The sequence below is a fragment of the Ambystoma mexicanum genome, chromosome 14, assembly GCF_040938575.1.
Source record: "Ambystoma mexicanum isolate Mex_15411 chromosome 14, UKY_AmexF1_1, whole genome shotgun sequence".
In the NCBI taxonomy this organism is placed as follows: Eukaryota; Metazoa; Chordata; class Amphibia; order Caudata; family Ambystomatidae; genus Ambystoma; species Ambystoma mexicanum.
Window position 1 is genome coordinate 231092412 of NC_090940.1, and position 72089 is coordinate 231164500.

A 72089-nucleotide genomic window follows, 5' to 3' on the forward strand; every position below is an offset into this window, starting at 1 on the left:
GCACTCTGGAAGAACCCCAAGTATAGAAGATGTCTTGTGTTAGTAGGGAGCTTTGCAGTTGTTTTTTTTTTTTTGTGTCAAGGGTATTGAAGCATGTGTGTCCAGTGAGTAAACATCTATGCCCATGGTTCTAGGATGCACTGGAAGAAAATGTGAGGTGTACGTTGGTTGGAGTAGTTCAGTGTTCTGATGGTTGATGTCTTTTTGGAGTGGTATTGAGTTGCCATGCGTGAGTGGCTTAGTTGCCATGCGTACAGTGTGCTGAAGGGTATTACCCAAATTGACCTTTTACAATTGACCTTTTGCACAATTGACCTTCTGCACAATTGACCTTTATATTATTTTAGTTATTTTATATATGTATTGGGTTGGTTTGGATTATAAATAATAAAAGGGGATTGGGTGAGGGGTTGTGCGGGGGTTTGATTGGGTGGGGGGTTGCGGGGGCTCCCCACCCCCCCGCATATATGTCCTAATTGACCTTCTAAACTAGGTCAATTCTCCCGCGGTCAATTCTCCCAAAGTCAATTGTGAAAAGGTCACTTAGTATACAACCTGCTGAACATAGCAGGTGAGAATGGTAGTGTATGGAGGATCCCAGTGAGCGACTTGGAGGAATGTGCCATTACAGACTGCTCAGTAGAGGTGCCCAATGCCTATTAGATTCAGAAGTCTGGAGTCAGCAGTACAGCTTTAAGCTGCAATTCATTATTTGCAATCTTTAGGCACACACATGTGTGAACTGGTATCTTCAGAATAAAGTCACTTTTGATTTCAATGCAACCAATTACTTACCACAGACTTTGTTCAGTGCCACAAAATTCAACTAAATGGTACTATTTTTGCTTTGCACACTCTGTATAATTACTCTTCACATTTCAAGAGTCTGGGGGAAGAAAAACTTAAGGATACCTTTGAAAACTGCTTCTGAAGCACTTGGGCCAGTCTACCCAGCATAAACCCCATGTATTCCTGCGTGCAGTGCTTTCAGGGTACACCATGCCACTGTGGAATGGCTGTGGCCTACCTGGCATGTAAACCGCATGCTTTAAGATACAGATCCGTCCCGAGCAGGCAGTCTCGAGCAGGCAGGGGTTTGACGAGGCAAGGAAATGGAAGACGCGGCATGTTATTTAAATGATTAGGAGCTGTTTGATGCAGAATTGCGTGGGTTATTTTGGAACCCTGCTGGCTTTTTTCCCCTGAGCTCGGAGGCAGCTGAACAAACAACCCTGCAAGGCTGGGATGAAAAGTGCAGTTCTGGCGGGAGAACTGTGCGTGCCAATCGTTGGTCACAGTGGAATCAAAAGAGGTTGCTTTAGCTTAACTCCCAGTCTTTTTTTTAAGCGGCTCGTGTATTGAAGAGAGAGCTGAAAGCTGCGCCGTTGAATGGCGTCGCCGATTCACGCTTCCCTCGTTCCTAGTCCTGATCCCCTGGGTTTTGTCCTGGTCATGAAATTGAATTATTTATATTGCGCTTCTCAGAGATTTGCCAATTTGGCTCCCGCTTCTTTGCAATGGGGCTGGATTTAAGCTTTCTAGAGCCAATTTTAGGGCATTTGATGCTCTGCCCCCTATTGATTGTACCATGTGCAACTGCAGTACTCTCTTATTGCAGAACCTGCCAACTTTACTCTGTGAAGACTGAGCCCTCACCAGCCTAAGCGGCAACTAAAATATACATCGGGAAATCAAGATCCAAACACCCCCAGGTGTGAAGTGGATGGTTTTGGCCAAGGTGCATAGATTTGAGCTAAAGGGGGTGATTGCCAACTTTTATAATCCATTGAATTTAGGGGGAGCACTGGGCATTCCTATCTGCCAACTGGCCTGCAACTCACGGGTCATGCTGGCAATGGAAAGAGGATTCATGCCAGCCACAAAGGCTCCATTCAAACCCCTCATGGAGGATGGATTGATTGATGACAGTCTCATTATTGAGAAAGTATTGATTGTCAGGTGCTGGAGTCCTTTCTGGGCTGGTTGTCTTTTAAAATAAACATTTGTAGATGGACACAGAGGGGCTTCATGAAAGCGGACCCTCTGCTTAAGTGACGGGCCATTGTGAGGTGTTGCTGGTCCGCATGATGATGCAGTGGCACCAGCCTACCCTAATTGGCAAAGAGCTGGGGCCTCCCGGGTAAAACGCCATGCAGGATTGGCAGCAGCCTATTTCCCTCAGCACCAACCACAGCAATTGGGCCATGCAGTACAGCTCCACCTCCTGGGAGGATATTGCGGCCACTATTGACATTATTCAAATGACCGGCTTTGCCCCAAAGCCTTTTGCGACAGGCCAATCGCAGCAAAGCCAGGATGGGCACTATTTTTGCACGCCTGAAATCGTGCATGCATATGTCAGGGCAGCACAATTAAGTGAATTACATGTGGTTAAGATGAGGGGAATTGTGGTGAGGGACTGGGGGAGAGGGTTCACAGGTGTCCAAGGGAGGGCCATTCAAGTGGTTAAAGGGTGTTGGGGATGGTGGTGGTTATAGGCTGTGCATTGCCAGAGTGTCCCACGCTCATGTCACGGGGGATGGGGATAAGGACAGGTGTGATGGGGGTATCCGCCTTACTACTGGGGAGCTCTAAGGTAGCGGCTGGTAGAGGAGAGAAAGGAAATGGATAATAATGTACTGCCACAGTAGGAAAGCCAGGCTTGGAAAGGCAGGTTTCAAAATACCTGCCCTGCGGCTGGAAACCAAGGAACCCCAATATTAGCTCACTGGGTAGGGTGAGAGTAAAAAGAGCACAACCAAAGGGGAGGCCACATCTTAGAGGGGTTATGGCTGCAGTACTGGCCTGTGGGTCATCTAAGAAAGTATGTCAAGAAACAAAAGGGGAGGCTCAGGGGGGCAGGGATAACATGAGAGAGAACAGAGACAAAAGAAGCCACGATGGGCAAGTGAGGCCAATAACGAGAGCTAATGCACACATGATCAGAAGGGAAAGTGATTATGTCTTTGGAGAGAATATAAAGAAAGCTCCACAGAAAGTTGAGGAGGTGGTACTAGTCTGCTCCCATGGGTTGGCTAATTAAAATGGAGGGACAGGTAGGAGGAATAGAGCCGATTAAATAGGTACAATTGGAGACCACCGTGCACTGCAAACCAACATGACGGCTTAGCTCAGTGCTCTGTGTACCCAGTGGAGCCCCTGAAAGAAATCAAGAAGTGAAGCCCTCTGAAGATAGGTCAGAGAAGGACTGGAGACTCTCGAATCCCCAATGGAGTGGACCCTCTTCAAGTGGAACTATTTGTGTGCTCTGCAAACGAGTTGCGGCCTATATAGGTCTTGAAAGTAGGGCTCGCTCAGAAGGAACAGAGGCCACCATTATGGGAGGAGACACAGAGAGCTGCTTCTCTCACTCGCTGCAAAGTGAGCGCAGGAGAGGAGGCATACACATTCGATTAGGAGAACTGGAGGATGAGAATTGAGGAGGGCCAGACCAGATGACAAGCTTTGTCAGCAAGAGAGCCCCCTCAGAAAAAAGGAACTTGAGAGATGCACCAGACTGGAGAAAAAGCAAAGAGTGAGACTCTTCCATACTGAAAATATAGATGATACAGTGGAGCGCCCCTCGATGGGATTGGTCATTCCAGTAAGGACTTGAGGTACACTCTCAGAGAGAAAGGGGTTGTAGACCTTCAATAGAAGATTGCATGGCTGCCCAGCATCCCTCTTCTATTATTGAACGCTTTCTGTTTGCGAGCAGTTGAAACAGTACAGTGTGGAAAGATTCCCCGAAACCAAGGGAAAATGAGGAGGCAAGTTTGAAATCTGAGATGGAAAGAGAAAAGCCATTGTACAACATTTGGGGGAGACACTTGGACCCTGTTTAATGTCAGCTTGCCCCTCATCCAGACAACCCACTATATTTTTGCAGCAAACCCCTGATGCATGAGATAAGAAGTGACCATTGCATGTGAGATGAAAAGAGACCGCACAGGCACCCATGAGATACCTGCGAGGAGGCATAACAGGTTGAAGAGAGTGTAGCAGAATAAGTCCCTCTCTTCTCCGATACGCACTCTGACAGGAATAATCGCAGTTCAGAAATTTAGGAGGAGGCAGACAAAGCACAACATGGGGGACCAAAGTGAGAAAGAAGGAACACCTAGCATAAGAAAATGGCAACTAAAGGCGATATGCAGAATGTCCTGGATGACATCTGATTCGATATACAAGTGCCAGCGGCAGAGTTGAGGGGACAGGGGAAAAAGAAGAGGGTTGGCCAATAATAATCAGCTTTCGACTGAGCTGTTTGACATGAAATACATAATGATGTGGATAAAAAGAGAGAGAAGAAAAAATTAAAGGATATTAGTCATTGAGGAAAAAGAAGGAGAGATCCCCAGAGAAGTGGAGGATGAGGTGAAGGACCTTATTGATAGCAAATTAGAATAACAGGAAGATGCGGGGAAAAGTCTTTTGCTCCAGTTAAATGAGATAGACTTCAGGAAGGCTGGGCCACTACTTGGAGAGAGAAGTGGCTTAGCTTCTTGGGGTCAGTTTCAGGAAGAATCGGAGAAAAAAAACTGCAAGCAAAAACTAATTAAAACTCATAATGATGATCAAGAGCAGTAGGAGTTGCGTGAGCTTTACAAGGAGAAACAACCTAATGTCCTTCCTGCACTCCTACCAATGCCCTCTTGCAGAGAGGTTCCATTTAACTTTCACACATCTCTACTGTCAACACCCCGCCCCTCTGTCAGAAGTTGTGCAGGGCACCCAGGTATGTGTTGGGTGGCTTTGCTGATGTAAGGGGACAGGTAAGCGCATACAGCAGGAGTCTGAACAAGAAAGAAGTATAGACAAAGTAATTCAGAACAATGGAACAGGAAGAAAGGGCAGACCTCAATGGAGAACAAGAAGGGATGGGAACCATGCACTGGACACACAATGGGGAATCCCACTAGCAGTGTCTACACAGGTTGGACTAGAGACTACCCACAGATATGAGGGAAGCCTAATGCCTATGTGTAAGTTAGTTTTACAGGCACCACACCTTGCAAGCCCATAGAAGGGGGAAGCAAGAGTGGCTACTGTGTCTTTACCCTTGGGCACAAACAAGGACTGTACTTACACGACACAAGCCGGTATGGGTCCAGCTGGAATCTACAGCAGATGCCCTCTAAGGGAACAGAACCCAACACACTGTTACATTAATTTCACTATACACTACAAGTAAAATGAGAGAAAGGAAGGGGCAGAGATTGCCTGCTAGGAAACCCAGCAGCCAAACTCTGAACAAAGGAATAACAGAAGCACAAGTGAGGGCAAGAACGCTAACATAAATAACTAGGGGAAAATAGGCAGTCAAAGTAAGCAAGGTTCACAAAGAAGAAAAGCAAGTAGAAAAGAATCTATATGCAAAGGCACAGGAGACTTGAACTGCAGACCAGTAACAAGGAACTCTAAAGCTGGACTGGAATAACAAGGGCAGGACTGAAGACGGATAACAAGGAAACCCAGGACAGAAACTTGGAAGCTAAAGCCAGGTAAAACAGACTAAGGGTAAAAAAGAAGGAACAGAAGACAGGGAACAAGATAATAGGTGGTAGAGAGCAAGGGGTTGCAGACAGGAAACAGAGATTGCAACAAGGGAACCGGGCTGCAGTGCAGGAAGCTCAGATGAGCATGGTAGGAGAGCAGCAGGGTTGCAAGGTAGGGAGCACAGGTCACTGGAACAGGAGAAGGACCAGGTTCTGGCAGAAACAGGAAACAGCAGAACTTTGAGGCTCAAGACAAAAAGGCTGGGAGTGAACTCAATGCAAAAACCCTGTGCTCCTGCAGGCAGCTGCTTAAATACTGCCCTGCCCCATGCTGAAGTGGGCTAAGTAGCAGCACCTGGAGCAGAACACCTGAAGGTAATCTGCCTCCTTCCTCTCTGGTCCTGGGAAAGTGAATGTAGCACTGATTACTGGGGCTTTTGGGGATTGTGGCTCCAAGACTGATGCATAAGAATAACCAGGGAATGAGAACTGCCACAAGGTGCATTATGGGAATTGAAGTACATGTTTTCAGATATACAGATTTCTGAAAGGAAATGTTAAATAATGATATAGGGTCTTCTGTGAAGATGGTAGAAACCCCCTGCAGGTCTGCAGACAGTGCCACCCAGAGGCAGAGATGCAGAAACATGACACCCTCTCTCTCTCTCTCCCTTGCGCTCTCTCTCCCTCTTTCTCTTGCTCTGAAATAGATTCATTGGACCCAAGCATGTTCAACAAGGATCTGGGGGGAATTGGCAGATGAGGAAAGGTGGTACTACATTCATTATCATAAGTTATATGGTGAGAGTTATGGGATGAAAAAACCGTTGATTCAGAGAAGGACCAGCTTCAGATTTTCAGAGCCTATGCACCCATTTCACCTTCCTTATTATGTTGGGTGGGAAACACTGAGTTCTCTCAAACCTCACTCTAACTTGCTCAGGAGTTGCGCTCAGTGATCAGATGGAGAAATGTACCTGTCAGAGGAGCAGACAGCATTTGTCAGGCATTCATCTGGTAATCAGTACAGGGGACAGACACCCTGGTCAGTTTTCCCTGAGGTCTACCCCAGGGTCTCCCACAAGACTCAAACTCCTCTCACACAGTAGAAACAGTTATAGGGCAAAATGAAATTCCCGTCACCCCCACTGGCAATCACACACCCAGTGTTCGTGCAGCTCCACACCTTTGGATTCAGAATGATGTTGAAACTCTGCACTTTGAGGGTTCTTTCCAAGGAAATGAGAACATGAGAAAGATAATGGTAGAGTGTGAGTTCCTCAAAGTGCTCCACAAAGCTGAGTACACCATTCCTTGGCCTAAAGGGGATGCAGCACCAGAAGGATGGTGAAGACGAACATGCTGACAGTGAAAGTAAGGGCCTTTTGTTGGAGGTATACAATGGGCAGTCCAATAACCCTGTAATCTCTAATCTTTAGTATTTCTGGTCCCTCTCTATGTGTAATGTAAATATTCCATGTTCCTGACCTAACACAAATGTACCATATCTTTATCTTAGGTATTAGCATCTAGTATCTAGTGTGGAATTATATTGAGACCACCCTTAACCTGGGGAGTTCTTCCCACCCCCAATTAAGGAGCCCTGCAATACACGCTTATGTTTTTTTTTACCGCTGGCCTTACTGAAGACTCATTTAAAGTCACACAAATCCTCCCCCCTGTGCCACCAGTTAGCCAGGTATAGGAAATATCTTTGGATTTATTTAGAAGATAGGTAATAGAGATCACACTAAAATGGCACACACCACCTTTTTTGTGAATCACAATTAAACTTCTTGTTACACAAAGAAATCACGCAAGTTGGTTGGGAAAAACACAGATCACAATACTTTACTTTATACAGATTTCGCTTAAAAAAAGAATCAAGCTGGTCAATGAGGAAAAGAAAATTACAGATGTAGGGCTGTTCAATTTCGATTTACCTGTGCCCTTACAAGGCTAGCAGTTTGATTTACAGATTGGTGCAAATGCAATTATGATTTCACCCACACTTTTGGTTTAAAATAAACACATGGTGATTTAGCAGTTTGTTTTCAGACCCCTCTCGCTGAAAGGTCTGTGTTGGGGAAATTGGACAGTAAAAATGGGCATGATTTGAGAATTTTGGATTTCAGATTCCCCCCCCCCTCTCCACTTAAAGGCCTGTGTTGGGGTAGCTGGACAGAAATAAATGGGAGCATTTGAGAATTTGGGATTTCAGACCCAAGGCCTGTGTTGGCAAAGCTGGACAGAAAGAATAATGATGATATGAGAATTTGGGGGTCCAGACCCCTCCACTTAAAGGCCTGTGTTGGGAAGCTGGACAGAAAGTTTGCAATGATTTTGAGGAATTTTGGATTTTAGACACCACTTCACTTGAAGGCCTGCATGGGGGAAGCTGTACAAAAAGATTGGCCAATTAAATTACAGACTATATTTTTCAGCGCACACTGGGAATGAACTTTGTCAATTTCGAATTTCAACAAAAATCACCCTGTGGTGTTCTTCCAAATTCGGAATGAACTAAATTAAAATTTTTATTTAAACAGGCTAAGGATCTACACAGTTTTGCCCCCTCCCTCACCCACTATAAAGGAAAAGGATTTAAGGCATGCAGACTCCCCTGCCTTTTGGTATCAAATGGCACAATTCTACTTACATTTTAAACCTCAGTTTAAAGATCAGGAAAGCCAGCTCCATTCAGGACCCTCTGGGAGGATAGGGCAGGGCTATGGTCACTCCACTCTCAAGGAATGTCCCCAGCTCTTCACCATAGGACCCAGTCAGCTTTTAGGCCTTACCAGCAATAGACCACTCCACCCAGATGGAAATTCATCAAAACCACCTATTGGTGTTTCCTTCTGGCAGTCAGATGGTACATTTCAGCAGCCCTGTCCTTTCCTCATAGTGCATTCACTTTATATACCAGTCATGAAACCTTAAATATTTCAATGCTGGGCGATGGCCTGCAAGAATTCTTGCAACCAGGATTGGACAGTTACCTTTTGCTCTACCCACAAGTCCAGCCTCTGTCTAAGGAATGGTTTAGGAATCTGGAGCAGACATATGGCAATTCCCATTTTCAATCCCCTTTTGATTTCATGTCAACTTTTGGCAAACCTCTGGTTATGTGTAAAAAATGTTGTAATTTACTACCAACTGCCATAATGTATATATATTTTCTGTTTCAGCTAATCATGGGTAATGTAATAAAGCCAAGATTTGCTGCTGTTTTTACAAAATGCATAATAGTTATGCATATGCATCTTACTCCAAACATTCCTAATTTTACTCTCCACCATGTTCAGAGTAGCCAGGAACACCTTTTAGCTGGTCATTACAATTCCCTAAATTGCAGGTGGATTAATTATATTTCATATATAATATGTGATCAGTGTGACCTGTAGTCTCTGGGAAAATGCAACAATTGTGATTGTTCATTTAAACAAAGGGAATCTTCAATATGTGCAAATATGAGCTTCCCTTTCTCCAGGCCATTTGCCACTATTAGCCAGCCTGTGACCAGAGTTTTATTTTTATTTTTTATTATCCTCTTTGTTGTTTGAATTCAGAGTTCAGCCTTGATTGCAGCCCTTGTTTTCACCCCCCCCCCTACAGTCCTTGCACCGGTTACATTTGACCTGCACAGAACTGCCCTCAGAGACAGCAGGTCTATGAAACCTTTGTTTTTGACACCCTTTGGGCAGGCCACATTTTATTGCAGTTGTAAATAGTGGTTATGCAAGCCAGGCTTTCAGTGGGGGAGTCCTTTGTGAATGTTGTGAATTGATCCCAGACACCCACCATTTGTCCTTGGCTGAAAGGAACTCACACACTTCATTTTCTAACATCAGCCTTGATTCTTTGACATAAAGTGTGTTTTACTGATCAGGGTTTCCTTTGCTTTTGCAAAGTTTCTTTTAGTCATTAATAAATACCCTTTTAATGATCTGCTGTTCATTTTTCTGCTCAAAACTCAGTCTGAATTGTCACAGTGCACTACCTTTTGCTGGTTGGAAGATTCAGTGAAAATGCTGAATTTATTTTTCAGCCAGTAATGTGACATGCTTTTCCAATCTTCACTTGGATTACATTTTTGTTTTAGCTTTCTGTTTATTTTAACTGCAGAAAGGCACCCACATTGTCTATCTAATCAAGCCCCCTTTCAGTCTGCAGGTTTCTGAATGCTAGCAGGTCATTTTCCAGCAGGGCCTTAAATTCTGTTGGTTTGGGGCATTTTATTACACCCTGCATGCCTGCCCCTGTTCTTGCATGATTCTTTCATGGGGAAGAGCAGGGCAGAGTGGGGTTTTCATCCTAAGACCCTTTTTTTCTTGTTCTCATAATTTTCTTTCGGTTGGAGCCCATCCAGCTCAATTTCCTTCATTAGGGAGTGGGCACCTTAGCCGCCCCTCTTGTCTTTGGGTTGGGGGGTGTAGCACAACACCCTCTTTGGTCCTTCTTTCTGGGTCCCTGGGTTCCTACCCAGACTACCCTCTTGCCTCCAGGCTGGAAGTGAAGGAAGTTAATTATGTAGCAAATGGGAAAACAAAGCGGTTCAGTACATTGTATACAATATATTTCCCTGGAGGATTTACACAGACTTGACAAAAATAACCAGAGCATACAATTATAACACAAGACATATTCAACATTTCACAAAACCTTATTTATTTATCATCTTCCATTTTACAATGAGCACTAAGTAAATTACTCCCTGTTTTGTGTGTGTGTATACATTTTCACCGTGATATTAATAAAAGATGTATTCTTCAGAACTCAATGGGAGACGGTTTTTATTTTTGGGAACTACTGCTCAAGTGTGGCTGCAACTTTGACTGCTTGTCAGTCTTTGTTTTTAAATATATATATATATATATATATATATATATATATAGCCCACAGGTTTCAAAACCGTGGTTATCCCAAGAAAGTCCTTGAAAATCAGAGACAAAGATCAAACTTCCCTTTTAATATCCAATCCAGTTTCAAAATCTGAACAGGAAGAGAAACAGGAAGAGAAAGATACACACCTAATTTTGACCTGTGTCAATGGATAACATAAAATCCGTCCAATAATTAGCAAACACTGGCATGTGCTTAAATTGGACGAACATCTGGGTAAAAGTTTGGGTGAGAAAATTAACATCACTTTTTGGAAATCTACCTCACTCAAAGACAACCTTGTGTCAAGTTACATGAGTCCTATTGCTAATCTACAGGATGAATGTTGGCTAAATAAAAGAACTTCTGGCTTCCACAAGCGTATGAAAAGCAAGGCGTGCCAGTATGCCACAAATATCAAGAGTTGTTGTCATCTTGTTTTAGCCACTGACACCAAAATAACATCCAGGAATTATTGTGACACGGCGTAAGTGGTCTACATTCTTACCTGTCCATGTAACAAATGGTATGTTGAAAGCACCATTGGCAAACTGAAACTTAGGTTCTCCAAAATATACCTGCAATCAAGAACGTGGATCTCACGTATCCCATGATGATACATTTTAAAACAGTTCATGCTGGCAAACTGGATGGTTTTGCATATTTTTGGATACATTCGGTTTCAGAACTACCCAGAGGAGGCAACCAAGAGCTTTCTTTTATTGAGACAATTAGAGACCAAATGTATTTTAAATTTGTAGACAAAGAGACCCAGGGGACATAACCTGGATGAGGAACTCTATAACTTTCTGGGCACTTGAGTTTTTGATTTGGGTAACTAGTTAATGCTCTCTCTCCATGTTTAAAGGTATTTCTTTCATTCATTATGTTTTTCCATTCATTATTCTTTTATTTCTTTGGTGGTTTTGCTTGTCTCTGTTATGAAATTGCACTTTTTCAATAGATAGACTTAAATTGTATTGTGTTTTCACTTAATTTGTTAGGGCATCTTTGGGATAATATAGATAGGGTTTCTCCTAAAATGTAGATTTTATTTGTCTTTTGGAATTTCATCTTATTTATTGTGTAGTCTGTTTTTGTAGAGGATGTTTGGTTTTTGATATACTGTTCTCAAAACGGCTACAAGCCACAGAGGGGATCTCACAAACTTCTTACTCTGTGGAACACTATCTGTTATCTACAAAAAGAAGTTCAATTCCTTAAAAGGTGCCAAACACACATGGGTATCCTATCTGGTGGTTAAGTAATACTATGATACTCAAAAAATACAAATTTAATTAGTCATACAAAATCATTAAAAAAATCATCATATAAAATGATCATATTCTGTAAAACAATCAATCAATTGTAAAACAACACAAGTGAATCAACCTAAATGGATTCTATTCATAAATTCAATCTTGGGTCAACCTATGTAGTCTAATTACACTGAGATCCCTTAGACTTAGATGTTAATGGCTATTGTGTATTTTGAATTTGTAGATTCCCAACTTGTACAAGTTTCTGTCCCATTAGCACAACAATGTAGGACATTCTTCAGGGGTGTGAAGTATGCCCTGAAGAATGTCCTACATTGTTGTGTTAGGATGATCGGGTTTGGTTCGGGGGATCTGAAGGTGGGGTGTGGGTGGTTAGGAGTTTCAGTTGCAGTTGACGAGAAATCGAGGGGGAGGGGTTTTAGGAAGGGTGAAGCCACGGGGGAAAGAGATGAAGGCGGGAATGAGGTGGTGGGTGGAGACAGGGGAGGCGAGGAGTGCTGAGAGATTGAGGGGGACCAGGTACGTTTTCTCTTTAGTTTCTTTGTAGCAATTGGAGTGTGAGACAGGGTAGGGGGAACGGAGGGAGAGAGGGATGCAGCTTCGGTTCTTGCTAGGGCTAGGCGTGCAGTTTTTAGGGAGGGGAAAGGGTGCGGTAAGGGGGGAAGGTGGCGGGGGTTTGTGGGCAAGGCGGGGGGCTGATGTGCCTGTTGTGATAGTGAGGGGAGCGGGCATGGTTAACATTGGCTGTTCGGTGGTGGGGTTCGGGGGAGCAGTGTTCTTAGGGTGGTTGGCACGCCATCGTGCCCCTCTGGCTCGGTGTTTGGAGAGGGGAATGGTAGGGAATGCGAAGGGGGGTGGGATGAATTGGGCAGGGGGAGGTGGGAGGGAAGGCAGATGGGGGAGTGGGGGCGGTCCATGGTGGTCGTTTCCGACACACTCTGGTGGAGTGTGTGTACTCATGCTTGGTACAAGCTATTAGGTGGATTTTAGGAGGGCTTTCTAATTGTAGTTCTGAATTTAGTGGGGGCACGCTTTTAGGCACAGTTCTAAGTTCAATTTGCTCCGGGATGATATTAGACTATTAGGCACAGTTCTAAATTCAACTGTACACTGGGATGATATTAGGTCTACCTCTAGATATAATTTTGTATAGAGTTGTTATTAGGTCTATCTCTAGATTCAATTTTGTGTAGAGGGGATATTAGACTATTAGGCACACTTCACTCAATTCGACTTATACAGGGAGGGTGTTAGGCATGATTCTAAAATCAACTTTGTACAGAGAGGTTATTAGGGAGATTAGTCAATTCAACCAGGCACAGTGTTAGACTAATAGGATATTGGGCCCACTTCCAATTCAACTTTCACAGAGGTGCAATTGGGACACTTCTAGATTCACACAGGTTATTGGGCACACTTCTAAGTTCGAGTTCTAATGCACTTTTAAATTCAACTTTCACAGAGAGGCTATTGGGCGCACTTCTAAATTCAGCTTCTAAATGCACTTCTGATTTCGACTTTCACATGGAGTCTATTGAGCACACTTCTAAATTCAACTTTCAACAGAGAGGCAATTGGTCACACTTCTAAATTCAGCTTACACAGAGAGGCTATTGGGCACACTTCTGGATTCAACTTTCACAGGGATGCTATTGAGAACACTTCTAAATTCAGCTTTTCATAGAGGGATTATTGGGAACACTTCTAAATTCAGCTTTGCACAGAGGTGTTACAGGGCACATTTCTAAGTTCAATTTTGCATAGAGGTGTTACAGGGCACACATTCTAACTTCACAGAGGGGTTATTGGGCACACTTCTAAATACAGCTTTCAATGAGTGGCTATTGGGCACACTTCTAAGATCAACTTTCAGAGGAGAAGCTGGGACACTTCTAAATACAACTTTCAATGAGCGGCTAATGGGCACATGTCTAAGATCAACTTTCAGAGGAGAAGCTGGGACACTTCTAAATACGACTTTCAATGAGCGGCTATTGGGCACACTTCTAAGTTCAAGTTTCACAGAGGAGTAATTGGGGCACTTCTAAATTCATAGAGAGGTTATTGGACACACTTCTAAATTCAACTTTCTCAGAGAGTCAACTGAGCACACTTCTAGATTCAGCTTTGCACAGATGTGTTATAGGGAAAACTTCTAAATTCACAGAGAGGCTATTGTGCACCCTTCTAATACGACTTTCAATGAGCGGGAAGTGGTCACACTTCTAAAATTCACAGAGGGGCTATTGGGTCCACTTCTAAGTTCAATTTTCACAGAGGGGCAATTGGGACACTTTTAAATTCAGCTTCTAATGCACTTCTAAATTCAACTTTCACATAGAGTCTATTGAGCACACTTCTAAATTCAACTTTCTCAGAGAGTCAATTGAGCACACTTCTAAATTCAGCTTTGCACAGAGGTGTTATAGGGCACACATCTAAATTCACATAGGGGCTATTGGGCACACTTCTAATACGACTTTCAATGCGTGGGAATTGGCCACACTTCTAAAATTCACAGAAGGGCTATTGGGCCCACTTCTAAGTTCAACTTTCACAGAGGGGCAATTGGGACACTCCTAAATCCAACTTCTAAATGCACTTTTAAATCCAACTTTCACCTAAAAGCTATTGGGGACACTTTTAAATTCAGCTTCTAATGCACTTCTTAATTCAACTTTCACAGAGAGTCTATTGGGCATACTTTAAATCAATTTTCACTGAGAGTCTATTGAGCACACTTCTAAATTCAACTTTGCAGAGAGGTGTTACAGGGCACACTTTTAATTCAGCTTCAGCTTTCACAGAGGGGCTATTGGGCACACTTTTAAATCAACCTTCACAGAGGGGCTATAGGGCACACTTCTAAATTCAACTTTCACAGAGGGGCTATTGGGCCCACTTCTAAATTCAACTTTCACAGAAGGGCAATTGGGACACTTCTAAATTCAACTTCTAAATACACTTCTAAATCCAATGTTCACCTAGAAGCTATTGGGGACACTTAAATCCAGCTTCTAATGCACTTCTAAATTCAACTTTCGCAGAGGGTCTATTGGACACACTTCTAAAATCAACTTTCATAGAGGGGCTATTGAGCACACTTCTAAATTCAACTTTCACAGAGGGGCTATTGGGCACTCTTCTAAATTCAGCTTACACAGAGAGGCTATTGGGCACACTTCTAAATTCATCTTACACAGAGAGGCTATTGGGCACACTTCTAAATTCAACTTTCACAGAGGGACTATTGGGCACACTTCTAAATTCAACTTTCACAGAGGGGCAATTGGGACACTTCTAAATTAAACTTCTAAATGCACTTCTAAATTCAACTTTCACAGAGGGGCTATTGGGCCCACTTCTAAGTTCAACTTTCACAAATCAACTTTGCACAGTGAGGCTAACAGGGACGTTTCTAGTGTGGGAGAGTAGACTATACATAAATGAGTAGTGCACAGGACGCCCACTAAACTCAAAGCTCGACAGTGGAGAATAGGCACACTTATAAATTCAATGGTTAATTTTGCGCTTTATGAATGCAACTATACCACAGATATGTACATGTGAACTTGTAGACATAATGCAAGCACAGTATGCAGATTTTACAATGGTCTAGTTTCTAGGGTTGAGTGGTAGGGTAGTATGGCAAGAAGTAATTGCTTCTGTCCCCGCCCTTGCCACACTTACTTATTGTTGGCTTCTTGCTTCTCCTGTGGATACCGGCATATTCGATCAGGAGCTGTCAAAGCAGAGCCGTCCTTTGCCTTGGGTCCTTAGCCGTTGGGCTGCCGTGCAGAGGGCTGACTTGGGAGGATTAGCAATGAATGGAGTCCTCTTGTCAGGACCAATCAGATGGGGGGTGGGCGGTCGGGAGGCAGGAGTGCGGCGAGACCAGGAAGCGGGTGCGGGGAGGGAACGAAGGTTAGGGGTCTCGGGGCTCACAATACTTTCTTTTAAGCAAATTTGAGGCTAATTTTGGAAATTACCTGCGGAGGTCCTCCAGAAGGAAATGGGGCTCGAGCGCAGGAGCGGGTCGCTACACCCACGAAGCAGGGCGTAAACACCAATCAGATGGGGGGTGGGCGGTCCAGGAGACGGGAGGGTGGCGAGACCAGGAAGCGGGTGCGGGGAGGGAGCGGAGAGCGTGGAAAGGGGGTTAGCGGCCTGGGGGATCACAATACTTTCTTATAAGCAAATTTGAGGCTTATTTTGGAAATTACCTGCTGAGCTGCTCCAGAAGGAAATGACTTATGGCCATAGATTGCATGGATGTGCGTGGGTTTTAATATAGATTGTACTTCTTGAGATAGTACACCAATTCTAACACTTTTTAAAATGGTGGCATATGTGAGGTCTGCAGACTGACGCATGTTTTCAGTTAATTCTTTGGATCGGAAATGTTGCAAATGTTGACATTTCCTATGCTGCCAAGAGTTTTACAGCATAGTTTGTGCACTAAGGTTTTTAAAAATAAGTTCTTCTTTAACTGGTGATAATTGAATAAGATCTCCGAAAACTATAATGTGTTTTCCGCCAAAGAGTTCTTCATAGTCTGTTTTCAGGACCTCTTGTATCTGTGGTGAATGAAGGCTAACATTAGATTTGAAATCATGCTTACCTCATCTATTAGCAGCATTTTCATTTGTTTGACAACTCTGCGTAGTTCCATTGCAGCTTCTGGTGAAAGTTGGTAATAGTCTAGTTTGTTTTGGTGTTCTACTGGAAGGAATAGTAATCAGTGTAAAGTGACACCGCCTATTTTGTAGGCCGCTAAACCTGTGGGGGCAGTTACACCAGCTGACAGTTTGTTGTTTGTCTATTGTTGGAGGAACTTGCTGATGATTTTGATTAAGAATGTTTTGCCTGAACCAGCTTGACCACTCGCGTATAGCAGTATAGGTTTGTAGTCTTGACAGGTACAATTTTTAGTTTCATGCTGCACAACATGTCCAATTTGTTTTGTTATGTCTGGGAAACTGCTATACTGCTCATTGTTTAGTTGTGATTTTAGTAGAGCAAAGTCTTCTGTAGATTGCTTATACTGACACATGGTATGTTCTACTTCAGTCATGGCTAATTCTGCCTCATTTGATATTAGTGGCTGTCCAAGTGGTTCTTGGCTTCCTGTTACAGAAAGTTGACTGCTGTCAGGAGTGTCCACATCTAGTTGCACCTGGAGTTCTTCTTCTTGTTGCTGTTCATTGTGCAACATTGTTTTATACTGTGTAAAGTTTACGTCTGTTATAGTGCTTTCATTTGCTTTGAAAGCGTCTTCATAGGAGTCATAGGTATCTAGTAAATATTCTTCTTTTCCCCATGGTTTAAAAGGTTGGAGCATGGACATATGACACAGTTATTTATTTTGAGGAGTTTTTAATGACAATTTCATATGATTAATTAAGCTTTGTTTGGTAAGTTTCACTAAGCTGCCTTCACAATTTTCCACTTTGTATCTACCGTTCTTCTCATCTGGTTTAATATTATTTTTGTATGTGAAGTTTTGGGCTATGTGGTGTAGACACATGGTTTCCAAAGTGGTACTCCTTTTTCGGTAGTATGTGTCTAGTAAATTGTTTTTCAAAATGTCTTGGCTGTTGGGATAATTTTTGGCTATTGTTTCTATGTCTTCATATGATTTGAGAACTCTTTTTCTAGATTTAGCAGGACCAATACTATATTTTCAGATTTTCCATACAAGGCAGTAATTAAATGGTCTGCGGCTTCATAGCAGCCACATTCTCTATGGGAGAGCATTTACATGTACAATTTCTGTGATAGTGTTTTGTCAGATGATATGTCATCCCAGAGGTCTTTGAGCTCTGTTTTTCTGCTTTGGCTTAGTAAGCTGTGGCATATCGTGCAATTGCAGTGGAATTGTCTGCAATGTACTGCACATCTATATTTGCATTCCAAAAGAGGGCAATGATTGCATTGTAATCATTGATGTATTTTGATCCTTCTGTTCTTTTTATGTAATATGTGTTCTTAGGTGATTTACCTTTGACACTATGGGCCTCATTACGAGTTTGGAGGTAGCCACACCCGGAACCGGTCCATCCCCATTCCCATTTGAGATCCCATAGGGCTCAATGGGAATGGGGAGCATGCTAACAAGGGGCCCATTAATGACGGCCCGTTGTTAGCATGCTGGGCCACTCGCGGGACCCGCTCAGGACGTTTGGTAAAACCAGGCGTCCTGAGAGGTTCCCGCGAGCAGACCTTGTAATGGGGTGCTAAGGGGTTAATGGCTCCAGCACCTTTACCAACGCTGTTAACCCTGTACCGCCCTCCTCGTAATGAGGCCCTATGTCTAACTGAAGACATGAAGTTGTTTACTTGACCTGTTGTTGAAACTGGTCTAGGGAAACCAAAGCAGCATTTGGTGTAATATTTCCCTTTGTTTTTATATTTGCGACGACAAAACTTCCCACATTTGTGTCTTTGAAATTGTAAAATGGGTGCATGAAAGTCACCATGTGTCGTTTGTGAAGGGATTTCACAAGTGACATATTTTTGGATGAACTGCAAAACAGTGGCATCACTGTCTTGACCAAATTTAGGAGCATTTTTAATGCACAAAAGTATGTGGATGTGTGGCATTCTTTTCTCCAAAAGAAGTGTTGCACTTCACCGAAGGGAGGAACAGTTTTATTACAAATGAAGTGTAGCATAGCAATGAAGCGATGATGGAAATATCTTGATACATTTCCGGAATTTGCAGAGCAGAGTTCTCCTGGTGTTTTTATATCTATATTTGTTTTGTTTTTGTTTGCTACGCATAGGAAATCGTGCATATTCTGCACAACTTAATGTCACAAACCAAGTGGGTGGGCCAAGGTTTATTATCATACAGCGTACCTCTGTATGACGTCAGAACCAGTATTCGTTTGTACCACGCATGTTTGCTAAAAGATTTGTAATGCTTGACTGTAAAACTTCATCTTTTTCTTGAACTTTTTGTAGTAATTGGGTAGCTGACATTAGTACCTAATTTTAATGTGTGTGCAACTCTGTAGCATAGAGTCACTAGTTCCCTTTCAAAGAATAGGTGGAATATGTATTCCACTTTTTGTCTGAATCTGGGGGTCTTCAGAATAAATTTATAAAGAGTGGTATTCTGATGCTGTTATTTGTGTGGGTCTTTCATCGTACCTTCCTCCTTTTTCAGAAGGAAAGAGTAGAGGAAAGGCTTGTGCTTCTATACTTTTTTCCCATATGCTGATGCGAGATCCTTCGGCTTGTCGTATTTGGTAAATTTCCAGTGCATCATCTATGGTGTCTTTAGAGTGTAATGGGTGAATTGTATAATGGTCTAAAATATTGGATTCTGTAGTAGGATCTACAAGTTGAAATTGACCAGTTCCTGATGAGTCTTGAATTATTTCAGTGGTTTCCCTCAGGCTTTCTTCAATATTTCCTTCTTTGTAGTGTTCATTGTTGTCTTTTAGATATTGCAGGGTTTCTCTAACTTTATGTAAATCCATGAGTAGTTGCCAATTTTTTTTGTCTTTTGTAGGTATGCCATTTACTAAGATAATCAAAGATTGATCTATTGGACGATGCACTCCCAGTGTGTGCACATTGTTTTTGAGATCTAATGGTAAATAAACTACTTTGCCACAAATGCCTTTCAGTAATTCAGTGGGAGGTAGTTTTGCTATTTTTGGTTGAAGGTGTATTATTGCTTGAAATGGGTGCACTGTTTGAATTATGATGCTTTCATACAAGTTAAGTTGTTGCAGTGGTTTTGGTAGTGGGAATAATTCCAAGTTCTTTCTGATAGCACGTGAAGGTATTTAGTTGTTTTCAAGTTTTGCAGTGCAGTAACTTCAAAGTATTAAGGGTTTAGTATTTTCGTATTTGTTTTCTGCTATAAGATAGAGAGCAAATTGGAACCACTTGGAATCTTCATTGTCTTCTATATTGTACATTATGTCTACAGTTTTTGTGCTGTTCTTTTAAAAAGTCCTGCAGCAACACACACACACATGGTTTGGTACTTCAGCAGATGTGCTTTTAAACTTTAGTATTACTTTTTTGTATGTGTGTAGTAGAAGGTTGCCATCTGTAAGGTTGTTGCTAGTCTGTTCTAAAGCTATTTGCTTTTGTAAGTGGCTTTCATGTCTAAAATACTTTATCTGGATGTACACTATTTCTTCCAGTAGTTCTTTGGCTGTGCCATGTAGAAGATTGCTATTTAAATTGGCTAGTGCTAAAGCAGGACATTTGGCATATTACAGTTTATGAACCAGATTTCTTATAGTTGAATGGTGTGTTGCTATCATTTTGATATGGTGGAAGGTGCTTTTGCAAATAGGTCCAGAAATGCAAGGCTGATGAATGTCCTTGTAGTCCTGTGTATTTTTGCACTGGACAGGAGTCCATAGTTTGTAATAGTTTTATTTTCAATTTGTCTTTGCTTTTCACATACTGATTGAGGAACTGGCATAAAGATGTGAACGATTTTTTCCTTATGTCCCACATTGATGTGCACGGCTATTTGTAGACTGAATGCATTCCTTCATTGGAATGAAGAGTTGATACTAAGTTTTCTGGGGATATTTTTGTGAGCAGCGTTTCTTGTTCCATAATGGTATTATTACGCTTATCATACCCTTGTCCACTGCTTTGTATGACAATTGAGTTTCTTTGCTTTTGTTTGTATGCTTCTTCATTGAAATATGGTTCTGTGCTGGTGGTGTGACTCCACTCACTTCCACAGATGTTTACAAAGCTATCTTTGTTGATATTCCGTTTATTTAGTAGTTAGTTTTGTTAGTGGTTTCATTCTGTTTAAAACTAAAATGAATAATTTCCTTTTGAGAAGGATTGCACTGTCTATGAGAGCTTCCAGGATTCATTTTCTATGGTAGGTTTTAAGAGTTGTGCATGATTTCTCTCTTGTTTTTATAAGTTTCTGAAGGACTCTGTGGCAGAACATTTTTTGTAAAATAATTTTTTGGGTGTGCTTACTTAATAATAATAATAATAATAATAAATAAAAACTTGTGGCTACATCGAGATTTATAGGTGCAATGTTAGCAGTAGTGGTAGCTGCAGTCTTAATAACTTTCTGTTTAGTTTTACATTTTGAAAGAGGAGGCAAAGTTTCTTTACTGGATGCTGCTTTTTTTCGCTTAGAGTCTGTAATAGCTGTTTTGTTTGAACTTCTTGTAGACATTCTGCTAGAGGTGGATGCTTATTTTGTACACTTTTATTTTGATTTGCTCTACTTCTGCATTGATTTCTACAGAGTTGCTTTTTGGTAGTCATTCTTTGGGGTCTGTTGGAGAAAAAAAGAAAGTGCGGGTTGGGACGTTGTGCAATGTATGTGTGCATTGTGCATGAGTGTCTGAGTATGATGGTAGGCAGGTTTGTAGAGTTGTGTGATTGTGCAATGGGCTGGTACTTCAGGTTGGGAAGGCTATTCTCGTATTTGTGTGTTACTATATTGGTGTTCAGATGACAATACAAAGTGTGCACCTGCTGAGGGGCAATCAGTAATACTGAATCTAATGCTGCAGGGTTAATACAATAGTTTTTTCTACAATACTAGAATTCTACAGTGTTCGAGTAACAGTTAGAACATTATGGCAGTATTGCACTTTCTTTTTTGGATGCAAAGAGTAGGTTTCTTCTGAGTTCTGTTTCGTACTTCTGACGCTGCAGGATTTCAGGAGAGTGGTCTTCAATGCAATTGTGAAAGAAAGAAGTTAGTAAATATGTGTGTTATAAGCACTGTTGTTAATGTAGACATGTATTTGTTTGTTTTTGCAGTAATAGTGCTTTCTGATAATTGTGCATAACATGTAGATGAAGTTTCCTTTCTCCATTTGCATTCTGTATATTTTGCTTAGAATCTGTCAGTTGAACTTGCCTTAGAAATGATTACAATAGTAAATACACAAAGCATACTTGGATTTTTAAGGCAGTGTTATTTGATGTTAAGAGGTAGGAGAAATAACCATATGCTTTTCTTGCTACTTATGCAGGGTAAATGGCAGGTACTCTGGTGAAAAGCATGCAATGTATGTATTTGCAATGCAGGGTATCTTCTACTTACCCTGGATAAGTAGTAAAAATGGTAGTAAAATGGTAAGTAGTAAAAATGGTGTGTTGTCATTTCTCTCATCTGCTATGATCAATTGTCACTTTAATGGTGTGTGGTTTACAAGTTTTCATTTACCTTTATCACAACACAGAATGTGTAGAAAGGAAATTGTATGTACATCCTATGCAATATAATGCATGAAATGCTATTATGCTTGAAATGTGGATAAATAGGTGGAAGTAGTTACACACATGACAGAATGAACGAAGAGAATAACAGTTTGCACATTACAATTAGTAATATGGGTAAATGAAAATGTGGAGAGCACACATGTGACACTTGATCATTACAGATGGGAGAAATGACAGTAAGCTTTATTTGCAGGTTATACAGGGTAAGTGGCAGTTACCCTGTTTATATGCATTTATACAAGAGCTGTACGTACTGTGCACAAAATATTCATACCTGTTGTATGTGTTCATGCATGTGGATGTGCATGAATCTGCAAGCAGAAATCCTGGAGAGTTTTACAGTAGTTATTGCTGTAGGTGCTTTGCAATCACAGCAGAATTGTACTCAGAGTGATAAACAGTACATCTAAAGTGTTGAACTGGGATGATGGAGTTAGATGTAGAGTTCTTGGATGTGATTGGTGGATGGTTGTGTGACTGCTTAACAGTAGCCAATGAGGGAATGGTGCAGAAAGTGAAGTGGAAAGGGTAGAAGGGCTGCCCCAGTGTTAAGCGCTCCGCGGACACAGAGGCTGTTCACGGACAGGGCTTCATAGCATATCTGCCATGGAAATAGGACTAGGGGAATTAGCCAATGAGGTGCTGAGGGTGTCATTCATAGGGAGAGAGGGTAATCATTGTTTTCATTGCTGTATGCTGTAAAGATGGCTGTGGTTGCTGATATGGACAGAGTTAGAGTGTGGATAGTGGGAGATCATTATATCACTAATCTGCAGTGGTATACAAACATGTGTGGCATTTCACACAACGTTGGAATGCAGGGAGTGGAGGCTACATGGTGTGATGTGCCAGGGAGAAATGTGCAAGGTGTTTTTACACTTTGTAGAATTATGGCTTATTTTAACACTCCTGATATCCTGGCGGTAAACTGTGGAGAAATGTATTTGGGCTATCTGAGTGCAATACTTTGGCAGGGTGCACTGAAGCAGTTGCTAAAGGAACTGATGCACCTATTTCCATTTGCTAAGATCATTTTTTCACATATACCACCCAGGACTGCATGGATGATTTGTCATGCATTTAATCCTCAACAAGACATAGCAAGATGTCTTGTTACTAAAGGAATATCTTGTTTTATGTATTCGGTGGGCATGCCATCATTTCAAAGTGATAACCTTTTGGAAGATGGTGCAATTCTTTTTGGTGATGGAATGACTTTCACAGATTTTGTTCATGCAATATTTCTTAGTAATATGTAGACGTCAATCAGGAAGTTGTTGTGAAGTCATGAAAAAAAGCCTAAAGAAAGCTGTAAAAAGAATGCTCTTTTCCGAGCCAACCTCAAAGGGGAAGTGGGGTACACTATTTAAATTTTAATTTCCCACTCTCAAATGTTTTCGATTTGTCCACGGACATCACGGTTGTTCACGGACAGCGCGTATTACATATGGGGATTTTGAGGCTGTGAGGTATGCAAATGGGACTGTGCAGGAGTAGGGATTGGCCAATAAGGTTTACTGGGTGTGATGTGTAAGGAGAGACTTTGGCAGAAAGTCTGTTTCTGATTGGAGAGCAGATAGCTATGGCTGTGTCTTTTAGAAGGAAGGTTGTCTGGATTTTGGTCGACTTGTGGATAAATTGGTTGGAGGTGCATGCAGATCTCTGTGGAGTGGCTGCACATCTTGGATTCCCTCATGTGGATGTGCACTGGCATTGAGTGCGTGGAATGAAGTGGCTGGATTAGGTTCCTCTTTGTGCTACTTTGGTGGCACAGCGTCATCCAGACATTACTATTATGAATTGTGGAGGGAACAGTTTAGGACATGTCTCTGGAATCTCCTTGCAATTTGCAATGAAAGAAGGACTTGGGAAAGTCACAAACATGTTTTCTAATTCCTGAGTAATTTTTTCTCGTATTGCGCAGAGACAAATGTGGCTGTGTTCTTCTTCATTTGGTCCACAAATGGATAAGGCAAGGCGCAATGTCAACAAATCTGTTTGTGCCTTTTTGAAAGATGTTGACATGTCCTCTTTCCACAATGAAAATATTATGTTTCGTTGTACACACATTTTTCGCAGGATGGAGTATATCTTACTTATGCTGGCAATCCGATATTTCTGCAAAATAAACAAAATGCATTGCAACCCTTTTTGGAATTATAGCAATCCTTTTTCCAGTAGGTGTTTACCACTTGAAGTTTTCAAAACACACAAAAAAACACTAGAAAAAGGCTCTTTTCAGAGCCACAATTTCCACCCGGAGAAGAGTGCAATGGTTTTGATATTACAGCACTCCAAAGAATGTAAATGTCTGCGAACTGTCCACGGACTTCTAAAAATGCACAGGGCCCTGCAGCATTTCAATGGCACTTCTATTTTTAAACTGTGAAAGGTGGCTCTGAAAAGAGCCTTTTTTTAGTCCTTTTGTTGTTTTTTTTTTTTAGGTTTTTTAACAAGACACACAAGGAAAGGAAGGGAAGGGAGGGTAAGGAAGGGGCACCAACTACAGGGATAAGAAAGGGCAGGTGGAGAGAGAGGAAGATGTAGGGTGGGCCTTAATCAGTTAGGTGGCAGTCCTTCTCATGCTCCCGGACCGCAGCCTCAAAAGCACTTTGAAGGGTCTCCCCCCCTACAGAGTACTACGTCGCAATACATTCACAATACTGTGACCCTCGAAAGGTAAGGGTCTACTGTGTTGTGTATGGCCTGCGGGCAGCTGAAGGGATGCGCTGCCCCACAGGAGTGCCTCTTGTGGTGGCAGGAGCCGTACCAGAGGATGCTGCAGAGGAACTCAACCTACCACATTTATGGCAGGCGACAACTCTACGAATAGCGCCAGTGTGGAACAACCTTAGGTGTTGCTTCATTGAGGTAGTACCATAACTGTACAAACCTGGTTTGCCACAACTGAGCACCAACTGGCACTCAGTGCAGCGCACCTTGTTTGCACAAGCTTTCGGTAATCCATCAAGAGTGGCAAACAACCTCCACACCCAAGATTCATGGTGGCTGCTAGTCGTAGGGACTTCCACTACCTCATCCCCGTCATCCTCTTCATCCTCAACCACATCCTCATGCCTGTTCCCCTCTCCAGGTCCTTGGGAAGGTGTTGGCGGTGGAGGGGGTGGGGGTGTTGCTGAGGCTGAGGCAGTAATAGCAGGAGCAGCTTGGGATGCCATCAGGAAGGTTATGGAAGTCAGCAACCATGAATCAGGAACAGCAGAGACCTGCACCAATAGACAGCAATGACAGCGAATGTCAATATAAGCCAAAGAGCAGTGCTCTGTCTTGGAAATCCAAAAGCAGAATGAGGCGGACCTCTGGGGTGTGGCCTTTTGTAGGGGTGCTGGTGCATGCTTCACGGACACCCACGCTGTCCGCAAACACTTCGAACACCAAAAAGGGTTCAAAATATTCCAAAAAGTATGCAGATTGTTAGGGACATGGTTTGGAACATGTGCAAGGGAGGGCGAAGTTTCATAGTAAAATACCTTGGATTGCTCAAAAAAACACTTTATTGGGGTGCGGGGCCCCGGACTGTGTTCACAAACAAGGACCCATGCTTAGCGTTGGTGCGGTAACATGATGATGTTGCGGATACATTTGAGAATGGGACGGGTGTCCATAGGGCACCAAATGCGTGGGGTCGGTTGTACGCATGCGTGCGGGTGTTCCACAGACAGTGTTCATGTCCCTGAACTAATTAAAACGTGCGACACACGTGCAGCAGACAGTTACGGACAGGTGCGATGTTCGTAGGACCCGAGGGTGTGATACGCATGCGTGCGGGTGTTCTAAGGAGAGTGTTCAGGTCCCTGAATTAATTAAATGTGCGTCACAACTTTGCAGACAGGTGAACGGGCTATGTGTTCTACGGACATATTCACTCTGATTGCAGACAATGCGAAGAGGGGGGATGTTCTTAGGATACCTTATTTTGAATAATGCGAACATATTTTTGTTATATTTTTTATATTTTTATAATAATAGCAGACAGATTTTGTGTCCTGCGGACACCTCCATTTTGGTTCCAAACAGTGCGGAAAGGATTAGTGTCCTTAGGACACCCCCATTTTGGTCAATTGCGAACATCCCGGACAACCACGCTACCCACAAACAACCTAACGCATTTAAAAAAAAAAAAAACACAGAGGAAAATAGTAGCAGCATACATCATTTTTTATTATTGTATAAAAATATAGAAATTATGAAAGAGAGGGGGAAGCAGAAATTGATAGAAATACAGGGGAATTAGGGGTTTCTACATGTTGGATGGTAGAGGACGAAGGGATTGAAGTCTCATCATAAAGTTTTTGGTGATGGGGATTTTTTTGGGGATGGTTGGCTGGGACATGGAAAAGGGGTACAGGTACATGTGGGACAGTGATATTACATTTTTCCAATTATATGGTTTTCTACAAAGTTTTTAAAAATAATGAAATTTGTCATTAATAGATCCATTTTTTGCTCTAAATGCTGCTGATGATTTTCCAAAGTGTCTTCTAGCCATTCCAAAGTACTAGACATTTCTCTGTAAAGAAAGTCTATAAATATAGGAATTAATATAGTGTACTTAGCAGTTTCTTTTTAGTTTCCCTCGTACTGTTATGTACATGTGCTGTTGATATTTGTTGTATAGTTTCTGAATAAAGCATTAGTGAGGTAATTGAGTTGGAGGTATATGACTTTTTTTGGTATGTCCCATTATGTTTATAAACTATGCAATTGGACTGTTGGTGTGTTACATATATGCAGTTTGCACTTTTTATTTCATTTTGAATGTAATTTATTTATATGCTGGTGTTTGACCATGTTTAGTGTGTTTATTGCATGATACAACAATGTAAGATACCCCCTGAGTTTTTGGATAGTGTTGATTGGCGGAGTCCATCCGCGGACATGAGCACGGTCCGTGGACATCACAACCACTACCGTAGGACAGGGGGTTCAGTATGTTGTACGGTACATCTATATAAACAAAAGAAATCCTACTAAAAACTTATCAAACTCATGATATCTGTATACATACAGTTAAAAAAAAACATTGTTAAGTGGCTGTTATGGTTAAGTTGCACTATTAAAAACCTATGAAACTCAGTGAACTTTATGGTTTTAAGTAAAACCGAAAAAAAAAACAGAAATTAGCCAGTTATGGTAAGCTAAGCAACCATAACTCGTGCCACCACATGCACTGTTAAGACTAATACCTTAACATTTACTGGAAATTAATGGTGTTAATAATAACCATTCATTTCAAGACTATCAACATTTGCAGGAATTGGCTAAAATTAGAAACTCATCCAATTGTATATCAATCAATAAAGAAATGTATACAAAGCTATATTAATCCCTTCAAATGAACCCAAAGTGAGTTTACATGCACATGTTGATTTGCGAGCCAAATCTCATAATCAGTTTGACCTCAGTGCAAAGCTGTGCTCGATAGATAAAGTGACCAGTGCAAAGTGATACAAGTATAAACAGAAACATCTTTAGTTGCAGAACGTTAAGGTGAACAATACAGTGTAACAAAACCCTTGAAATTCAAGGAAGAAACTTTAGTTGCAGGGATGTTAAGGTGAGCAATACATTGTAACAACATTTGAAATTCAATGAATAAACTTTAGTTGCAGGGACGAAAAAACCTGGAAATTCAGCTAAAGCCACCTTATCTTCACACCTCTGTTGTGGAGGCTATGACCACAATGATGACATCACAGATCACATAACTGATAACATCACAATTTACATGTTGTATGCGAAGACTGATGACATTACAAATCACATCACTGATGCAATCACTGGTGACAACACTAATTACATTGTATATAACTGATTACATCAATAATGGAACTAGACATAACATCATTTATAAGATAGCTCGTGAACACTTTGATTACCTTAATAACAATTTATGCCGTGGACTTGGCCATGACGAAGGCTGGGGTCACTGACCAGCACCAAATGCACAGTGGTCGGTTAGTGTGCCTGGTTAAAGGCCATGCCTAGTAGCCCATCACTATTTAAAATATACAGTGGGCAATGTTGAAAGCTGTAGTTAGTGGCCATAGCTAAATTCCATAGCTAGTGCCCATTAATATGTTAAAATATGCACTCGGCACAGAAAAAGGCTGTAGCCACTGGCTAGTAGTGTGTTGAAGACCATGGCTAGTGGCTGGTTAGTGTATATAATATACAGTGGGCACGGCGGGAAGGCCATCGCTTATTGCATTCTATTATTCTAAAATTTACACTGGACAAGGCCATTTCTTATTGCATTTTATTATTTTAAAATATACAGCGTACATGGCCAAAAGATGTACAAACTGAAGGTCAAAGGTACAGGCTAGTGGCCCATTTATATGTTAGAATATATAGTGGACACAGCCAAAGATTGTGGCCACTGGCCAGTATTGTTCTAAAGTTGATGGCTAGTGCCTGATCAGTGGATATAATATACAGTGGACACAGCTGAAAGCTGTATCCACTGGTAAAGGCCAAAATCTTTGGTTGGTAGCCTGTTAGTGTTTTTAAATTATTCAGTGCACATGGGTGAAGGTTATGACCACTGTCCATAACTGAAGGCCATGACTAGTACCCATTAATATGTTCAAATATATTTGGCCATGCAGACTGGCCATGGCTGAAGGCCATACTTAATGCCAATTACTGTTGTAATGTAATTAGTGATAAAGCAAAAACAAAGAGGTGATGGCTGGAAGGCTTAGAATGAATCTTAACCTCTCTCATTGCTATGGGCAACCCTCCAGACCATTGTTCTTCATCTGCCAAGCCATATAGAAGGGAAAAGACCAGAGGCAAATCAGGCATGGTACCACCCCAAAAGGGCCAGTCCAGCCCTAACTGCTAGGTCACATCCCTTCTGCACAAGACCACAAGCATCCACAGACATGTTTCAGCCTTGTTGGGCCTCATCAGTGAAGAGAAGCTTGGGTCTCTAGGCCCAGCAGGCACGGGACCCATGTCTGGGCATACCCGCCCCACTGGGGTGACAAAGCAAAAACAAATGGGTTATGGCTGGAAGGTTTAGAATTAATCGTAACCTATTACCCTTTTTGTAATGGCTAGGCAGGCTAAGAAAGATGGTCTGGAAGATGCCCAAAGCAATGCCAGAGATGAAGATTAAGTCTAAACCTTCCAGCCATCATCTCCTTTGTTTTGCTATGTAATTATTCATGTCATCAGTGATGTGATGCCATCATTGTGGTGATAGACTGCGCCACAGGGGGTGCGACATTAAGGTGGCGTTAGCTGAATTCTAGGGATTTTGTTGTGTTAAGTTCTCACCTTAACGTGCCTGCAACTAAAGTTTTGCCTTGAATTTTAAAGGTTTTGTGTTATTCCATAGATTTTTAGAATACTTCCAGACCACTAGCATGGCCTTCGGTCATGGTCAGTAGGCACTGTCTCTGGCACTGTCCACTGTGCATTTTAAAACAGTACCCGACCACTAGCCATTGCCTTCGGTCATTGCTTGTGGGCATGGCCACTCACTATTATAAAACACTTTGAACCCATCACTCAAAGATGTTCATCAATCACAAACTCATTTTCACCTGTTTTGACAGCGGTATTGTTGTATACAGAATATTGCATACTTTGAGAACACAATGTTTTTAGGCAAAACACAGTAAGATTAAGGGGCCGATTCATGGAACAAATGTGTGCCAAAAATCTTGGCGCAAGCTGGCTCAAGCGTGAAAAATGAAGCGCACGCGTGCGATTCATGGAAGCTCCTGCGCGTGTTTTTCCCGATATGTGGGCCAAACCCGTGCGTGGCGCACACGTCATTGCAACATCCCAAACGCCAAGCGCGACACGCACAGGGAAAGTGTACAACGTCCGCGCACACACGAAAAAGGGGGCGGGACATGGGGCGTAACACGCGGAATGGGGAACAACGTGTGAAAAAGAAGGTGTAACTGGGGAAGTACTGCAGGGAACTACACGGAATGCCCACACGCACGCGAACAACCCGTATTCATGGATTCGAATACGGGAAACCTGCGCACGGGAAAAGATGCGCATAGGCAACAACGCGTCCGCCACATGAAGGCAGGCGGAAGCGTTCCCGCGCACAGTATGAAAGTGCGCACAAACAACAAACACGTATATACAGCTACGATGAATGCCCCATTTGTCGCAGCACTGATCGTGGGACACCGCAGGAGGAGGAGAATAGCTAGGGCCCGCATTTTTTCACCCCGGACAAGCCTTTTTGGGATGCCTGACGAACAGGTCTACGGCAGGTGGGGGGGACTCACAACCCACGGAGTCACGCTGCCTACATCAGGTCTTGGCAATCATGACAGCACGCCCCTCAGTCCTTAGGCACATATACATGCCCACAACACCTGCAGAAAGGCAGGCCGTTGTCCAGGACTTTTACAGGGTGGCACACTTCCCCAGAGTGCTTGGTGCCATAGATTGCACCTATGTGGCCCTACGTCCACCTAGGGCCACTGAGCACATCTACCAAAACCACAAGCACTGGCATTCCATCAACGTGCAGGTGGTATGCGATGCAAAGGGAATCATCACCTCTGTCTATGCAAACTATCCTGGCTCCGCCCATGACAGTTTCATATACAGAATGTCCGCCCTGAGCCGGGCCCTGGAAGCTGGGCAGCATGGCGATACATGGCTCCTAGGTGAGTACAAATGCCTGTGCACATGCATGCATGTCACACACACACAAATACACCAATCCCAATAATCAGAACCATCATCACCTCTCCAGGGGACAGTGCCTACCCTCTGAGCAACCACATGATTATGCCAATCTGGAACCCCACCACACCACCCCAGGTAAGATACAACGCGGCCCATATTGCAACCAGGGCCATAGTGGAGCGCACATTCGGAGTGCTCAAGTCACGCTTCCGTTCCCTTGACCGCTCTGGCGGGCAGCTACTCTATGCACCCTAAGTAGTGTGTAGGAACATTGTGCAGCATGTGTCCTGCACAATGTTGCAACACGGCAGGGCGTACCAGTGGACATGGTGGTGCCCCCACGTCCCCAACCACAGGCACAGGCGCTGCCCATGGGAGGGGATAGGGCACGTGGCGAGGAAGCCCGGACCCAGCTTGTGGCCACATTTTGCACCTAAACTCCCACCCCTGCAGAGTGCACACAGGCCTGGCACATACCAGGTGACAATCGATGATGACAAAGAGACAGTCAACTGTCACAACCTTACCACCCTGAGAATGTTGCCATGGAAGTGCCACATTGTGTGCATCTCTAGCTACTTAAACATAAGCAATCCTGTGTGACCAAAAGGCACACATGCAAGGTGTGAATCACACAGACCTGCAAAACAGGCCATGACTATCACTGGTATGTCACCCAAACCCTCCCAAACCACAACATGACATGGCAAGCAATAGCTATACACCAACACAGTACCAATAACGTACACATTGACATGTGAAAAATGTAAAGTGGCATCACACAATGATGCCTGACATGGAATCAGATGAAATGACTGACCAACAACCTCCCACCCAAAATAAGTCATACCCAAATGCATTACAACAGTTGTAGTTGTAACATAACAATGAATGCCTGTCTACATGCATATTGTGCATTGCAAAATCAACACTGCAGCTTCTGTGTGCTGTGTCCACCTCCTGCAACACACTGCTCAGCGCACAGCATAGTGAACAGCCATTGTGTGTGACGCACACCTGGAGCATCACATCTAAGCGACAAACTACATCAAAAAGCAAATTATGCATGTACAGGATCCACAATTGGTCATAGGTCATGTGCTGCAGGGACACAGTGGGCACCAGAAGGCAAACAGAGTGTACATGTGGACATGGAAGGGTGGTTGTACATGTAGTGGATCATAGTGTGAGTGTGTGGGTCAGTAGGGACATTCACTCAATGTATGCATGTGAAATCAAGTGACCATCAGTTTCCTCTACACATCACATGTGAACATTGACCATGTGTACACACCAGCATGTCAAGCCACAACTATTCCCTCACACCTGAAAGGTAAACACAACACATGACCAGGCATTGATCAGCAGAATACATCATGTACGTACATAGGATACCGCAATTACAATGTCAGGGTGCACATCTCACTGTAGGGCAAGGCAACTGTCAACAACAAAGCACCCCCCCCCCACAAATCACCATGACCCACTGAACAACTGCACCTGGGTTATGTAGCCTTCATCCTTGAAGTTCACCTGGCCACAGGATCACCCTTCCCCTTTGTCACCATCTCCCACCTTGTGTGTAAAAAGTGTCCAGCACCCTCATAGGCCACCTTGACTTGCAAAAACAACAAATCAAAGAGAACTCAAAGCAGGCCAACACAGAAGCCAAGCAAAAAGCCTGCAGGCAGCAAAACAAACCAGAAGAGCCTCCAGTAGATGACTTCAAGTAGCAGTACGTCACAAAGCCCAAGTACTACCACAATGACGTAACAACCAAGGTAGCACAGTAAAACAATGTCACAACAGGATGTGTACCATGTGTGGTACATAACACAGAATGATGCACCACGAACCGATGTGTACTGTCACAGCTCTCGTGTACAGGCGCAGGAGTGGCACCAACCAACCACCCCCACTGTGGTCTGGGTGCCTGCAAGGTCAAACTCACACAGGCCTCTGAGACCCTGGTGGGGAAGGAGGGTCAGGGATATGCAGTCGGGACAGGCATTGCAATACTGGATAACTGGAATGAGGGGCAGGAGAGGAGAGTAGGATTGACACGGGAAAGTAGAAAATGCACAAAACTGTACTACTCACATTAACACATACACAAGTACACCAAACTAGATCATCATGCACATAGTAACAAATTACTCAAATGGAAGACAAAGAGAAACTTATCTCTGGAGTGAGTGCTGGCCTCCTGCCTGCGCACTCTCAGGTCCGGTAACAGGAGCAGTTCAATGCTGCAAAGAGAGCCACAGTTGCTAATCTGTGCGTGCCCATAACACACAAACACACCACCATATATGCCCTAAAGTAACAAACTACTCTACAAACAAATAATCTGGTGTGGATGCTTCGTACCCATACGTAACATTACCTCTGTGATAGTTCATACACAGTCAATGCAGTAAGTCAGGCGCTGGTGGGTGCGTGGCAAATGGAAGACCAATGTGTCACGATTCACACAACATGCAATGTTCCCTGGGTAAGCAGCCAGACACATATAGCAAGGTATGACTTCAGAACAAATCGTGTTCCACCATGACCGAAATAAAGTAGGTAGTGCATATGTCAAATTCTACATGGGAATGAAATGCACTTCACACGAGTCTGTCCCTTGCTGTCTGTCCATGTGAGCTGCTTCTTTCCATGTCTTGGAATGCTACATGGCTAATACAAGTGCCTCAATGGACCATGGTGGACTGGAGGGTATGTGCCACTGCCCCTGCAGGTGCCCCAGACAACTTTCCCATCAAGTAGCCATTAGTCCATCAACGCATCTCAGCTTTATTGTGCGCTTCAACACCAATATTTGTCCAAGCTCACCATCAGTGCTGCTACTAAGCATGCATGTGCAACTGGCCTGGTGAAAGGTTTGCTGCATTGTGGCCCCCTGTGCTGCTCACCTTGCCTGGAGTCCCTTGAAACACGTCAACTGTTTTTGGATGTATGAGCGCAATCCCTGTGCCTCTGCTTGCGCACACATGCGCATGTCGGCACCACCAAACGTATCCAGCTTCCAGACGTCCAATGGCCCATGTCTGCTGGCAAAGGTGGTCTGGAGACTCCCCCCCTGCCGAAAGGGCATGAAACACATGATTAATGCTTTAAAATCATCTGTGTGTGTCTCTTCAGGCATTTCATGACTGGACCATGTCAGAGACGTACATCAGAAATCACACCATCAGTGTCTTGTCTTTCACAGGCAAAGTGTGGAACACACTATCTATGGAATTGCAACAAGCACATGTACAGTAAATATAAGAAACATAATACAAAATGCATAGCAATTAATGTACACATGAATCATGAAACCCCCCATCTAGCGAAAGAAGAACAGTGGTCAATAACACCCCTATTATCCCCACTAGGGGTGTTAACACAAGTTGGACAGCAGCAGACATGCCACAGATATGACAGTCCAAAGCCCTTGTGTGATAGGCTGTTACACTGAACCATCCTTGCGAGCCCATGGATAAGGGAAGCAGGAGTGGCATATGTGAGTCAAGGACCCCAAGCTGCAAACACATACACAAGACAAGCTTGAAGGGCCCAGCTGGAACAGACAGTGGATGCTTTCAAAAGCCACAAAGCACCACACCGTCACATGAAAGCACAATAGACAAGCAATTTAACTAATTACACTAACTATGAAAAACCTACATTACATAATTAAACTAACTATCAAATTGAAACTAAACTAACTAAACTAAAAGAAAAATCAATAATGGCCACATACGACCTGGGGGGGGGCACCCAGCAGGGGGGAGGTACAGGGTGCTGCTCAACACCCACATGCAATGATGTTGAGGAAAAAAATACCTCCATGGGCTCAACACCTGCACAGCCCGACCTATGTGGGAGATACATTGTCGTCCGAGTCTAGCTCTTCCTGGAAAGGAGGACGTGACACAGGAGCCTGACCACGCCTAGCCGCAGCTTGCCCCTCGTCGGCAGCAAGTCTGCCGGACGGGTGAGCCTGGTTCTGTGTGGCGATCACACATAGGTCTTCATGCAGAACCTCCCGTGATACAAATGCTTCCTCTTGCAAGGTAGCGCGAGTAACACGGAGTTCCTCCTGCAAGGCCTGGCTGGACAACTGCTGCACCTCCCGGCAAGCAATTAGCTCAGCCGAGATGGTACACTCAAGCTGTGCAAACCTCTCCTCTGCCCACTCCCTCTGGGACATCAGAAAGACACCCAGAGTGGATCTGTGGGAAGTATACTCCTGCCTCAGGGCCTCCATGTGTGCTTCTGCGTGAGCAGCAATTGCTTGACGCAGAGACAACATTTCAGCCTGGCGTGCCCTGTCTGAGGCCGCCATGCCCAGCCTGAGCAAGCGGGCCGTGGACCATGCCGCCTGCTGCTGGAGAAGCACCTGCCTAGCAGGGGGAGCACAGATTGGGCCATACGTTCCATGCTCTCAGCGATGCTCTCCATTGCTGCCCCCTGCCATTCAGAATTGGCAGTCATGTCTTGCTCCCACTCAGTATACTGCGGTTGAGCGCGGCGACCGCATTGCTGGGCTTGACCCCTGCGGGACCCAAGGACGGGTGTCCTCATTGTGTTGGCACCACCCACGGCTGCACGACTACATGCCCCTGTCAACATGATGGCCTAGGCACATCAGCTACTGGTGTGGAGGGTGACCCTGTGTCCTGATCCACCACAGGCAGAGGTTCCAACACTGTCTGACCCCTCAGTGCAGGTGTCGCGTACAGAGAAGTGCCCACATTAGAATCACACACCCCTGACATATGGACCTGATGCCCATCCAACTCGACATGGATGTCAGAGTGTTGATCAGGGCTGGACTCATTGTCAGCCAGAGACAAGATGGACTGTAGCACATGTGGGTTTTCATGGCCTACGACCCCACAACCCCCACTTGTGCCGGGATGCTGTAGTGATAACAACCCTGTGTCTGGCATGACAACACCATACTCTGGCTCCATTGCATCATCATCTGAAAAGTAGAGAGAAAAATGTTCACTACACATGTTAGAAGCACACAACACACACACACACACACACACACACACACAGACACCAAACACATCAAGCAGACATGTCACACACAAAATAGAACCTGCCATGCATGCTGGGTCAACTTGACATTGCTTATGTGATTAGGCATGTAGAATGGTGTCAGTTTGCAAGAAGTGGGTTGATGCAGTGCAGCAAATTTGTACGTTAATCACTATCTACATGTACAAGTACTTCATGATGTGTGTCAGAAAATGTGAAGGCAGTGCAAGGTCAACTTCAGGCATCACGCGCAATGTGCATTCAATGGGTAGCATGGCTACAAGCAAACCACCCCTCTCCCCAAGTGCAAATGCAGGGATGCCTAGCATGGTATCAAAAGGCTGATATAGACCTGTGTATTGACAGACAGTGTTGACTAGCATCATCTGCATCATGTGCGTCAAGTGACAACACAGCAAATGATGATGGGACAGTAAGCAAGACACATGATGAAACCTCTGGAGTACACCCACGTGTGAAGAAGACACTACACCAGTTGGACAGAGTCATTGGCAATTAAACAGGCTGAGGCCTGTGACCCACACAGACTGTCACACCCTAAACATGTGTGCGACGCAGGACTGAGCCACAGTGTACATGGGAAGGCTGATGAAATGCCATGCAATGTAGGTCAACCTGGACTTGTACTACAATGATCATCCAGTCAAGGACACATAGGGGTATGCGTGGAATACACATGGTGCATGAATGGGCACTCATGTCCCTGCGGGGCATCTGACCGTTGCACAATCCAAGTGAGACACCCTGCATCAAGTACAAAGGATGTACCACACAGCATATGTCTGGCAGATTGGCTGCTGGAAGTTAGCATGTACACAGGACGCATGAACAGGGAAGTGCTCAACAGCAACATTGAAGCAGACCAGTGCAAAGGTGGAATTGGGGTGCAGAGCGAGGGGTGGAGGGGCAAGGGATCATGCCTACATGGAGTACCCGCATGCAGGCAGAGGACACATGCACATCCCTGGGCTGAGAGGAAGGTGACCCCACGCTACCTGCAGAAGGGCCAGTGAGCTGGAACATGGACTGGAGGGGCATCCTGGTGACCAGCATGTGAGTAGGGTGCAATAGTGGTAATGCGGACAGTAAACGTCCGCTCCACATGTCCACCATCCAGCAGAGCAGCCATGCATCAGGGAAGCATTGCATTACTTGCACATCAGAACCATGTACATGTGACATGTAGTGGCAGTCATGCACAACACATCACACAAGTAAAACACACATGTCCTCAACACGCAGCACCACTCACTGGACTGGGCATCAAAGTCCGGCATCTCTCCCACTCCTTGGACCGATTCAGATGGTATGGACTCCGCAACGAGTGACTCATGCGGAGTGAGGTCTTCCTCCTCAGGTGCAGGCCCACTGCCAGTCACCAGAGTCAAGTTGAAATTTGAGGCACGCTTAGCCTTAACGCTGCGTTTGAGGTAATTCCTTTTTGCACTCTTGCGCCGTGCACACCTCATGGCCAAACGCACTTACATGTTCCGCAACTTGCTTCCAGTGGGTATCATGGTGGGCAGCCGTAGTCTGACAATTAGGACCCACTAGCATGTCATGGCTGTGGTCCCACACATAGTCCACGAGGAAGTCCAGTTCCTGGTTGCAGAAAGGCTTCTTCCTCGACATGCAGGAGGTCGTGGCTGTGTGTGGGGTCCCAGCCTGTGCTGCAGGTACAACCTTCCTTCTCTTGGATTGTGGCGCAGACCCTGGCTGGCAAATGCCGCCCTGATCAGTATGGCCAGTGACACCGGTGGATTGAGCCAAGGGAGTGGCAGGTGGAGGGACGACCAAAGGCCTGACTTGCGTCAGTGGCAGCAGGGTGCCCTCTAATGGACCCTGCACAGCAACATCCACTGTGGCATGGTCATTGACCGCGACTGTCCTGGTTGGCAGGCTGCATCTGCCCCTGCACTTGCCAACAGCCAGCTGTTCGGGGCAGCAGATGACATTATTGCCCCAGGGACACGTTTCTTGGTCAGGGCAGCCCTGCGTGCATCTACGGTTTCCCTCCTGGCATGTTGGAAATGTTCCAAGGACTCTTCAAGTGCCAACGCAGCCTGCGCTGGCAGACCCTGAGCCTGGGTGGTGGTGTCCACAGCTGCACCTGCAGCTACCACTACCCTTGGGCCCGTGGCAGTCGATGAAACGGACTGCCGGGTCACACGGGCACCAGTGCCAGATGCAGAAGCTGCATCTCCCGGAACCACAGCGGGTGGAGGCATAACTGCACCGACACATGGTACAACATCGTGCTCAAATGGCGCACCCCTGCCTCTTCCCCCTCTGCGGCCACCCTGGATACCCTGGAGTCCCCCTACTCCCTGGTCACCCCGGCCACGTCCCTGACCACGCCCACCATGCCCACCACGAGGAGGACGCCCAGCTGAGGCGCCCCTCACCTTTGGTGGCCTCCCAACCATGGCACAGATGGAGTAGTGCCGGCACAGATGGAGGAGTGCCAATGGGAGGTGTACACCACAATTGTCCTGGGCAATTGGGGTGAAGGGAGTGGGATCCAAGATGTTAACAGCCCCCCTGCACCTGCAAGGCTGTATGTGACCCCGGTGATGTAGTGACGGGTCACGCAATGCTCAGGCACCCCAAAACTGCAGTAAAACCATCCACGCAACCCTGCAGCCTACGTGCGTGGAATTAAGCTCCCGCAGTACGCAGTGGCACCCAGTAACAGGAAAAACGCATACGCGTGGGACACGCAGGCTACTATGACCTCGAAAATGGGTGCGATACACAGGGCACCCGCAGTGGGAAAAATAGCGTGCGCAACTCACCGTCTGACTAGCGTGATAATGAAGAACACACGTAGACAATACCCCCGACAAAAGAAGAGATACGTCCTTGATCCGCTGTGAAGTTGTGATGGCGCGCGAAACAACACAAAGTAGTAACACACGTCGGTCTCCACGAAAGGCACACACAGCAAACTGCTGGCCCCACTCACCTTTAACCCGTTCTGAGGGAAACGCCCGCGTGCGTCGCGTCACTTACGCGCATAGCCCCTTTCCTCGGATTACACGCATTCACACGCAGACGTGCAGTTTTTTCACACGCGCCCTCAACCACTATGCCCACGTCATGAGGGAAACGCCTGTGTGGGCTACGTCATAGACACGCTTACTCGCTAAGGGCCTTTCCTCGAATTACACGCTGACGTGCAATTTTTTCCCGTGCCAAATCACTCCGTATCGAGCTGGCCACGCGAAAACACGCGGAAGACCACGCTCCTTCCCAGAAGGCCATTTTCCTGCCCCCAAGAGCCTCGAGCACGTTCCCACCCGCCATCTGATGCTGCCTGCCTGCTGCCCACGTGCCCTGCTATTTGGTGCCTGCACGTCAGCCATCTGCAGGGGTCCAGTTGCTGTGTCCACCCCTGCTGGAACAGAAGACTCCAGACTAGGATACCATCGCTCCACAGCCCAGCCCCAGGATCCAGTTGCCCACCCACGCCTGCCTCGGGGGTCACCATGTCGGGGCAAACACTATCTGAGACCACTGGCGACCCCCAGCCAGAGAGGCAGAGGGCCACCAGCTTCAGTGAGAAGGAAGTTGGTGTCCTGGTGGAGCATGTCCTGGGGCATTATGATGCCCTCTTTCGGAACATCACGCGCCAAAAAGGAAGGACGGGAGAGGATCTGGGAGGACGCAGTGGTTGTCATCAACGAAGAGGGAGTGGCAACCCATGACATCAAGCAGGTCCGGAAGCGCTGGGAGGACTTCAGGTCCAAACATTGCTGTGTGAGACAGGGCATGTTGCAGTCTGCTGGTAGTCTGATACTTGCCTGTAGGCCATGTATGGATGTGTGTGTGCAGGGACATCATGGTCATGCATGTGAGACCAGTAATGTGTGAACCACATGGATGGTGCATGTGTTCCAATGCAACATGGGGAGCTGTATGCGGAATGCACACATGAATGCATGCCAGTCTCTGTTCTTGGACATGGAGGGGGGTGAGGGATGGGTGCTGCTCTCATGTACATGTATGGTGCACATGTGTGTGTGTTTGAGAAGTGTGTGTGTGACTTTGAAACGCCATGGATGCATGACACATGTCTGTGATGATGTGTAGATTCACTCATGCAGTGCCGTCACCATTGTATCCACTGTGTCTATCCACTGTGTCTGTGGTGTACAAGCCATGATGCATGACCCTCTGGTGATATGTGTGCATGGGATCAGTGTGAGCCATGATGCATGTGAGTTTGATGGCAACTTTTTGGTTAAAAGAGGCCATTGTACATGGATGCTGATGTTGATTGCAGGCGCTGTGCCTGTTTATGCATGTGTGTTGCGTGCATTCACCCATGCATTGTGGAGGGACAGGATGGAAGTGACATTTGACAGTGCCACTCATGTCTTATTGCTTCCTGTCTAGGGGAATATTGTACTGTACCCTGATTCTTGTGTTCTATGTCTCCCTCTATGCAGATACAAGTGAAGAAGAGGGCGGAGACGGCGCTGTGGAGCCAAGCGGCGGGTTTGCCTCCACCGGTCGGCGACGCAAGGCCCAGCCACCCTCCCAGGAATTGCCATCATCCGGGAGCGAAGGGACTGGTGCCGCGTCTGCCACTACGGCAGTAGCGGAAGGGCCAGGTGAGCCCCCACAGGGGCTTGCAATGGCGGAAGACAGTGCGGAGACATCCAGGTTGCTGGTCTTCACAGAGGAGGAGGAGCCTGCTACTGAGCCGCACATGGGGCCTGGTGGGGGTAGTACCACTGGTGCAGTGATGCAGTCCAGGGCCAGGGTCAGGAGGCAGCACAGGTCACCACGGAGGGGCCTGTGCATGTCGCTGTCCTTGATCCTGTGACTGCACCACCATGCACCAGCAGGGATGCCCCGTCCCAAGCCCGTCCACAGGTATGGGGGAGTGCCACGAAAATCACTAGAATTCATATATATAACAAAAGGTTAAAAAAAAGAAGATTTATTTGTTTTCGCATTTTATATTTTGTACATTTTTATATATTATTTTCTAAAGAATGGCCTAACAAAACTGACACTTAACAATATTGGCAATTGGCCGTATGTTCTGTAAAAACTGTGCCCTAAGAGTCTAGGATGCCACCTTCCACCTTCATCAAGCTGTGACAGGTTTTGCACATTAAAACAAAGTTTGAAACATTGGGTGCAGGCCGAATGGACTGAGGTCCACTGTTAGTTAGTGAAAAATAACTAGTAATCGTGTTGGAACTCTATGGCACAGATGATAAATACTGCTCTACTAATCTTGCTTCCTGTGCTTTCACCTTATGTTTCACATGAGCCTTCCTCATACGATTCATCCACCTTATCCCAATGTACACAGACAAGATGTTGACTAAACACTGAGGTTCCCAAACTTTGTGACGGCTTCTTTGAAGTTCCCCTCCACAAAAACTTAACACAGAAATTGCACATGACCTCCTCCTTTTGTAAATGGCAGCCATCGAAAGGGTGAACAGACTTTGTTTCCCATTCCATGGCAGACATCTTTTTCAGTTGCAAAATGCTGGTGTGTCTTGCTACTGAATAAAGACACTATTAGTACCCTGGTCTAATGGGCCACAGTCCTAATAGCAATAAGCCCAGAGCCAAGGGGGCATTATTGTGTCAGGTAATGCCCCAGCATCTTTGTTAAGTGCCTCTCTTTGGTTGGACCTGTAACTATGGGGTTGGGGCACTACATGTACAGTAAATAATAATTTTCTGCAACACAGATGTGTAATATACTACAAATTTGAACTGAAAAGGCACTAATTCCCCAAACCCATGTTTACATTGATTTCTTTACATGTTTTTTCTTTTTTATTGAAAAGTAATATGCATAGAAAAAACAAAGAGTTAAAAATATAGATCTTCTTCAATCTCAACCTGCAAATAGAAATCTGTAAGATGGTAAATAATTGTTTTCATAAAGCAAGCTCCAAATAACACATCAAATAAACTCTCAGAGTTTCCACTGCAAATAAAACTGTAAATATTTACTGACACAATCTGGTTATTCGAAAGATCCACAGATGTTTACATCAGCAACAGAGTAAGCATGTGCATAGTGTAACTTCTGCAATCATAGCCGACGTGGTTATTAAGAAATTCAAAGTTTTAATACGCAAACTTATAAATAACGTTATACCTAATGCCATGAGTGTTTCATCTTTGTACAAATAATCTTTTTATTTTTCTAAAGAACGTGGGGAAAAATTGCCACTTTAAAACAATATATAAGAATTACAATTAATTTGGTATTCAGCTATTAATTTGTGCCAGTCCTTAGTTGTGGCATCTCTCACAGCTACCCATTGGTGGCTTAGATCACAGATGACTCTCATAACTTAGACAATGGGAGCCAGTAAAATTGGAACATGTAGAGTTGACACTGCTGCCAAAATCGAGGGGTCATTCCGTGTCGGTGGCATCACACTGGTAGAATCAGGTGCTGGACGTGGTGCCAATTTCCATGCACGCAATGCATGAACCCCATGCATTTTTATTTTGTGGTGCTTGTGCAATTTCCAATATGCATCATCCACATCAACGCGATAGACTTGCACCAGATGATTTATCATGATTGATGTTCCCAGGCTTTGAGATGGAACATTGGAAGGGCCACATCTTTGTGTTCTCTTGCACAATGTGCACTGAACATCCTTCTCCTCCCTTTTAGAGAACTGTTCTTTCACCTTGAAATATCTCCAACTGTCTACAGGGGATTTTATATCTGTGGCTTTCTTCCTGGGTGGTGATGGATTGGGAACCCATATGGTATCGCTATCGCTGCTGCTGCTGATCTCATGATTGGACATATTATAATGTCCAAAAGACAATGCCAAAAAAATGAAGTCTCCTCTCTGAACCTCACTAACATTTCTGATAACTCTTCAAATGTAGTGCTTCAGCGCTACAGGTGTTTCAAGACTCTGGCTGTTGCTCGCATCACCTTTAATGGGTGGAGGTTGATTATGCACAACCACTGCTCACAGCTTCAATGAACAGGTAAAACCACATGAAAGCCAATAAAGGCTGCATCCCATTTTGGGCCAGACCATCCAGAAGGTGTTAGGTGCTAGTTTGAGGCATAGTTCACAGCATCTATCCCTCATGCAGAATTGGTTAAAGTTCTCCCAAGGCATGGACAAGATGAGAAGTACAGGTGACCATGCAAGAGAAAAAAGTGGAAGAAAGGTGGCACACCTCCGAGCACACCACAGAAAGAGAAAAGTGGCAAACGAAAAGCACTGAAATTGAGGATAAAAGAAAGCACATGGTAAAAAATATCCTCATCCAGCTCAGTCGAGGAAAAAGAGGGCTAACAGGAGCAGTCCAGTGAAGAGAAGATGAGAACGCTGTCATCTTCCATTGAAAAGCTCTAAGGAAAGAAAGACTAAGTACAATCAGAAGGAAAATCGAGACCATTTTGACCCAGACACTCTCATTCATCCCTGGTCATCAGAATGGAAGCCACCAACAAAAATAGCGGCGTACTTGATGAGGAGGTTGAGAACACCACTGGTCAAAAAAGCCAGAAAAAAACTACGGAATAAGTGTCCCAGTCCATATCTGCCAAAAGGAATTGCTGAAACACCTAAAAAAGACAAACTATTCCTCACCTGCATGGGCAATTATACTAGACACATCAGTACTTAGGGGCTGTAATTGCAACCTCTACAGACCCCTGTATCCTTCACTTACCCAGAGCTGTGCTGCCTTGGCTGCACTTATTCAGAGCAAAGCTGCCCTGATTTCACTTGCCTCTCTCTGGCACTTCCCCATTCTCCCTTCCCCCCTGCACTGGGCATTGTCATAATTGCACAATCTGAATGACACAGGGCCTAGTAAAATCATGTGTCTTGTCCTCCCTCTGTCTTCACTGCCTTGCCTTGTCGCGCCTAGAAACACTTGTGTACAGGCACATTATAAATGACATATCATATGCCTACTGCACAATACCAACAGCACAATCACAACATAAAGGAAAAGGGCCATCATAGCATAAATTGATCCTATTTTGAGCAAGTTACCAACATCAAAGGCAGCAGCAGCCAAGGGCAAATTATTTGGCAAATCATTCATCAAAGAAATACTTAGCAAAAACGTTTTCATTTTTATTCATTCTTTCCGACTTTGTACGTCCCCTATTTAAGAAACATTTGTTACTTGTTTTGTTTTACTTAATTTTTATATAAATCACTAGTTTACAAATCTTCAGCTGCATTTCCTGCTGACATATTACAACATCTAAATAAAAGAAACACCAGGGACATGTCTAGTTTGGACATTGTCACTTTCTTGGGGAATTTACAAATCATTAGCTCAATTCTTACAAGCAATCTGCTCAGCACAGAGAGGAAAAAGCAATGAAAGAAAGTTATAAAGATTTGCATGGGTATGCTAAATATTCACCTTAACTCCATGGAAGAATCAGTGTGCCCATAAAACTTTCACTGACAGCCGGCAGTATTTCTGTGTCAAGTAGCATTGGAGTAAGAAGGGCATTAAAAGTTCATGGTGTTTCCTATTCTAAGCTATTGCAGACAGAAGCTTCCAATAAACCAACCCAAACTATTGCAACCTCTAATTTAATTAAGCACCTCATGCAGCCCGATTACGACAATATAGAGGAACCCCATACAAAGGCTAAATTACATCAAAATGTACAAACCCATGACCTACAATCTGCATGCAGGTATCTGCTCTAGAGAAGCATGTCTGTGTCTTTCTCTTCCACTTCTATCACTTCCTCTGTTCCAGCCACTTCCACCCAACCTCTTCCTATCCTACCTATACCCAATCTGCATGACTGCAAAGTAATGTGTTTGAAATATGATAACTGAATCATGGTTTGAAATTGCACCCAACATGGTTATAGAAGAGCTATTTTAAAACACCAAAGCAATAACACAATAAAACAAAGTTATAAAGATGTGCATGGGTATGCTAAATATTCGCCTTAACTCCATGAAGGAACCAGTGTGCCCAGAAAACTGTCCCTGACAGATGGCATTATTTCTGTATCAAGTAGCAAATTGAGTAAAACAGGCATTAAAGAAGTTCAGTGTGTTTCTATTGCAAGCTGTTGTAGATGGAAGCTTCCAATAAATCATCCCAAACGTTTGCAACCTCTAATTTGATTTAGCACCTCATGCTATTCCATCACAACAATGTGGAGGGACCCTATAGGAAGGCTAATTTCCAGCAAAATATACAAACCCATGTCCTATAATGTGCACACAGGTATCTGCTGTAGAAAGCACATCAGTGTCACTCTCTTCCGCTTGTATTGCTTCCTCTGTTCCAGCCACCTTCACCCAACCTCCTCCCATCCTACCTATACCAAATCTGCACAACTTCAAAATAATGTGTTTGAAATGTGACAACTGCATCATGGTGTAAAATCACACCCTACATAGTTACACAATACCTATTTTACAGCACCAAAGCAATTGCTGCCACTACAAATATATAAAAAGATGAATTGGCTTTATTTTTTTATCCCCTTATTTTACAAAATAAAAACAGAAGAAAACTCATAAAAAGAATAGACACAACAAACCCATTCTTCACATATTATTGAAAGATTCAGTGGCTTTATTTTTCTATGCCCTTATTTTGCAAATAAAAACAGAAGAAAACTCATGAAAAGAATAGTCACAACATACCCATACTTCACATATTATTTGTGGACTGAAGGCGCAATGTTCGGAGACACCACAACTGCTTAAAAAAAAATAATAATATTAATTAGGACATATATAATAATTTTACTTTATTATATATGGATGTAAAATTTATGAAAGAGAAGGTGAAGCAGAAATTGAGACAAACACAGGAGAATTGGGGGTTTCAAGATGATTCATATGAGGTGAAGAAGGGATGGAAGTCTCATCAAAACGTTTTTGTTCATGGAGAAGGTTTGGGGATAATTGACTGGGATATGGTGAGGGGGGACAGGTACATATGGGACAATGGTATCTAGTTTTCTTTTCAAGTGATCCTCCACAAAGTTTTTCAAATTGTTGACATTTGCCATGAGCATGTCCATTTTTTCTTCCATGCGCTGGAGAGTCTTATCCAATATTTATTTTGGTGTACTATTTTCAATGTTTGTATGGTCTGTACAAAAAAAATGCATATGTTAAATGTATATAAAGTAATAATTATTAATTGGTTGATATAGAAAAGTGTTGGTCATGCACGTCAATGTGTAACATTCCCAAAAAATCTTTCAAATCTTTATGCCAATTTCTCAATCAATATGTGAAAGGCAAAGACAAAATCAAAATGAAACTGCTGCAAAATATGGATACCTGTCCAGTGCGTAAATACACAGGGCTACAAGGACATTAATTAGCCTGCATTTCAGGACCAATTTGCCTTCCATCATATCAAAATGATATCAACTCATCATCCAACTATAAGAAATCTAGTCTATAAACTGTACTATGCTAAAAGTCCTGCATTAGCACTAGCCAATTTAAATAACAATCTTCTACATGATACAGCCAAAGAACTACTTGAAGAAATTGACCATATCCAGGAAAAAATATTTTGGAAGTGAAAGCCACTTACAAAACACAATACCTTTACAACAAACTAGCAACAATTGTACACATGTCAACCTAGTTACAGAAAAATGTAAAGTAAACAACTTCATGTCTTCAGTTAGACATAATGTTAAAGGTAAATCACCTAAGAACACATATTACATAAAAAGAACAGAAGAATCAAATTATATCAATGATTATAATGCAATCATTGCCCACTTATGGAATGCAAACATAGATGTGCAGTACATTGCAGACAATTCCACTGCAGTTGCATGATATGTTACAGCATACTTAACAAAAGCAGAACAAACAGAGCTTCAAGACCTCTGGAATGACCTATCATCAGACAAAACACTATCTCAGAAATTGTACAGCTTAGGCATAAAAATGCTCTCCCAGAGAAAATGTGGCACCTACAAAGCTGCAGATTGTTTAAACGGTACTGCTTTGTATGGAAAATCTGAATATATAGTGTGGCTAAGTCTTGGTCCTGCTAAATCTAGAAAAAGAGTTCTCAAATCATATGACGACATAGAAACAATAGCCAAAAATGATCCAAACAGCCAAGACATTTTGAAAAACAATTTACTAGACACATACTACCCGAACATGAGTACCACTTTGGAAAACATGTGTCTATACCACATAGCCCAAAACTTTGCATACAAAAATAATATAAAACCCGATGAAAGCAAAGGTAGATTTACAGTGACAGATTGTGGAGGCAGTTTAGTAAAACTTACCAAACAAAGTTTAATTAATCATATCAAATTGTCATTAAAAACTGCTAAACAGAAAGAACTATATTACATGTCCCTCCTACAACTTTTTAAACCATGGAGAAAAGAAGAAGAGTTACTAGATAACTGTGAGTGCTACGAAGATGCTTTCAAAGCAAATGAAAGCACTATCACTGATGTGAACTTTATGCAGTACAAAACAATGTTGAAAAATGAACAGCAACATGAAGAAGAACTCCAGGCCCAACTAGACAAGGATACTCCCGACAGTAGTCAACCTTCTATAACAGGAAGCCAAGAACCACTGGAACAGCCACTAATAGCAAATGAGGCAGAATTAGCTATGACAGAAGTAGAAAACACCATGTTTTTCTTTGAAGAAGATACAGAAGAATTAACTGCAATACAATCAAATCTAAACAAAGTGCAGCACACCATTTTTGAAGAAATAACAAAACAAATTGCACATTCGGTACAAATGAAAATAAAGAATGTACCTGCCAAAATTACAAACCTATACTACTATACGTCAGTGAAGCTGGTTCAGGTAAAACATTCTTAATCAAAACCATCAGCAAGTTCCTTCAACAATTGACAAACAACAAACTGTCAACTGTTGTAACTGCCCCCACAGGTTTAGCTGACCACAACATAGGTGGTGTCACTTTACACCGATTACTACTCCTTCCAGTAGAACACCAAAACAAATTAGATTATTACAAACTTTCTACAGAAGCTGCAATGGAACTACGTAGAGTTTTGAAACAAATGAAAATGTTACTAATAGATGAGGTGAGCATGGTCTCCAACCTAATGTTGGCTTTGATTAATCTCAGATTGCAAGAAGTACTTAAAACAAACTACGAAGAACTCTTTGGAGGAAAACACATTATTGTTTTTGGAGATCTTCTTCAATTGACACCAGTGAAAGGTGAACCTATTTTTAAAACCTTAGGACACAAACTCTGCCGTAAAACTATTGCCAGCATAGGAATTGTCAACCTTTGGCAACATTTCCAATACACAGAATTAACAGAGAACATGCGCCAATCTACAGACCTCACCTACGCCAACATTTTAAAAAGTATTAGAGTTGGTGTACATTCTCAAGAAGCACAAACAATATTAAAAACCCGGCACATCCATGCACTTTATGGCGATAACTCATGTGCTACTGATGTTATGGAACAATTAGCACAAAAAAATGTCAATTGTATGCCCTTAATGCCAACTCTTGCAGGTTGTTCCAAATTCAATGAAACAATGTTAAAAAAAGAAATTCAACCAATAATTGAAATTTGCTACACAGACAAACTGGAAGTACATGGTATTACACTACCTATGTGTCAACAAGCTACAACAAGACTACATACCTTAGAAAATTCAGTCTCCAACACAACTGGCTTGGAAAAAATATTAAAATTATCCTTAAACTGTAGAGTAATGCTTAAACGTAACCTGGACGTGGAGCAAGGACTAGTTAATGGATCACTGGGTACAGTTATTGGCTTTCAAACATACCCACGTGAAAAAATTCAGTTTGTCAATATACTCTTTGACAAACTTTCAGAAGTAAAAAGGATAGGGCGCTCAACAGCTCGATTCCTTCTCTTCAAAGACATGTATGTACGTAGAGAACAATTTTCTCTAACTCTTGCATATGCAGTCACCATTCATAAATCCCAATGTCTTACCCTAGACAAAGCATTGATAGATATTGGTAACAAAGTCTTGAAAGAAGGCATGAGCTACGTAGCACTATCACGCTTACGTCCACTTGAAGGTCTATTTCTAATCAACTTTGATGCAAGTAAAGTCAACGCTGATATTCCTTGCATTCTAGAATACAATAGACTATGTTCACTATACACCCCCAATCTAAAAGCATATCCTGTTCCACAAAAAATAAAACGTAAAAGAAAACTAATTCAAACAGAAATTCAACAGAATCTGACTGCAAATCCTCTAAAGAGAGTAAAAGAAGCTAATACTTCATCATTCACAATAAGTAAAGAACAACCTATTAGTCAAAGTACCTTAGGTACTTCTTCAGAAAGGCAACATGCACTCTGAAAAAAAATGACTTGGACACAGAACTACCTGGTCCATTCAAATTTTCAAATGTAACTGGTGTAAGTTGTTATGCAAATGTAACAATTAATATTCTATTTCAATTGCCACCAATTGTTGACAACATTTACTTACACAGTACATACCAACTGTGTTTGCAAATGTTAGTCCTTCATAGAAACGCAAAAAACAATCCTGACAACACGTATAGTGTTCACAGAATAAGACAAGAATTGGACTACTGTGCTGCAATGGTGAAATTCACTATAAACTCACAAGAAGAACCACAAGAATTTCTAATGTGCTTACTACAGGTATTGGAAAACAAAAACATATCTATAAATGAAATCTTCCAGATTTCATACATGTGGAAACATGCCTGCACTCTCTGCAACAATGTTACACAAGAAGAAATCCCTAACGAGCGCTTTGTGTATGTATCCATACCAAATTGTGAATCCATTCCATTTCAGCAACTTGTACAACATGCAAACCATGGCAGATTATGTACTAACTGCAATTCAGATAATCGCTCCTCCTTACTAATACAAACACATAGTAAATACTTAATACTAATGCTTCTACGCTACAATGCAGATGGACCAAAAACAACTGCAATCTAACTGGATTCACACATGCTCAAGTATCACTTGGTAGAAAAACCTTCACAAAAATAGGTATAATCTACCACACAGGAGCCACAACCAATGCAGGTCAATACACTGCATATATAAAAAAAGAAATGTGGATGGTTTGAATGTAATGATAGTACCATTACTCTAAAGCAGAGATTACCAGCAAATCTTACAAACGCTTATTTAATCTTCTTAAAACTGAAATGTAATAACTAATCTGTACTTAAACATTAACAAAACTTCAATTAGAAAACTATAAACTGTTAGAATACACCAACAGGTATCCTAATAACTCAAGATTCTATAACAACCAAACAGATAAATCAATACCACTAAATAAAAAAATAATAATAATTACAGTTAGAATACACCATCAGGTATGTAACTGCTTCAGAAATCTGCAACAAAAATGTGGATGGATACTGTAAAGCAGAGATTACCAGAAAATCTTACAAACGCTTTTTAATCTTCTTAAAACCAAAATTTAATAACTAATCTGTACTTCAACATTAAAAAAAATTCAATGAAAAAACGATAAACTGTTAGAATACGCCAATAGGTATCTAACTAGCCCAAGATTGTATAGCAACTAAAAATAGACAGTTACAATACGCCATCAGGTATGTAACTGCCTCAGAAATCTGCAACAATCCAACAGATAGAACATTAACCAGAAACAAGAAATGAACAATGAAAGGAAACAAAGAAATAGACTGTAGCAAAACAAAAAAGGGTTTTTTAATCCAACAAGGATTTTTTTTCCACAGACCCAATGATTTCAAAAACAAACACAGAAACTGAGCAAAATGCACACTGGTTTGTAAACCAATTATGAGGGTAAAAAAAAAAGCTGAAATATCTATTATGAAATGTAATAAGTCTTTACAGAATACATACACTAACATGCCTTCGACCATGCACCCAAGACTCTAGGCCCTGGCAGCAATCACTGCAGCATATCACACCCATAGATCACACCCATAGAATCAAACATTTTTAACTATGATCACACTCATAGAATCAAACATTTTTAACTAGCCCTCATGGCATTTTTAATGTCCACGGACACCTTGGATGTCCTTAGAACAGTTTCTACTTGCCTGCGAACAATACGGACATGTATAGTGTCCTCAGGACACCTCCATTTTCATTTATTTGCAGACATCCCGGACACCTTGTGTGTTCTTAGAACAGTTTCAACTTGCCTGCGAACAGTACGGACATCCTGAACACCACGTGTGTTCTTAGAACAATTTCAACTTTCCTGCAAACAGTACGGACAGGTATAGTGCCCTTAGGTAACCTCCATTTTGATTAATGGTGGACATCCCAAACACCAGGTGTGTTCTTAGAACAATTTCAACTTGCCTGCGAACAGTACGGACAGGTATAGTGTCCTTAGAACACCTCCATTGTGATTAATGGCGGACATCCCAAACACCAGGTGTGTTCTTAGAACAGTTTCACCTTGCCTGCGAACAGTATGGGCAGCTATAGTGTCCTCAGAACACCTCCATTTTCATTTATTTGTAGGCATCACGGACACCGCGTGTGTTATTAGAACAGCTTCAACTTGCCTGCGAACAATACGGACAGGTATACTGTCCTTAGGACACCCCCATTTTCATTTATTTGCGGACATCCCAGTCATGGCGCGTGTTCTTAGAACAGTTTCAACTTGCCTGCGAACAGTACGGACAGGTAAAGTGTCCTTACGACATTCCCATATGGAAAGATTATGGACACCAAGGACAGTGCTACTGTCCGCGGACACAACAAACAGAACAGCATTGTTTACCACCTAAATAGATACAAAACACAAACCATCTCTTACCCCCCCCACCATCCCCAAACAGTCTTACAGACCAACACACTTGCCAAAATTGTATTTCCCCACCATTTGACACTGCGCTGTCTGCGGACGTACGCGGATACAAGATGGCGAGCGTTTCCAAAAATCTGACGCACTTCACGCGCTTCACCATCCAATCAGCAAACACGTTGCATGTCCACGGACATGACGCACGCTGATTTGCCAATCAGGACACTGTCCGCGGACCAAACAGGGAAGTGTGTCCGCGGTCCGGACATAGATATCACTAATTTTTGGTGACCTACTTTTTGGTCATTTTTTTAAAAACTACTGGACGGAATTTCACCAAATTTACAAAAGTTTTTCCCCATTCAGTCTATGGGAAAAAAGACATTTTGGGACCCCCCCTATAACTTTGCCCCCGCTGGACCAAACCTCACCAAACTTTGCAAAAAAATTCAGAGTGGGCTATATACTTTTTTTTGTTGCAAAGTTTGGTGAGGATTCGTCCAGGGAGCGCAAAGTTATAATCCACCCAAAAAGTGCTCTTCCTATGGGATTAGCAACTTAACCATAACTACATGGTCGGGCCTCTCCTAACTACCCTCTTGAGTATGGCATACCCCAAGGCTCTGTTCTTGGCCCTTTTCTCTTCTCTCTACACACCTCCCTCATTGCCCCTGTTATCTCCTCATTTGGCATCTCTCCCCACTTCTATGCTGACGACACTCAACTCTTCCTCTCCTTCTCCTCCTTCTCAAATGACCTCCACCTAAAGCTCTCGTCCTGCCTCACTGCCATCAAGAACTAGATGTCTTCCCGATTTCTCTCTCTTAACACTGACAAAAGAGAAGTCTTATTCTTTCCCTCTAACTCTCTTCTCCCTCCCTCTCCTCCCCCTTTCATTCACTTCCCTCCCTCCAATCTCCCTATCTCTTCTCAGGCTCGCAACCTAGGCATTCTCTTCGACTCCTCTCTTTCCTTCTCCCAACACATCTCCCTCACTTCTCGCTCCTGTCGCTTCCACCTCTTCAATATTCTCAAAATCCGCCCCTCTCTCACTTTCCACGCTTCCAAACTCTTAATCTCCTCCCTTATCTTCTCCCACCTCTTCTACTGCTCTTCCTTACTCTTTGGACTCCCTAATTCTCACCTTGCCCCTCTTAAATCTATCTACCACTCTGCTGTACGCACCCTTTGTCTCCTTACCTCCCGTGATTCCATCTCTTCCTCTCTCTCCTACCTTGGCTGGCTTCCTTTTCACTCACAACTTAAATTTCAATTTCTCTGGCTTTTCTTCAAATCTCTTCATGGTCTTGCCCCCCCTATCTCTCCTCACTTCTCTCCTTCTACTCTCCCTCCCGTTCCCTCCGATCAGCTGACTATTTCCTTCTCACTTCACCTCCTCCTCCCTGTGCCTCCTCCCATTTTCGCTCCTTCCAGCTTTTAGCTCCTTTACACTGGAACCTCCTTCCTCTTGCCATCCGTTCTTCCCCCACCTTCCCTTCATTCCGCACTTCCCTGAAATTTCTTCTTCTCCATCCTCCTCCTTGAATCCCCTACCCCCTTCTATTTCCCCCTTCTTCTCTCTTTCCCTGACTCTCTCCCTCCCCTCTTCTACCCCCCTTTTCTCCCTCCCTTTCCCCCTCTTGCCCTCCTCCCCCTTTACTCCACCCCCAAATTGTCCCTCTCCCTTTCCCCCTCCTCTTTCAGTTAATTGCTCTTTCCATTGTTTTGTTGTTTGATTGATTCATATTGTTATGCTTCCACAGTTTATCGTTCATGTTTTCATGTATCATGTTGTTCTTTGTACAGCGCTTTGGTGTAAGGCGCTTTATAAATCAATAAAATACAAATACAAAATACTACAGTGGGCCGTAGTGGCTTATCATGGGGAATTTAATAAAATGACAGCTGGAATCCTCACATTCCCCACATTCTTAATTTTACCCTGCACCATTTCGCCAACTCTCAAATTCACAACATGTTCAGAGAAGCCAGGAACACCTTTTAGCTGGTCATTGCAATTCCCTAAGTTGCAGGTAGATGAATTTTATTTCAACAAAATTGCCTGGAAATTATCTAAAAATTGAAACATACATGTAATCAGTGTGACTTGTGGTTTCTGGGAAAATGCAACAATTTATTGTCCATTTAAACAAAGGGAGTCTTCATATGTGCAAATATGAGCTTCTCTCCCTCCAAGCCATTTGTCATCCTTTGCCAGGCTGTTAACATAGTTTAAACACGTTTTTTATGAGTCTCTTTGTTGTTTGAATTCAGAGTTCAGCCTTGAATGCAGCCACTGTGTTCACACCTGTCACTACATTCGGATCATGCACCCGCTACAACATTTGGCCTGCACAGAACTGCCCAAGAGGCAGCAGGTCTAGTGAAAAATGTTTTTTGACACCCTTCGGGCAGGCCACATTTTATTACAGTTGTAAATATTGGGGACAAAAGTTAGGCTTTAAGTGGGGGAGTCCTTTGTGAATTTTGCCCCAAAACCCACCATTTCTCCTTGGCTGAAAGGAACTCACATATTGCATTTTCTAACATGAGCCTTGATTTTTTGATTTACAATGGCCCTCATTACGACCCTGGCGGAAATCGAAAAACGATGGCGGAAATGCAATACCGCCATCGAATAGCGCTTGGTGCGATTATGACCCGTCACCGTAAAGTACGATGCCATTAGCGACACCGTAGTGAACGCCAACGCTAACTGCACCAAGTACGCGCGCGCGCGCCATGCCAAACCGTAATTAGCACCATGGCGCAAGGGTACGCGAATTCCGACCCTAGCGGACATGTACTTAACGGCATCAAGCACGGCGGAAAGTACCATTCCGCCATGGTGAGAAGTACGGCATCGCGAATCAACCGTAAACGGCCCCACTGAGTGCCTGTACACCGCTCCCTGGCCACATAGTACAACTCCCCGTAGGTGCAACGAAGTCACAATGCAACCAGTGAAATGTACAAGTCACCCATGCATGCCAACGAACAAAAGAATCACAAGAGGGGCCAATGGGAGCTGCAGGGCACAGATGGCACGAATACAGAAGCTATACCAATGGACATGACCTCAGTCTCCCACCAAGAAACGCACGCAAACACAGGCACCTGTGACCAGCAATATTCCGATAATCACATCATTCCACCAATCCACCTGGCTGACCGGCATCTGTTACACAAAACCTAATCCCCCGCCCCTGAGCATGACATCATTCAAACAGTCATATTGGCAGCCCTCACCCCTGACCTCACTGGGCTTCGTAGGCAAACGCGCCCAGCACAGTACCACGCAACTATACTCCGAAGCTGGAACCCAATGCAGATCTCCTCACAATACATCACTCCCCAAATAGGAATATGCCACATCACTTGCAAAGAAGAACGCTACACGGCCCATATCAGAATAGAAATTTAATGCACAACAAATTCACCAAGCCCATAAAGCCATTAGGCCATGAACTCCAAAACACATTTCACCATTGTGGGCTGCATCCGCAATAAATGACCAGCTACTTCTTGTGTGACGCCCTGTTCCTTCATGGTACACAGGGGCTACATTCTCGTACGAAAAGGCAACATGGAAGCGCCTAGAACCGCAGGGCCGTCCCAATAGGGAGGCACTAGTCCAGCTGAAAGGCCGAAATGTTGCTCCGAGCCACTAGTACTGCGTAAGGGCATGTGGCCCATTGGCGATCGTCCCATAAGATCGTAATGCTGCTCCACTGATTAACACGAAGCAGCAGGTGTCGGGAGTAAAACCCATCTGCAGGAGTGGCATACAGATGGCAGTGGCAAAAGGGGAGGAGATACCTGTCAACCAAAAGAAAAGAAAAAGAATAGAATGGCCATCAGAACTACATTCGAACAACTCACTTCAATGATCACACTAGATCCACAGCCATATGCATGCTAGCCCACTCCAAAGGATCATCACCACCCCAAAACCACTTGCGACTCATAACTATCCATATCGAGGTGAAAACACCATCACAAACGAGTGTACCTGTGCATGCGTCTGTGAAAACAGAATCCATCAGATGGGATTGGTAACGTGCATGGACACAAGTGCCTGAAGGCGCGTTGAGACAGGGAGGGCTCAACAAGGCCAGGTAGACGATGGTCCCACTATGGCAGCCCTGCATCACATAGCGCAGGGGAGGCGGACAGATTCCAAGAAGCCCTGTACATGGCAAACACCGTATCAAATCATCTGTCCATGCATCCATTCATCATTCCCTCATCCCGTAATGATAACGCCTGTTTCCATACTCACATAACATGTGAGAATTCCATTGAGTCTGTGCGTTATGCAGCCTGCAAAATCCACTGTGCCCCAGCCCGTAATTCCAGTGTTGTGAAGTAACATGTATTTGGGAACGTCCGGCCTCATCATCCACTTCGCTATTGCGCATCCCAAACTATTCATATCAATCATTGCATCCCCGCCATGGCCCCTGTCCCAAGGACACTGAACAATAGAACGTTATATTTGCAGTCAGACCTGTGGGCATCTCCTCGCCGCTAGCTGAAGACCGAAAGCGCCGCCCTTCGAATTCCTCATTTGCAACATCACGTCGAAAAGGCATCTGTGGCCGCTTGAAATCACAAATTAATCCATCTAGTGCGGCTGTGTGTGAAAATGGCAACTGCCTTCACTCACAAATGGGAGGCCCCGCCCGTCGGTGAACCTCGGTACAGTGATGCATGAGGGTCCACCGTTACTCGAGTACTACGTTCCACTGACCCTTCACAAGTCTGTTCGCGACTGCAAAGAATGCATGTGAAACAATGGGACCATAGCCGAATGAACATATCAACCAATGTTACACGGCCATCGGGTACTAATACATGATTGTAATAGCAAGATGCCATTCCTCGAATTGCAGCGTTGTGTGCGGGACGTGCTCGCCCAAAGGGGAGAGCAGCTTGCAAAGGTGGAATGAATCACCACAGGTGGAGGCCATACAGCCTGAAAACACATAAATTGCACACCCAGTCTCCTCCCACAACCACACCCACTCCGAAATGCTACCGGCAGGACTCGCGATGTTGGCCCTGGGGGACCTGATAGCACTGCAAGTACTCCAACTCCAAGAAGAAGACGAACACCAACTACAACCGGCCGCACGGAGGAGACGCAGGAGGAGGAGGAGGGCAAGGCAGGGCCAGCAAGGGCTGCCAGCACAGCCACTACCACCACGCAGGCAGCCCGCAATCCCACGCCTCCGAGCACATCCGTTCAACCTCACTGATGAGCAGATCCACACCCTCTACCGTTTGGACCGGGACACCATAGCCGCCATTGTGGACATGACACAGGCTGACCTTGTCAGCATGATAGATAGCCCAACCGCCATCCCACCCCTACTGAAGGTGGTGTCTGTACTCCACTTCCTGGCCACAGGCACCTACCAGCACACAGTCGGACAGTTGCATGGCATTTCTCAGCCACTGTTCTCACGGACACTATTGCAAGTGCTCGATGCCCTCCTGCAGCACGCAGACGACTACATCTCTCTACCACGCTCGGAGCAGGAAATAACCAGCACAAAAGTGGGATTCCATGCACTTGGCGGCATACCGGGTTGCATTGGTGCCATCGACTGCACCCATGTGGAATTGGTCGTCCCACATGCCATGGAGGCCCAGTACCGCAACCGTAAACAATTTCATTCACTGAATGTACAAATGGTGTGTGACTCCAACAGGATCATTACACATTGTTGTGCCCGATTCCCTGGATCAACCCATGATTCTATGGTCTTGAGGAACTCTACAATACCACGCTACATGGAGCGACACGCAGGGAACAGATCCTGGCTACTCGGTGAGTCTCATTTCATGCATGATGATGTGGGGTATGTGATGCGGCAATGACCTGGCAGGAAGGGGGGGGGGGTGCGTACGTAGCAATGGCATTCCACATAATTCGTTTATCGTCCACATACAGGTGATGCCGGATATCCACTGAAGAGATGGCTCCTCACACCAGTCCGGAACCCACGGGACCAGCATGAGGAGGACTACAACCATGCCCACTCACGTACCCGTGTAGTCATTGAACAGGCATTCGGCCTACTGAAGACCCGTTTCCGGTGCCTCAGCAGGTCTGGCGGGGCACTCCTGTACCGCCATGAGAAGGTTGCAAAGATGGTGATGGCATGTGTCATGCTCCACAACATGTGCGTACGTAGAAATGTGCCCATGCCCCCTGACGGAGAACTGCAAGCACCTGAAGATGGTCATGATGAGGGTGGGGATGTGGCAGCACCTCAAGGAGTCTGCGAGGCACAAGAGGGCCGTGAAATTCGTCAGCATCTCATAGATGCATGCTTCTAGCACTCACGCCTGGTGGCTGATACATGGACACGGGACTCGTGGCACTGTGTGTGTCTGGTACATGCACAATATGGACTGTACGCCTATGATGGCCTAGTACACAAAGATCATTGTCCACACATCTCATTGTTTGATCGTGCATTGTTTATGGCATATGTGATATCATGTTGAACACCCTATCGACCCGCCACCCAAGTGAGCCCAACACACCCCCTCCACCCTCCTACCTCCCCCCCGAACACCAGTGTCCAAAGATGCTCATTGTCAGTGGGCAGTCGCTATTGCAAGCCCCCTCTGCGGGTATCAGGGGCACCCCTGCCTGTGGAGCGCAGGTTCCTCCCAGATCTACGTTGGGGGCTGCCCTGGACGGAACTTGCAACGGATGATGTCTCTGCCTGCTCACGTCCATGCATGTCCCTAAGGGTTTGTGAGAGCTCAGTGAGCACACGGCGCACTGCGGCAAGTTCGGCACATACGTCTTTGGACGTCGCATGCAGTTCCCCCCTCAGGCTCTCGGTGCTTCTCTCCATTTGGACTCTCAGGCTCTCGGTGCTACTCTCCATTTGGACTCTCAGGCTCTCGGTGCTACTCTCCATTTGGACTCTCAGGCTCTCGGTGCTACTCTCCATTTGTGCCCTAAGTGTCTCAGTTGATGTTTCTATGTCTGCCTTAGTGCCCCCACATCCATCGGCATGGTCCTTGAGGAGCGTGGCCAGTTGCTGCTGTTGCACGATTAACTGGTCGAGGGACTGTTGCCTCTGCTGGGCCATGGCCATTTGCGGTGGTGTCACAGAGGGGCTGTTCGCCTCATGTTGCCCTGCCACAGGGCTTGTGGGGGATGGCCAGTCGTCGTCTTGTGGGTGCCCCTGCGTGGTATCCTCATGGTGTACGGGATGGAACAGACAGGGGGATTGGGACAGGTCATGGATGGATCTGACTTCGACATCCCCGTCTTCTGTTTCGGAGCATGCTGCCATTAATGGGGTGTCACCTATGGTGCTGCTGCCACCAGAGGCAGTACCTTCTGTGGCATCCATTGGGGGGACCTGTGGTGGTGCTGTTGTGGGCATGCTGGCTGCTGGGGTGCCTGTTGATGTTCCCTCCTGTGTGCTGCCACTTGATATGTGCTGCTGCCGTGTCTTGATGCGTGCAGCTGAGGTGGAGGGTCTTTGGCCGTCGGTCTTGGCCCTCTTTGCAGGTGTGCTGGTAGGGGTGTCCTGGAGCTCGTCGTTTGGATCGGACCCTGTGGTGGAGTAAAGGAGGGCGAGCGTTATTAATGGGTCTGTGGGAATTGGAATGGCAATGTATCACATGCATTGGGGTGGTACCTGAGGGTGATTTGGGTCGGGGCCTTGGAGGTGCTTTCATTTGTGTGTGGAGTGAGGGTGCAGTTGTTTGGCAGCCTGCAGTTAGGGTGTGCCTGCTGCACGTGTAGTGGGTGTTTTTGGGGTTTTTACTTATTTATGTATTTATTGTGAGTTTTAAAGTGCGCTATCAGGCCAATGTGTGTGGACGTTCTCCTGGCCATGTGTTGCTGTTGCGCTATGTGGACACATGTGAGTCACATGATTGGACATTGTGGATTTGGCATGGTTTTATTTGGGCCACCTACCTGATTCTCCGGATGTCTGCACTCCTTTCTCCATCCCTCCGACTCCCTCTATGCTCTCCATTCCAATGGTGGAGGCACAGATTTCTTCCCAGGGGGTCAACTTGATGGGTGATTCCGACCCTCCCCCGGTGGCTGTGGCAATGTTGCGGTTGGCAGAAAGTATGCTACGGACGCGTATCCGCAGGTCGTCCCACCGCTTCCTGCATTGCTGTAGGTTGCGGGGTGCGGTCCCCACCGCACTTACCCGCTGTGCCACCAGGGCCCATATGGCCTTCTTGTTCGCAAGTGCCGTCCTGGTCATTTGCGTGGAGAAGACGGCGGCGGCATTCTCCTGGAGGGTCTCTGTAAGCACGGTGAGTTCCTCACGGGAGAAGTGGACCTGCCGCTTGCGGTCGCACGCTTTCTTCGCTACTTTTCCCATTTTTCTTGGTTTCACTAGGGTGGATGACGGGTTGGGATGTGTCTCAGGGTGGTGTTTTTAGTGGTTGTGTGTATTTTGTGGTTTTATAGGTGTACGGGGTGTTGTTTCCCGTTCCGGGCCCATGTTTTTACTTCCGTTTCCGTATATTTACGGTCACCGTACTTTCCGGTTGGCGCTCACTGCGGTGTCCGCTATGATGGGTGGCGGTATTGCACCTAGGGCGCCGTATGGCGGCGGTGTGGGCCGTTTTGGGGTCATTTCCGCCATCGCGGACTTTGCACTTCCGCCATGGCGTGGTGCTCGTGCCCGATGGGTCGGAATGGGCCGCACTTTGCTCCATCGTGCAATGGCGGAAACGCTATTTACGCTGTGGCGGTCCGGTCAGTCACTTTCCGCCAGGGTCGTAATGAGGGCCAATGTGTTTTACTGATCAGGGTTCCCTTTGATTTTGCACTGAAAGAACAGGGCTGTTTCTTTCAGTCATTAATAAAATGCCCTTTTAATTATCTGTTGTTTGTTTTTTTCTGCTGAAAAGTGGGTCTGAATTGCCACAGTGCACCAACTTTTTATGGTTGGCAGTTTCAGTGAAAATTCTGCATTTATTTCTCAGCCACTAATGTGATGTGCTTTTCCAATCTGCACCTGGATTACATTTTTGTTTTAGCTTTCTCTGGACTTCAACTGCAGAAAAACACCCACATAGTATGCCTAAATAGGCCCCTTTTCAGTGTGCAGATTTCTGAATGCTGGCATGTCATTTTTCAGTGGCCTTTTAATTCTGCTTGTTTGGGGCCTTTGATTACACCCACACTGGCCTTGTGCCATTACTATTTTATGGGATGATTTTCTTATGCCTGCTTTGCAACACCTACTCCAATGAGATCGTTATGCAGGTTTTACACATTAAGTCCACACTGCACAGAACTCTGATCCTTGATACAGGTCCGTAACAAGGCGTTTTGAAGACAGTATGGCACTTTATATGATGGGTTCCTCCTCAGGGTGTATTTTATTTTCTACCTTGAATTGTAGTTATTGTTGGGTCAGTCTATTCCACAATAATGTCCATGCCTATACCTCTATCTTCATTTTAGCTTACCTCTCTCAGGAAAATACACTATTCCCTCCCATTGCACTCACCCCCCAGTATGTGGTCAGGCATGCAGCAATAGCACTCGGAGAGACAACCCACACATCTGATCGCTCTTTCCCTGTACAGCCACCTCATTCGCCTTGCACACAGTCCACTCTGGGCTCCTTCTCTTTGTACAGTTAACTGGACAATCACAGATTTATCTCTCTGGGGTGTTTCAGGTTATGGTAACACCTAACAGGCAAACAAGCCTCCACTCTCCAAGGTTACACTGGAGAAAAATGCAAGCCTATCATGCAACCGCTCACTAATTCCAGTTTGTCCCTGTAAGTGCCATATGTGCACACGTGTGTATTCACTTACTCAGTTGAGAACTAAGCATCTGCCCATTTTGGGATAGCACTGTGCATTCATCATTAAACACTGAGTCCAGAGACATCATGAAAATTATCACAAACTCCATCCCTACTGCCTCATCTACTTCCCCAATTGTATAAATATCTCTTGTGTATTTAGCCTCTCTCTCTTTCTTTAACTTTTCCCAGAGACCAATGTCTGGTTGACTCCAGTGGGTGAATAATACACCACTCTGTAGGCTATACTCAGCGCTGTTAGTTCTATGTGGTGACGACTGCCTTAGCATTAAAAACGTAACAATAGGATGTCTAGAGTGCTATGATGTGGGGTATGGTACATTTTGTCAGTTCTAACAACAATTCTGTAAACCTTTTTAGACAGTTTTTGTGGAGTGTATATCATATTAATATTATTTTGTATATATGGGATAAAGTACCTCCCACTATACAATATAAGGAAATTGCAAATCACTGAGGAGTTCCATGACTAAGAGTCTTAAAGTCTGAGTTGCTTTATAAGGTCACTGAACTCTGAGGTGACTTGCAATATCCTTTTGCATACATAGGGGGTATTTTGTAACTTATAATACATGGCCGAGCACTGTTATCTCCTTAAATACCTGGCATTGTGCTTAATCTAATTAAATAGATCTTCCATTTACTGATCCATATAATCAATGTAGAATCTGTTTGGATTTAGTAAACCTATTTTGAAGATTTGAATGTGTTTCAGAAAAATAGTTGAAACATTTTAATAAAATGCATTGAAATAAGTTTCCATTTTGTACTTTAAAATAGGTAATAACATGCAGCTTCTTGCTCGAATGTGTCAACCTTCAGCGGTGCACAAATTAAACTGAAACATGTTGGGAAATAGTTTGACTGCCTAGTTTTGTATGTTAATGTCATCAGCGTCTTCAATTTGTTTGATGTTGTTTTCTTGTGATGTAATTGTGACTAATATGTATATTATATACCCACCATGTGGGCCAAGAAAGGGGTCTGTTTTTATGAATGTTTTTATTTGGAATTAATTAAACTAAATTGAATTATGTGTATTAGACGTGTACTGTGTCCATTTTTTTAGGACCTTCAGTGCCAGGAAAATCTAGCACCCTATCACTGCAGATGAGAGTATTTGTGTGTTAAATTACATACATTTCTACTTTGTGTATGGACATATATGGGTCTGCCCCTGACCGTGGAGACAGGTTTTTTACTAGGGGTTTCTTTTTAGCCTTTTTGATATATAGAGAATAAGGTCAGTACACCATGGAAAATATTGGTATTCTTAAGACTTCATCGCTGTCAATTGTGCATGGTAATTATGGGCACTACATTAATGTGTGCTACTCTGTATTCATTATAGGACCCGTCAATTTGGTTTATGCGCTGTTCACCAGTCTGAAAGCTATCAATGATGGTCTTTCAGTTGCAAAAATTACATGAACATTCCTCATATATAGACACAGATTGATTAAGGTCAGTGCTCCGTGGCAATATTGGTACTCTAAGGTTAGATCGTACTAAATATGATATTCACTCATAGTTTTATTGCTTATGTCTCTATGCATAGTAATAGTTACGGCGAACATTGAAAACACAGTGTTTGTATAAGGGGATGAATTTCACCATGGAAATCTATTGGCTGTGCTGATGAAGGCTGTTATTGACATCAGTGAAGGAGGACGAATGGGATGGATGCACCTCTGCAAAGTTTGGCCGAAACATGATGTGTCGACATTGTTCTAGTGTACATCTTTAAGTGTATGAAAGTGAAAACAACTGAGAAAACCGAGGTCACAGGTATAGGAAATATGTTCCTGTGTGATATGCCACACAGGCAAACAATGTGTTGTGTTTAGTTAGTTGATGTAGAAATAGATTTGACCTGTAATATTGAGACAAACATAATGGCAGCAGTGGCGTAAAGGTCTCTCCTTTGTGAAAAAGTAAAATGTTGAATGGTTTAACCAACATCCGAGAAAACTGAGGTCACAGGTATAGGAAATATGTTCCTGTGTGATATGCCACCCAGGCAAACAATTTGTTAGGTTAAGGTTAAGTAGTAAATGTGCATTTTTGTACTAAACCCTATGGCCTTTATTGGAAATGATGTTTGATGTAAATATTTGTTTTTAAGATATTTTACTTGGAAATAAATAAATGAAATGAGTGTTTAAGAGAATGATGTTTGTATTGACATTCACGTATACATGTGGGCAGAGAGCGTAATGAGTTTAATATAGTGCTAAAACGAAAGCGCTTATATGAGGGTGGTCTGAATACTTCTGTTGTGAAGAGATTTGATGGTTCCACTGGTTAAAGTAGGCCCCCTTTTTAAAAAAATACAGGGGTGACCCTTTCTTTGAGGAATTATATTAGAGAAGGGAGCAGCCATATACAATTACTCTTAGTCCTGACACTGAAATAGCACAGACTGGGTACAACTGAACAAATTGGAAGCTGGCCATAGATATGACATTGGTTATCATTAATTAAACACTTTCTGTTAATCACCTCTTAGTGTCTATTTTCTGCTGTTATAGTTAATCACCCTCTTTTCTTAGTTGTTTGGACTAATGTTCCAGGGAAATCATGTATTGAGTACATGTGTACCCTACTCGGCATAGCATAGCCCACAATTTCTATTGTTTTACTAATTTCCGCTGCATGTTTATGTTCCTCTTCTGAGTCTGTTTATTATTATTATTATTATTATTATTATTATTATTATTATTATTATTATTATTATTATCAGTCTCCTGTAAGTTGGAGATTTGTTTGGATGTAGATCTAGGAGTTAAGGCAGTGGTCGAAGTGAGTGGGGGTGGTTGGGAGCGGTGCTCCTCTACTTTTTTAAATCAAGTTTTACTGTTCCTATACTTACCATTCCAGAATGTTTTCATTTTTAAATAAAAGTGTAGGAAGAAGTTGAAACTTGAACTTTCAGTGCAATACACTGAACATTCCCTTAAAAAGCAGGTACATCTGTTTGGGGGTTTGGATTGTGTTTGGGAGGGGGCGTGGTGATGGGGTTTGTGGGGAGTTGGTTCAGGAAAGCAGGAACATAGTTCCACTACTTCTTTTCGTACACTTCGACCACTGAGTTAAGGAGGAGCCATGCCATGAGGGAAAGTGTCTTGAGTGCCTTCCCAAAAGGTAGAATCAAGGTGGCAAGTGTGGTGTTGGCAGGGAGGGGGTTCCAGGGGGTGTAGACTGAGAAGGCGTGTCTTCTGGTCCTTTCCGTCCTGCACCAGCTGAGTTAAAGTCTGAACATATTCTGGCTTCGAGTGGATCATAGACCTCTGGAGATGCTGATCTTCTCGGCAAGCCTTGTTGATGATGCAACAGGATTGAAAGGTGATACAGGCTTACAGCCTGCAGGAGCCAGCTCTGTTTGATAAGAATCAGTGTGATGTTGTCAAATTTGCTGAGTCCTTTGATGTGTCATACTGCAGCATGTAGGACACATCTCAGCGGTGTCGGGGTGGTTGCCAGAAGTCCTTATTTATTTATTTTGTATTTATTGTTTACTTGTTAGGCACTTATAACATAAGAATATACTGTTTCAAAGCACCCAAAGGGCCGGCAGGGAGGGAGAGTGGGAAGTACATAACATTACAACACAATATCTAAGAGCAGTGGGGGAAGAGGCAAGGGGACAAACCTACTATGCCTTGTGAGTATGCAGAAGGTGCAAGTACAGAAAAGAAGAGGGTAGAGAGGGTTAGTGCTGGGGAGTCCGAGCCTGTGGGTGAGCCATGGACAAAGTGCTAGAATGTTGAGTGCTACACGGACTGGGCCACAAGATGTGTAAGTGCGAATCTCCAGAGCGGAAGGTATGCAGATGCAAAGTGCTGTGGAAAGACAGGAGCTGGGAAAGAATTGGTGTGGGAGATGAAGGCCCCCAAGATGCATAAGGGCCAAGGACACCGATTCAGCAACTGTGAGATTAGCAGAGGAGAGAAGGAGGGAAGGAGGACGAAAAAAGGAAAGTCTTAAGGAGCTTCTGGAAATTAAGAAGATCCTGCTCAAGGCTCTGGGGCAGGGTGAGGCATGCAGAGGAAAGTGAGCGACCCCCTGCCCTCTAGCAAAACAGGAGGAAGTTGCCATCATTCAGGTGTGAGAGGATAAAGTATTGGACAGCAGAGCTGAAGTTATTTGGCGGGATAAAGGGCTTGATATTACACAAGTGGGAAAGTTGGTAACAAGTCCTTTTTGTGTTCCTTGCTATGTGCTCTCTGACAGTAAAGTGTCTGTTGAGGTAGAACATAAGGGATTTAGCACAGGTGGTCAACTATGGTGTAAAGCCCTTAAGATTCATAGTGGAGAGTCAAGTCTAGATGCCACTGTGTTCGGTGTTGTTTGTCAGCAGTGTCAATTCAGTTTTGAGGGGGTTGAGGTTCAGGGAAGAAATGACATCTAAGTCTGAATCAGTGTGAGGAAAGCCTTGTGTGGGCATCTTAGATGAGGAGAACAGAAGGTACTGCAGGAAGGTTTCGAGCCTTTCCATATGATAGGTTGAAGATAAAGGGGAAGAGGATGGATCCCTGCGTTACTCCACAGGGGATGGTAGAATTGGTGATCTGGTGGAATTCATTTGGACAAATTGATGTTGTTTAGCAAGGTAAGATTTGAACCATTTGAAGACGGTCTCCCTGATCTGCATGGAGTGAAGTAGAATGTCAGTGTGTCTTGTGATCTTCTGTGTTGATCCCGGCTGAAAGGTTGAGGAGAACCTCAGAGGCAAGAATGGCCACCGTCATGGATGCTAAGGGCATCATCGATCATCTTGCTGGTAGCCATTTCTGTGCTGCATCTAGGTCTGAAATCAGACCGGCATGACTGAAATAGGTTGTTGTTGACTGTTGGAGCAGGTGTATGGCTACTGCTTTCTGGTGGATCTTCACTAGGAAGGCAAGATGGGTGATCGGGAAGTGGTTGCTAAGGTCGTCAGGGTCCAGTGTTCATTTCTTGAGAAGCAGGAGGATTTTTCCAGTCTTGATAATCAAGGGGATGTTGCTTTGAGAGAGTAAGCAGTTGATAATTGCTGGGTAAGGGAGGAGGGATTCAGTCGGTAGGGTCTTGATTACGGAGGCAGGGAGGATATTGCCTGCATATGTTATGGCCTTGAGGGATGGTAGGGTGGCAGTCTTTTCTTCCATGGTGAGTGTCTTGGAAATTGTCCAGGTAGTGGTGATTTTGTGGGATGGAATGTGTGATGTGTTGTCAGTTGTGTTGATTTCTATGAACAGGGGGATCAGGCTAATCCAATTGATGAAGAAAGAGTTAATGGTGGTGGTTTTTTCGATGGAGTGCAGTATGGGTGGTTTGGGAGGGGGTAGATGCTATGCTTGATGGCTTTGAAGAGGACTCTGCTTTTTGATGTCATTGTAGTAGCTGGCCTTGGCACTGGTAATCAGTCATCTGCTGTAGTGCAGAGTTTCTTCAGCATGGCAAGGTTTGATGTGTTGTGGGACTGTCAACAAGTCTTGTGTTTGTTTTCTGGTGGTTCTTTTGTTAAAGATGAGTTTTGTATGTACCACGGTGTGGGCCGTTTAGCCTTGCGGGTGCATTATTTCCCCTGGTCATGATGTTTGATGTTAGTTGTAAGGATAGTGTTCAGTTCTTAGAGAAATGGGTCACAGTTCTGATTCATAAGAGGTAGATTGGCCAATGTGATCTGAAGATTGGTGAGATCTCTACATGAGTGCTACCGCTGGGGAGTTTTTTAATGGTCTGAGGGCTTTTGTGCTTGGTTTCCGATGTGAAAACTTAATGTGAAAAGGGAAAGCAAGACATTCCAAACCGTGTAACAGGATTGGAAAGCTGTGACAAAACGTGGGCAGGGCTGTGATGATGAGGTTGAGGGTATTACCTTTCCTGTACATTGGGTTTTTTGTGTGCTATGTGCTGTTTAGACTGTTGAGAGAGTCAAGGAGATCTTCTTTCATGGACTTGGTTGCTGGATTACCAGAAATGTTGAAGTCGCTGTGGAAGATGTTATCAGCATGCAAGAGTGACAAGGTGGTGACCAAGTGTGAATTTTCAGATGAAGTGGTTTTGTGCATGGGTGGTCTGTTGATGATGTGGACAGTGAGTGTTACAATTGGAGAAAGAGTGGCAAATGGCAGAGAGGTTTTCAAAAGAGTTGATGGTGGTGATGTCTTGTTGGGAGCATGGGCGCAATCCAATAACTCAAACCATTTCCTTTACTTTAATCATAACTCAGGTCAGCCTCTGAGAGAGTTTATATGGATGCTGCCTTCATAGTGTTTCATTTAAATCTAATTGAAAAAACAACAGGCGCCAATCACTGCCCAATAGGCAGAAATTGTGTTTATTAGAGCATGGGCATGATGCCTTGTAAGTGATGGTGGGGCCCATGCCCATCTTTGTAGAATGCTGTAGCAAAGTGGAGATTGGGACATCTAGGTTGTAGGTGGAGGTGGATGTCATCCAGTTATTGGTGCTGAGGATGGCATCTGAGTCATGGTGGATGATGTGGCTGATGATGTGTGCTGCATGGTTGACTGATGGTCATACGTCGGTGACCATGAGTTTTAGTATAGTGGTGGATGACGGCGTGTTTCTGGGTTATAAGTTGACATGGGTGAGGTTCCTGAGAAGCAGTGCCCATGATGTTGCTAGTGGACAGCATGGTTGGTGATGAGTGATGATGGCGGGAGAGGTTGTCTAGAGAGAGGGGTGAAATACATATTTAAAGATATTTATCAGATATTTGAGAAGCAGGGGTGTGAGTCCTGCACCCTTCCGGTCCAAATAGTTCCACAAAGGAATTGCCCTTTGCTGATGTCTGCCCTTCTCTTAGGATGCCCAGGTGTGAGATGATGTTTTTTCTAACAGTAAATAAAGGAAAGGGAGGGGCAGGGCTAATCAGGTAGGTATGACAGAGGTCAGAGTGGGAGATGGAGAGAGAGAGAGAGACAGAGAGAGAGACAGAGAGAGACAGAGAGAGACAGAGAGAGAGGCAGAGTGAGAAAAGCTGGAGAGTAGTTGGAGAGGATGAGCAGGAGAGAGCAAGTCAGAGACATAGTGAGATGTTGGGTGGATGATAGTATGTGCAAGAGCATCAAGAAGAGAAGAGAGAGGTTGGAGCCATAGAAGGGTTAGATGCACAAGATCTGTGAGAATTGGACAAAGAGAGCCACCTGGGAGCAAAACTGCAATGCCAAAGTGTGCCTGGCTTCTAGGATTCAACAGTGAAACAAAAGCCAGGTTCAGACCTCAGGCAAAAAAGGATACAATTACGAGACCTAGGCACAGAAGATGGCAGTGGACAGACAGAACCTTAAAAAAAGTTGATAAAGCATGGCAGGTTCAGTGCATAAACCAGAGCTGCCTGGGAAAGTGGGTTTATAAGACCCTGGGGTCATGAGAAGCTGGACACTCTGTGAATACAATGACGGGTGTGGTATATGGAGCCTTTCCCCGGAGCACTCCCATTCCAAGTTTTCTAACACAACCCTCTGCAGCTCCCAGGCCACTGTTAGTGGTGATACTCCAGCATCAAACAATACAGAGAGTGCTCAGAAACTAGGAGCCCAGATAGCCTCAGGATAATTGGAAAGGAAGGGAAGGACAAGCCAGAACACAGCACAATGCCATAAGAGAGACAGGGGAGGCTGTGGTAAGATACAAGTTCAGGAGGAGGCCATTCAGGCATGACAGTCATCCAGCGTGCAGATCTCGGAAAAGTATAGCCTGATGAGGCAGCTGTCAGGACAAGACCATCTCCGCCCAAGGTGGCGGGTCTAGATGTTCAAGCCTTGGTTCATGGTGCCATGAAGAGACAAGAAGGGATACAAACACCTGACACTACACCGGGGTCGATGGAGGGCTCATCCTTCCATCGCACATTGATGAAGGCCCACTGCCCATAGGGACCACATGGCCACTCTTCAACACTCATAACCCTATCTCCATAAAGATCGCAAATAAAACAAGGGGAAGTGGGAGGTGCCCAGTGTATGAGCGTGGGAACAGATTGAGCACAAATAGGTGCAGAGAGAAATCAAGGAGAGAATGAAGAGGTAGGTAGAGGACACAGATGGAAGAGAATGAGTACAGACAGCAGGAGGAGGAAGGACACATTACAGAAAGTAAACAGTTGTAGGAAGGCACCTTCAGACAGGAAGAGGAAGGCAACGTCAGGAAGAGGGGAACGTTGGACACGGCAAAGAAAATAGAGGAGAAGCAGGAAGGCCACATCAGTAAGAGAAGGAACAAGGAGGACAGGTCAAAACAGAGGAGGTGGGGGAGGAGGAGTAAAATCAGAGGAAGGAGGAGATCATCAGAAACAGTGGAGGGAAGGGTCCAGCAGAATACTTAGTCAAGGCAAAAGGTTCACAGCCTGAAGGGGTGCTTAGAAGTAGTCAGGCAGACAACTCTGGGTAAAGAGCAGGGGTCTGTCCTGATTGAAGGGCAGAGGTAGTGTTAAGTCATGCTTACCTGAGCCTAGAGGCTGCTGGAGGCAACATCCTAAAATACCAGAGATATGAAAGAGAAAGGAGAGAGATGTTGGCTAGCACGGAGGCATAATCTGAAGTGTGGTGAAACTGTCAAGTCTACTGAGGTAACAAAACAAGACTCCTGGTAATGAACAAGATAGGGAGGCTAGGCAAGATCCATAATTCAAAATTGGTGAGGTTGGCAATCCCACCAAGGGAAATGAAGAATCCTTGCTCACTGAGTGAATATACCAAGGATACGTTTGATATCCCTGAGCTAAAAAGGCTCACTTAGTGACTGCCAAAGAGGAGTGTAGGGATCATTGGCTTGTCTAATCTCAAATTCGAGAAACTTTTATATCTCTGTAAATATTAAGGATGCTAGCATTCAATTAAACTAAACATGTGTGCTGTATACAGAATCCACTCCGGTGCAGACGGGCTACAGTCACAAGGCCACTTGGGACAACGAGTAAGACAGAAACAGAACTATGTATCACTACACAGTAGGCCCAAATGCACTTTTAGAGGGACTGTAGTCCCAATATGGTTAAGTAGCGGTAAGAATAAAATACCTCACTAACAGTGAAGAAAATACTTCACATGTATAGACATACACACGTGGTACAGGTACATATATTCCAATATGTTATTATCACCCTGTGCATAGATCAGTTTTTTGGTACGTGGACTGGCAGGCAATAACACAAGCTCAAGCGCTCATGTGTGGTTAGTTATTCATTTCACAAGCTTCCATTTATGCCGATCAAAAGGAAAAATCCAAGCAATTGTCACGGTGAAATGGACAGCGGAACTGCTCTGCATTAGCCAAGCTTCCAATACCTTCAATAGGGCCATTAACATGGTAATGACCCAGCATTTGGAGGACTTTCAGCAAAGCCTCTTTGTCAATAGACGCTGCCGCTTGTTTGTCCAGCCTGCTGGGTCCCCTGGCTAAAATGGATGCCCTAGAACCGTTGAAATGACTTAGGGAAGAAGCCGAAGAAGAAATGTTGGTCGCACACCTCTTGTCTAATCGGACAGCGCTTCGCTCTCTCATGAGCCACTTTGAAGGCACTTTTCTTCGCGGTGGAATGGAACGGGCGCCGCTGCGGAGAATGCAATTATTCAACGGTGTCTTTTGTCCCTTTTGGCATTGGGCTAACAAAAAAAGGGCTCTCTGAATTTAAAACAAGAGTTCGTCGTAGCGGGCTTGAAAGGCTGCCTTTTACATATCCTCTTTTCATATTGTAATGCTATGCTAAGAGATGCCGCTGTTGCACTGTACAGGTTCATCTTGGGGGAATTAGTATTGGGATTGCGTTGCCTGTGCTGCGGTCGCATTGTATAATCGGTGCGTGCGCAAGGGGAAGAGGACAATTAATGCAGGACTGCACCAAAGGAAAGGATTTTATAAATGAGAACTTTTAGTCGAAGTCTTGGTGAGAAAATTTGTTTTCAGAGTCAAAGTTTACCAAATCCAAAATGCTTTGTACGAGGGAATTAAATGTTGAATACGTGCACATTTGGCAACATACCCCCAATGATGTGTAGGACATTTTAAACTCATTTCCACTATCATACTGTACATCTGTGGTGTGGCCTGAGTGTTTTATGCTGCGTTTTAGGTGCCAGGGTAGAAGCGTGTGTGTGGGTGGAGTGTGTTATGTATGATAATCATGATGCTGTGGCCTTTTCTTTGTCTGTAAAGTAGTTGCACACATATTTAGGCACCTGTGACAAAATGACAAGTGCTCTTCAGGAGCACAAGGATGATTAGTAGATAAACTGCCTAATCAGCCCCACACTACTAAACCAGAAGCGATTCCAATCATAAAGGTAGAAAAAGCCCAGCTCAAAGGTGTACCTCCTTCTACTCTTTTGGTAGCGCAGGCCAGGTGTGAGCTATATCTCAGAAGGAGTGGGAGTTAATGACAGTAGCAGCCCAAACATCTGCAGTGGAACTTTATTAGCACAGTGGTGTAAGGAACTCATGCTGGCAACAGTAAAGACAGACACAAGTGATCACAGTTCAAGGGTGTTTATTAAACTGTATATGCAGTTTGGAAAAACGTCTAATCTAAACATAAATCTAACATTGGAGCAAGTTACATCCATCAAATAATAATAAGGCAGTCCTAGAGGCGTCTTGTCAAATAAAAGGGCCTATACTAAGAAACCTATTACAAATCCTTACGCTAAATACAAAAAGAGTGTGGGATAATGATCACAAGAAAGAAAGAAGTGTACACAAATAATAATAAGTCAGGATGTGGTCAAAAGTCTCTTGCCTCCGAGGACCTGATGTATCC